Consider the following 72,089-nt stretch of genomic DNA (forward strand, 5'->3'; position numbering starts at 1 on the left):
GACATTCCAGATGTTGCTGACTAAAACCAGTGGGGACACACACCTGCTAAGGTTCTCTCAATGACAGAGGCTGCATTCACTGGCTCTGAACTTAACTTGGAGGAATACATTATTATGCTTGCGTCAGACTGTGTCACGGACATGGTAATCTGTGACAGGGCTGTGCAGTCTATTATTAACTATCTGCATCAGACGTTGGTCTCGTTTCGCTCAGGAAAGCATCACTGGAACAGAACCAAAAGATGGCACAAATGCTGGCCCAGCATCAGGCGCTGTTTTGGGCCAGGAGTTTAAAACTGTAAACCCGTTGTTTATCCATGGTTTTGATAGCATGCGTTCATATAGCGCCCATCTTTAGGCCTAGAATTATTGAATGCTTTAACCAGTGAAAAATAGCAGATCTACAAGCTCACAGCGCGGCACCGAGTGCCGCGCTGCGAGCTTGTAGATCTGCTATTTTTGAAAAAATGTGTGCAAATCTTTGAATATATGTATTTTCAAAGCGAACGTTTGTAACTAAATTTTTGCTTCTGGGTGGTCCCTGGAACTAGATATTTTGAGATGGGGGTCCGTGGCCAAATACATATCATTTTGGGGGTCCTTCACATGAAAACGATTGAGAACCACTGACATAGTAGTCTCTCAAGAACAGACTAACTGAGCTCCAGTTGAAAGTGAAAAGGACCTTTTCTTAACGGCTAGCCAGATTGCTGACATAGAAACACAGGTTTTTCAAAAAATCTTAGAAGGATTCAAAAGACACTTATAGAATCGGGTCAAAATTCTAATTTTCACGATTTTTCAAAAATAGCAGATCTACAAGCTCGCAGCGCGGCACTCGGTGCCACGCTGTGAGCTTGTATATCTGCTATTTTTCAATAGTTAAAGCATAAAATAATGATACACAATAATGTGTACCCGTTCTAAATGGGTTAAAAATTACGATATTTTCACCAACGCTCTGCCATGTACGATATCATCTTTAACCACAGTGGCGTTCCTGTTTTGGGCACATTTTCACAAATTTCAAACTACTGTATTTCCTTTTGTCAAACATCTCCAAGCGGCACAAGCGTATTTCCAACATGAGCTTGTAGATCAGCGATTATTTCCTGCTATTCATCATACAAGGAAATCTATAGGGCGTTAAGTGTTTAACTACATTGGTAGGGCTGTCACAATTATTACACAATCGTCTAATCGCAATTAGTTGACATAATCGCAATTATTTTGTGATAATCGTCATAATCGTTTACATGTTGAATTTTTGTATATAATGGTCAAACATTTAAAAAATAGTGGAAATAGCAGATCTACAAGCTCACAACGTGTCGCGATGCGATGCGTTGTGAGCTTGTAGATCGGCTATTTCCACTATCAATGTTCTTTTTTAAGTATAAAGTTGTCAAATATGTCAGTAATTTCTTTGTATATTTAAGTTATTATTGTTATATTTAAAGGAGCTATAGTCAACCTTTTCATTGTAGGGCCGACACTTTGTTTACATCCTAGTCTATAGACTAGAATGTAAACAAAGTGTCGGTCTGACAATGGCCAAAATGATTATTTTATCATTATTTTACGCTTTTTTGTGGTCATTTTTGAACAGAAACACATATATGAAGCTTATTTTTTTATACAATATTTTCGAAACATTATTTTTATTTAGCATCCGTTTTTCAAGAAAAAGTTGACTATAGCTCCTTTAAGGTATGTGTCATATCTGCCATGTGCAACTTCAAAGTCTACAAGCCAAACAGAAATGTAATTGTCAACGACCCAAACACAATTAAATCGCCAATCGCAATTATTTGAGCGACGATTAATCGTCATGAAAAATGTCACAATCGTGACAACCCTATACATTGGTTTCCTATTCAGCTGCAGCAACTCGAATACATTAGACAACTATGTTCCTTTTCAGATAAATAACGTCAAAACGAGGTCATTTTGTTTTTCATTACCGGGGCATTTTGCCGTTTTCCAAAGACATCCAGAAGTAGCCTCTACACTCACTGTGCTGGAGAGGAAATGGTTTTGCCAGAAGACCCTTCCTAGTGAGGTGCGGTGATGCGTTAACAACTCACAATGCCCAAATCCCACCCTAATTTGGCTGCCACCCTCCTTCCCAGGTAGCCCCAGCCTCTGTTGTACAATCAGATAAACACAGACAGACACCCCCCACCCCACCCCAACCCACCCTCAAACACCAAACACAGCTCCCACTGTGTACTTCATTAATCATTCATCTTTAATAGATTATGCAAATTCCGGGACCATAAAAATCAACAAGATCAATAACGGCATGAATTTTAATTGGGGAGCCGAAAACATTTAAAGAGCGGATATAATAATCTCGTAGCTCTATTCCAACGCGGAGGGCGTACGTCATTTGTCGGGAATTGGATCCCAGCCCTAAGTGAGGATGATAATTTAGACGTTTTTTTTTTTCCTTCACTTGGCATACACTCTATTTACAGGGTTTATCAGATGGCAATAAAGCATAATATTATTCAGTAACAACCTACATCCAATCAAAGTGCTTTTGCAAGTCTTTGCATATTAGTGGGGTTTGTTTGTGTGTGTGTGTGTGTGTCGGGGGGGGGGGGGGGGGGGGGGGGGGCACTAAAAGCTGAGTGTATAAATTCTAAAACCTTCTGAATTTAATTAGGCGGCAGCAATTCTACTGCAGTTGAATCTGCCAGAAAAACAAACAAACAAACAAACTAAAATAGTTGTTAAGATTCCTCTTTAAGAAAGTTTTCTTAATCCATTTAGGCCTAGAATTATTGAATGCTTTAACCATTGAAAAATAGCAGACATACCAGCTCACTCGGTGCCGCGCTGCGAGCTTGTAGGTCTGCTATTTTTGAAAAAGTCGTGAAAATGTGTGCAAGTCTTTGAATATATGTATTTTTTAACTCAAAGTTTGTAACTCAAAGTTTGCTTCTGGGTGGTCTCTGGAGCAAAATATTTGAGATGGGGGTCCGTGGGCCAAATACTACATCATTTTGGGGGTCCTTCACACGAAAAAGTTTGAGAACCACTGACATAGAAACATAGGTTTTTCAAAAACAACCATAGAAGGATTCAAAAGACACTTACAGAATCGGGTCAAAATCGGGTCGAAATTCAAACGTTCACGATTTTTTCAATAGTTAAAGCATTCAATAATGCGCACCCGTTCGAAATGCCTTAATTTTACTTCCTTATTATGCAATTTGTGACCCTGGCATGTATCCCTATAGGAGCCCCCCCCCTCTACCCCTGGGGGGGCCCCAGGTGGCTCGGAGGCCACCTGCTATGAGTGTGCTCCCCGGAGCGAGACCGAGCTTTCATAGGAGAGGGGGGCCCCACGCAGAAAGGACAAAAACACACCTTTCTTCTTCTCCTGGGGGCCCGCGACTTTTCTGGGCCACGTCTTTACCTCCCACATATCCAGGAGGGAGAGTGAAAAGAGAGGGGGTCTTTCTTTTCCCATAACACAGTCTCAGCTCCAGTGCAGGGCCGGGCGGGCCTCGGGGATCATTTGAGAAGGGCCACTGCAGTTTTCAATCATGTTGTCCTCCTCTTTTACTCCCAACAACGAGCACGCGCACCGGCGCACGCACACACACACAGGGACGTGCTGGCCATTGGGAAAAGCGGGACAACTCCCGAACGGGCCGGTTCATCCCCGGCCGGTCCAGGCCGGCCATTAGGAAAAAAATAAAAATAAAATGTCGGCCTTCGTTCCATTTTGGGGGCTGGGCGGCCACAAAGTAAATCGTCACTGTCTGGCAGAAACCTCGTTACTCCAAGTTTCAAATTTGTACATTTTTTCGCAAAGCAAAGCCCTGCTTCATTATACAAGGCAGTCGCACAGAAGCAGTGAAAACAGCAGATCTACAAGCACACAACGCCTCACGGTGCGAGGCGTTGTGTGGTTGTAGATCGGCTGTTTTCACTAGTTTAAATCATTTTTAAAATGATAAATACAAAACAAACGGTTTTGGACATACAAGGTTACGCAATGAGGGCCTCTCCAACTCTTTTCCCCGGGCTGAATCAGGGGCCCAGCATGTCCCTGCACACACGCACACACACACACACACACACACAGACACAAATACGCGCACACGCCACACACACTCACACAGTGGACTCATTGACTTTGATGGCCACTGCATAATTATGGGACTTTTTTATTAAAAGGCTGGCATATTAGTCTCCAGCCAACAACGTCCAGGCTATCAGTAAACCTAGCCCTCTCCTGGGAAAAGAAGCCGGGGCCGGCGTCCTGCACAATGAAACAATATTTCAATTAACCAGCCCTCTCCGAGCGTCAAACCTCTCTCCCGACAGCACAGCAAAAGAAGCCCCGTCCGATGCTGAACGCAACGGCGGGCCGGGCTCGCCCCGTCGGGTCATACGATACAGATAGTTAATACCGCGGGATATTCAATATCGCCAGCACCTGTCATTACCTTGCAGCTTTGCACAAAAACTCTCAATGGGGAGCCTCACCTTTGAAAAACGGCGACCGTTTCATACCGTGGAAAGAAGGAGGGAGGGGGGGAAAAAATCTAATTTCAAGAGTCGCTCTCACACCGTCTGTCTGTCCCTCTCTCTCTCTCTCTCTCCTTCTCTCTCTCTCTCTCTCTCCTTCTCTCTCTCTCTCTCTCTCTCTAGACACAGTCGGGCCGGGCAGCCCGCGCAGCCGCTGAACTATTCCAGCCGCTGTCAATCAACAGCCTATCATAGCCTTTGATGACAACATCGTGTCGCGGGCGAGAACAGCAGCTGTCTCTTACGAGAAGTGATTCCACTCAATCTGTTAGCGAGCCAATTCAGCCGCTAACGCAACCCGGCCAGTTAGGAGCGAGTGTGTGAAAAAGGCCCGCAGGATTTAATGGGCCCACATGATCCATCACCACCACCGCCACCACCCAGGGGTGTCGCACCAAATTCTGGGCCCTGGGTATACAAGGATTCACTCACATGTTGTGCTTTGACTATTGAAAAATAGCAGATCTACAAGCTCGCAGCGCGGCACCGAGTGCCGCGCTGCGGGCTTGTAGATCTGCTATTTTTGAAAAATCGTGAACATGTGTGCAAAAGTCTTTGAATATTTCAAATCCTTCTAAGGTTTAAAAAAAGAATGTTTCTATGTCAGTGGTGCTCAAACCTTTTCATGTGAAAGACACCCAAAATGATGTGTATTTGGCCACGGACCCCCATCTCAAATATTTAGTTCCAGGGACCCCCCCAGAAGCAAAATTTGAGTTACAAATGTTCGCTTCAAAAATACATACATTCAAAGATTTGCACACATTTTCACGACTTTCACAGCTATTTTTCAATAGCTAAAGTATAAAACAATGAAGGCCCCTCCACCTTGGGCCCTCGTAACTCAGTCCCACTCCCCCCCCCCCCCCCCCCCCCTTGTGACGCCCCCTGACCACCACCTCTCTCTCTCTCTCTCTCTCTCTCTCTCTCTCTCTCTCCTCTCTCAAATAAACACACTCACACCCAGAAGGCTTCGAAAAACCACCAGCGTTCATTCCCGGCGATAAGGGATTCCTGGCGTTTGATATCGCCGTAAAATATGCATGGCATATTATTCTGTAGAGCCCGTCAACACGTATCGTTGTTAGCGAGACGTGACGTTCTGTCAAAATCAGAGCGACGCCGTTTCCCACACGAAAAAGCTTCCAAAGTCAATGACTGTGTAACTCAATATCTTCCACTAAAGGTCAGCTGGTATATACAGTACCCTTAATCGACAAGACGAGCGTTTGCATCATTTAGGAAAAATGTGTATGTAGCGTGTACTCATATGGAGAAAGGCGTTTGAGTGAAGGCAGCCAAAACAGGGATTGTTGGGGGGTGTTTGTACGACAGCTGTGCACAAAATCCTCCGTTAGTAACCCCTAATATATACTTAATTGTATGAGTCATTGTGGGAAATAGCAGATCCATAAGCTCACAACACGTCGCTTTGAGATGCGTTGTGAGCTTTTAGATCGTCTATTTTCACTGTCTTGAAAACGTCTGAACAAATGTGATGGGGTTAAAGGAGTAGTTCACCCCCAAAATGACTTTTTTCCCTATTGATTTCTCACGCCATGGAGACATGAGTTCAATTTTTTTTTTTTAAATTGTTGCATTCCTATGACAATAATTTGATTACAATAAATTGACCCCCATTGATTTAGTTGTGTGAGTAATCAATAGAAAAAGAGTCATTTTGGGGGTGAACTACTCCTTTAAAGTGCTTGATATTGTTGGTCTGTAGCAGTGATTATAATAGAATCTATTATCATGTATTACAACTATATCCTGGTGGTCTAAATGAAAAGTCAGTGAGTGATCAGTCATTATGAAGTGTTTGGCCCTGTTTGGCCTAGCTCAGACCTACTCTGGAGTGGATACTTTTTAGTACCACTTTTAGTACCACTTTCACACCACTCTACCCAGGTCCTTGTAGTGGAAAACCTGGCCGGTGTGGAGCATAGACATATAAAGGTAGACGCCTCCTCCGGCTCTGGAGCGTTGGTAAAAGAGGACTGGGCAAGCTTCTGGAATTCTGAAGGACGCTTCCTTGTGTGTCACAGAATGGGATGCTTGGTAGACCAATCAGATGCCCTCTTTCCCACTGCAGGGGGCAGAGTGCCTTCCACAGTTCCACAGTTCCACACTTCCGCCAGTCCTGGTTTACCAGTCGCGCCAATGAACTGCAGCGGCGGATGAGGTATCTAGCTTTTTATATCTGTGGTGTGGAGTGGTGTGGTGTGGCCATGTCAGTGGAAAAGGGGCTTAAGCCCACTTGTGCCAGGTTTTCCACTACAAGGACCTGGGTAGAGTGGTGTGAAAGTGGTACTAAACGAGGTACTATAAGTGTCCAATATAGAGTAGGTCTGAGCTGGGCAAAACAGGGCCAAAAACGTCATAATGCCTGATCACTCACTGACTTTTCATTTAGACCACCAGGATATAGTTGTAATACATGATAATACATTCTATGGTGTTATAATCACTGTTATAATCTATTATAGTGTATTATAATTATCATAGTAATATATTAATACTTTATAGTGTATTATAATCACAGTTATAATCCAATTTGTTTCTTACCGATAAGGGTACTGGAAAATATAGATATTTTTATGTGGTACGGTGTGGTGCGGTGCGGAAGTGTCGTGTAGTGTGGCGCTAAAGCTGCAGTGGAAAGGGGGCTTTAGTAGATGGAGTTTGGTGGTGTGCTGTGCTGTGGTGTGCTGTGGGCTGCTGTGGGGTGGAGTGGGGTGGAGTGGGGTGGTGCGGTGTGGTGTGGGGTCGTACCTGTGACGACAGAGTAGCTCTGGGAGACGCTGGCCGCCAGGTCAGAGCTGGCGCTGGAGGACAGGCTGGGTTTGACCTCGTCCAGGCCCGGGTGCGGGAGCGAGTACTCGTTGGCCTGTCGGGACGCACGCACGCACGCCCACGCACACGCACACACACGCACACACACACACACCGCCGTTGAGTTTATACACCCAATGATCAACGGGACACCACAACCACCAACCAAACATGTATTTCCGCGTATTATTTCGTTGTTGTCGGGTGGAAACTAACCTGTATGTCCAAAACCGTCGGTTTGGATTTATCATTTTAAAAATGATTGAAAGTAGCAGAAAATTGCCGATCTACAAGGCGTTGTGTGCTTGTAGATCTGCTATTTTCACTAGTTTTGTGCGACAGTCTTGTATGATTGAAGGCAAATATGTTTATTTTGGGGGTCACGGCCTAAAAAGGTTTGAGAACCAATGCCTGTCTTGTGGTCACCCTCTCTTGTTTCTTTCTTTTTCTAGTTGTTTTTATGTCGCACTGACCTTTGGACACGCTGCACTATTAGGTCGTGTTAGTAGTTTTGAGTATCGTTTGCTTGTGTTTGACATGATGGTGAGTTACTTGTTGCACTAACTAGCATTGACTGTGATGGTCTCTTTGATTTGGGGGCACTGTACTATATTGATAGTTGTGCCTAAGGACACTTTGTATATATATATATATATATATATATATACTGTATATATATATATATATATATATATATATATATATATATTATTCGTTCCCTTTCTTGGCGTACTTGGCGCTCTTACTGTACTCTGTTCTTGTTTTTTTATTTTCTTTATCTTTTTTCTTACTTCTCTGTAACTTTGTAAATAACCTTATACTGCTGTGCTGCCTCTGGGCAACTGATTTTCCCCTTGGGATAATAAAGGTATCTATCTATCTATCTATCTATCTATCTATCTATCTATCTATCTATCTATCTATATATCTATCTATGTATCTATACTATCTATCTATCTATACTATCTATCTAAGTATCTACTGCCTTAGAAGATGTATTACTTAGTTGACCCGAGTCCCCCAGGTGTCTAAACGTGGTCCCCTGCTATTTTCCCTCCACGTTTGCACCTAAACGTCGTCACCCAAAAATAACCCAATCTGCAACCTTGTGCTTGTATCTGTGTTAGTCTTTTTTTTTTGCCAAATGTTTGCCTGTTGTTACACCTATTCTGGACATTCCCAGGATGGTGGGCGCTAGCGTAGGCTTGAAGTGGTTGGATAGATATAAGATATTTCTTTATGTTATACCGGTTCATGATACGGTTCAGAAGAGATGCGCATCAAAGCCACTCGCAATCTCCATGGGTTACAAGGACCAGACACAATGTCCTGACTCCTGAGGTCTACCTTTCTCTCTCTCTCTCTCTCTCTCTCTCTCTCTCTCTCTCTCTCTCTCTCTCTCAGGGGTGTCACAAGGGGAGAAAGTGGGACTGAGTTACTAGGGCCCAAGGTGGAGGGACCTTAAAAATGTTATACTATTGAAAAATAGTAGATATACAAGCTCACAGCGTGGCACCAAGTGCCGCGCTGAATACAAAAGTCCCTGGAACTAAATATTTTCAGATGGGGGGGTCCGTGGGCCAAATACGTATCATTTTGGAGGTCCTTGACATGAAAAGGTTTGAGCACCACTGACATAGAAACATCCAAAAACCAAAAAAACCTTAGAAAGATTTGAAACATTCAAAGATTTTCACATATTTTGCACAACTTTTCAAAAATAGCGGATCTACATTGTAGACTTGTAGATCTGCTATTTTTCAATAGCCAAAGCACAAAATGTGAGTGAATCCTTGTAGTACCCCGGGCCCAGAATTTGGTGCGACACCCCTGCTCTCTCTCTCTCTCTCTCTCTCTCTCTCTCTCTCTCTCTCTCTCTCTCTCTCTCTCTCTCTCTCTCCCCCCCCTTTTTTTTACAAGACAATGCGAGAAACGCGTCTCAAGGAAAACCCTCGCTGTGATCTCTCCACCGTGTTTCCCCCTGAATATTTCCTATGCATCCTGCGACCCCCTCCACCCTCTCCCTCTCTCTCTCTCTCTCTCTCTCCCTCCCTCCCTGTGCCTTACCGAGGCCCTGTGATGTATGCATGCATTAGGGCTTGTCACAGGGGCTGCAGGGAGGGGATGAGAGAGGGATTGGGGCTGAAGCAAGTGAAAGGACGGGGTGTCAGCTGCCTCTTTGTGCTCGGCTGCAGTCATCCCTGTGACCAGTCAAGGGAGGAAACATTCAGAGGGCTTTGTTACCGGTGCGGACATGTGGGCCACATTTTAAAGAGGAGTACAAACTAAAAAAAAAAAAGAAGAAGAAAGGAAAAAAATCAACCTTTGTGTTTTTAGCCCCCCACCACCCCCCACCCCCCGGCGCACGCTCGATCGGAACGAACGAATCAAACGCTAAAAATGGATTTTCGTCGTTTGTTTCTCCCCCTATTTCTTTTTTCGTTGATATCTTTATTATTACGACGATTTCTATTATTCTCTGGTTTTATCGCAACTCAAATGTGATTAAAAAAGAATAAAATTGTAAAAAAAAAAAACATGGTACCCGTGGTACATTTGTATCAGTGTGCAGCTAAATCAAAGCATTCCCGGGTGTCTTTAGAGGAATGCGTAGCGTCTGTGGTACGACAGTACGGCCGCTGAAGTTTACTTTGCGCCACACAAACCGACCCCGGTCCTTGTTTGTCTCTTAAATCCCTGGATAAGACGCTGTACAAACAGATGTGATGGATCCTGTTTGTTAATGAGATGAGACTTCCTGACCCTGCGCTCTGTTGGAGAGTGTGTCTGTGGGTGTGTGTGTGTATGAGAGTGTGTCGGCGGTGTCTGTTTTGTACCGGTGTGTCTGTCTGTGTGTGTGTATGTGTGTGTGTGTGTGTGTGCAGTGGCGTCAGTTCAGCAAAAGCTAGGGTATGGCAAAGATGGGAGTCCTCATGGAAAAGAGGCGTTACATTTTGTACGACACGGTTCTATTGTGAAAATAGCAGATCTACATGCTCACAACGCCTCGCTATTTTCACAATGTCTGAAAAAAAACGAGTTTTGACAGTTTTTTTACACAGGTTTCTACGGTTTCTTGGGCTGGATGTGGCAGCCTGGAACGGTTGTTCAAGTGCATCTAAACTTGGCATGTTAGTAAACGCGCCACAATTAACAATAATGCATTGCACCTGTGCAGCTGACCTGCGGAACCTGGGAATATACCGTTCTGTCAAGATGGGGAGAATACAAGCGTGGAGAATATAATTATAATACCTTGTTAAAGTGACCATTTTGTTAAAATTTGCACTTTATTTTACTGTAATTTAACAAAGAGACATTCATGGATTTATATTTAAAAGTAACTTTTATTTCCCCCCCTGGACCCAGGGTATGGCAGCTGCATACCCCTGCCATACCCAATTGACGCCCCTGTTCAATGAGGGAGTGTCGGGTCCCAGAGGGGCGAGAGAGCCGGTGACCCCGGTCTTGTCTGCCTCTATCCCAGATAAACTCTAATTGTCTGCTTACAACTGTTCACTGGCACTATAGGCTAGGATGTTCCTCTCTATTCCGCTGTGGCCTCCTCTCCGCGGCACAAGAGGCATTTTGTCATGCAGATGGGACGGATTGTGGGCAGGGCCCAGTGATGCCGGGCCGGGGCAGGTTTTTTTTGGGGTGGATGCGGAGGAGGCTGGGCCGGTGGCCCGGGGCCCAGGGGTGTCGCACCAAATCCTGGGCCCTGGGTACAAGGATTCACTGCGGGCCGGGCCCCCCATGAATGTTCTTCATAAGAGGAGGGGGTTTAACCCATTTAGACTGGGAAAACGCATCATTGCGCGTTATTTTGTGCTTTAACTACTGAAAAATAGGAGAGCTCACTGCGAGCTTGTAGATCCGCCATTTTTGAAAAATCGTCTTTGAAAATTTCAAATCATTTAAGGTGTTTTGAAAAACGTATGTTTCTATGTCAGTGGTGCTAAACTTTTTCATGTGAAGGACCTCCAAAATGACATGTATCTGGCCACGGACCCCCATCTCAAAATATTTAGTTCCAGGGACCCCCCCAGAAGAAAAATCTTCTGGGGCTTGTACTGTGAGCTTGTAGATCTGCTATTTGGCCACCGACCCCCATCTGTTCATCACCCCCATATGTTGCTCCAGGGACCCCCCCAAAAGCAAAATTAGAGTTACAAATGTTCGCTTAAAAAAATACATATATTCAAAGATTTGCACACATTTTCACAACTTCTCAATAGCTAAAGTATAAAACAATGAAGGCCCCCCCTCCACCTCGGGCCCTAGTAACTCAGTCCCACTTTTCCCCCCCGTGTGACGCCCCTGCCGGGGCCCGGCGCAGCACAGCAGGGCTCTGAATGACCCTGCCACATGGCAGCCAGAAGTGTGGGAGGGATGAGGCCTATTCAAGCTCTCTGGCCTCCGCCGAAAATGGCTTTTTAATGCCCTGACGCAGACAACCAGACAAGCCCCTTAATAGCCTAATAGTCCACCTTTTCACCATGTGTAAAGAAAAACAACACGGGGAGGAGGTGGGGTTGCAGGGAGGGGGGGGAGGTTGGAAACGGGGAGAAAAGGAGCTCCCCCTGAAAAGAGTGGAAAACACTCTGATTAATATTACGCCAAATTAAAACAGATTTTTCTCGACCGTTCCGACGTCGTTTTTCTACCCGCACCTCGTCCTCCCCCCCCCCCCCCCCCCCCCCCCCTCAGCCTTATACTCTGGCTTTTTTTTTTTTATCCCTTCTCCTCCACTCTTTGTGATTACAAGTCATTTCCAATTGGTTTTGGTATTGATCTCGACCGTAGAAATCAGTTTGGTAATTAGCTGCATTAGGGTCTGCATAACAGGCCGAGAGGGGGGCTGTCCCCCTGATTTATCGCCGCCGTAATTCGCCGCGATCGCGCCAGTAGATGAAAATGAACTCAATTAGGCCGCGCGGCGAAAGCTGCATGGGCACCCGCGCCGAGTTTCAAGGGAGGAATTAATAGTCTCTTGTTGTTTAACGCTCAAAGACCGGGAACGCGTTCGATTTTAACCACTTCAGCCATTATTTTAAGCTTTAACTATTGAAAAATAGCAGATATACAAGCTCAAAGCGCCGCTGCCAGCTTGTAGATCTGCTATTTTTGAAAAATCTTGGAAATGTGTGCAAATCATTGAATATCTTTGACCCGATCTTTGACCCGACTTCTAAATCCTTCCCCTAAATCAGTGGTTCTCAAACTTTTTCATTTGCCGCGGACCCCCATCTCAAAATATGTTGTTCCAGGGACCCACCATATAGGCAGATGATTTGAGTTACAAAAGTTTGCTTTGAAAAAAATATATTGAAAAATGTGCACACATTTTCAAGATTTTTCAAAAATAGCAGATCTACAAGCTCGCAGCGCGGCACTCGGTGCCGCGCTGTGAGCTTGTATATCTGCTATTTTTCAATAGTTAAAGCATTCAATAATTCTAAGCCTAAATGGGTTAACAGTCTAATGAATGTAAATAAAGGTTATCCGCTGTAATAGGCTCGCCTGCTTTGACTAAGAAGCTCTATACAGTGCCCTTTTTTTCTTTTTTTTTTTCCTTTTCTTTTTTTTTTGTCCTGTGCCAACCACTTCCCGGCAGAAATTGAAGAAATCAATCTGCGTTATTTCACTGTGGGCGTATGTGTATAACCCAAGGGCGGACTGAGGGAGAAGCGAACATAACGTAGAACATCAGAGGTGTGGAGATCCACATAACGTTGTTGTTGAGACAAGAGGCTGGATGATTATGTCAGTCTGGCCTATACTTTAGGCATGTCATTCTTTGGGAGAAAAAAAAAGTGTTCGATAGTTTTTTTTCAGATAGCAGATCTATAGCTTGTGAGCTTGTAGATCGGTTTTTTACATTCTACTTCCTCAAATAGAAATTTTAAAGGAGTAGTTCAACTCCAAAATGACTTTTTTCGTATTGATGCGAATGCCATGGAGACTTGAGTTCAATAATATTTCGTTGTATTTGTCACATTCCTAAGACAGTAATTTGATTACAATAAATTTACCCCCATTGATTCCGGATGGGGACCCAAATGCATTTGGGTCCCCATCCGGAATCAATGGAGGTAAATTTACTATAATAATTGTTTTGTCTTAGGAATGCTACAAATAATAAAAAAATATATTATTGAACTGAAGTCTTCATGGGGTGAGTAATCAATCAGGAAAAAAAAAAACATTTTGTGGTTGAACTACTCCTTGAAGCGAATCAAAGTTTTTCCAAATTGCTGACGAAATTTACAGTAATATCGGTCCAAATCGGTAATAGGTGGTTGATGACTCTCGAAAATCGGGATTGGCATCGGACTCCAAATGCTGGCATGGGTCAGGCTCTAGTTTAGAGTGCCCTTTTTGCCATAGGGCTGGGCAATATATCGATATTATATCCATATCGTCATATGAGACAAGATATCGTCTGGTATTTCGGATATTGTGACACTGTGATATGGCATAAGTGTTGTCCTTTCCTGGTATTAATGAATCACTTACCAAAATTGCCAAAGTGTTCAAAAATAGTCATCGTGAGCTTGTAGACATGTTTTTATCGTCACAATACGATATTATCGTCACAATGTCAATATCGAGGTATTCGGTCTAAAACGTTGCAGTATCTGCCTTTGTCCACATCGCCCAGCCATATCAAATGTAAGCTTGTAGATCTGCTATTTTTATAGCATTTGATATGGAAATGGAAAACGTGTGATATGGGACACTCTGCATGACAAGTGCATTTACCCATTTCTTTGTACTTTTACAAGTACATTTTGAATTCCAGACTTTTACTCTGTAACAGAGTATTTCTACATTGCAGTATTGATACTTTTATACTTTTTAAGCGAAAAGAAAATCGAGTACGTTGTCCACCACCGCTGCTGTGACTGACTGACTTTCTCTGGTTTTTATTTTATCATTTAACTATTGAAAAATAGCAGATATACAAGCTCACAGCGCGGCACCGAGTGCCACGCTGTGAGCTTGTAGATCTGCTATTTTAGAAAAATCATGAAACTTTGTGCAAATCTTTAAATTTGTAGGTTATTTTTCAGGCCTAAATGGCTTTTTAAGTTAAAAGCAATCGAGTACTTTGTCCACCTCTACTGCTGTGACTGACTGACCTTCTCGGGTTTTTATTTTATGCTTTAACCAGTGAAAAATAGCAGATATACAAGCTCACAGCGCGGCACCGAGTGCCGCGCTGTGAGCTTGTATACCTGCTATTTTTGAAAGATCGTGAACATTTGTGCAAATCTTTACATTTGTAGGTATTTTTCAGGCTTAAATGGCTTTTTTTAAGTTAAAAGCAATCGAGTATGTTGTCCACCACCACCACTGCTGTGACTGACTGACCTGCTCGGGTTTGATGTGCTCGGAGGTGGGGAAGACGTCGGGGTAGGAGGGCCTCTCGAACACGCGGTCCAGCGCCTCCAGCTGCTGCTGGGTGAAGGCGTCGGCCCGGAGGTGCTTCCTTAAGCTCTCCACGCTGCCCTGGGAGTCACTGCCGGGGCCTGAGCCGTCAGAGCCGTCTGGAGGAGGAGGAGGAGGAGGAGGAGGGAGATGTTGTGGTCAGTTGGGTGTCAGGGAGAGGGACATGATGGGCCCCTGAGTTAGTTGTAGAGGCCCTCATTGTGCGCTATAGAGAGAGATCTCTCTCCATAGCGCTGCTGCTATACTCAAAGATTTGCCATTTCAGATCATGACAAGTGACAAGCCAGTGGGCCAATTACATGAGTTATATTTCGTCGATGTCCAAAACCGTTTGTTTTTATTTATCATTTTAAAAATGATTTAAACGTTTTGTGCGAAAAATTTACAAATTTGAAACTTGGAGATGCGAGGTTTCTGCCCGACAGTGACGATTTACTTTGTTGGCCGCCCAGCCCCCCAAATGGAACGAAGGCCGACATTTTATTTTAATTTTTTTCCTGGACCGGCCGTTCGGGAGTTGTCACGCTTTTCTCAATGGCCAGCACGTCCCTGTCAGGGAGGGAGTGACATCGTGTCATTGCGTTTAAAGGTATATATAGAGTAAGTCAGTGTTTCTCAAACTTTTAAATTTCAAGGTCTCCCCTTAACTCTGACAGTGTACAAATGGAACCAAATGGGCCCGTTATGGTCCATTTGGTTCCATATGTACACTGTCAGAGTTACAGACTTGTATGGGTCCATTTAGACCCCCCCTAAAGGAACCGCGTGAATCAAAACACTGTTCCAGTTCCAGGGGCTGAGCGCTTCTTTTCGGTGGAGATGATGGAGGCGCGCCGTCTCAGGCGACCGTGAGCCGCGTGAGACACCGCCGAGTGAGCGGCAGCGAGCGAGCCGCCTTGTCAAGCGTTGCGATGGTCGCATGAGCTGACTCAGTGCCGTTACAGAGTTATGTGCCGTTATGGACAGAATAGTAAATCTTCGTCCCCCCGACTTTTGTCACCTCCACACGGTCCAGGTGAACACAGCGAATCACTCCCTACCTCCTTGCCCACCACTGGCCCCCACAGTTGTGCTTAGGTTCCTTGGGAAACACCAGGTCGCGTTTAAAGGTAGGGTAAGTCAGTGTTTCTCAAACTTTTCAATTTCAAGGTCTCCCCTTAACTCTGACAGTGTGCAAATGGAACCAAATGAACCCAATGGGTCCATTTGGTTCCATTTGTACACTGTCAGAGTTACAGACTTGTATGGGTCCATTTAGACCCTCCTAAAGGAACCCACAGAGTCCCTGGAATCCACTTTGAGAAACACTGGGTTATGTGATTTCACTTAAGTTTCATTTTCAGTTTTCATGTACCGGTAGGTGACAGGCGTGGAGGCCTTCCTCTAATCATGATCAAGTGGGGGCGGGCCTTGGTGCGCAGAAGGCCCGCCCCCACTCGACCATGATTGGAGGAAGGCCTCACTCTATCCTGATTGGATGAAAACTTGTCCATGCCTTACTTTTCTTTTGCCATTTTTTACTATTGTGAAAAAGACATTTTTAAATAGTTCAAATAGCTGATCTACAAGCTCACAACGTGTCGATGTATCTGCTTTTGGAGTATTTAAAAATGTTTTTCAACAGTAAAAGGCAAAGAAGTTTAGCGATAAGGGGTAAGGCATGGACCCTAAAGGGTGTCTAGCTTAGTTACTTAGTGTTCGTGAATCTACAACCTCATATTGTGATCTTGTAGATCTGCAAACACCCGGCGCGCTACCCTGTATACAAATCAGGCATAACCTGACTTCCAAATGACAAATCCCAACACCAACCCAATCCTTTTCAAATTGTAAGCCTTGTTTGTCTTTTTCACCTGCATAAAACATTCATATCGTCACTGTGGGGCAGAAACCTCGTATCTCCAAGTTTCGTATTTTTAATTTATTTCATAAAGTAAAGCCCTGCTTCATCATAGAAGACTGTCGCACAAAACTAGTGAAAACAGCCGATCTACAAGCACACAATGCCTTGCATCGTGTGCTTGTAGATCAGCTGTTTTCACTAGTTTCGATAATTTTTTAAATGATAAATACAAAACGAACGGTTTCGGACATACAAGGTTTTCACCCCGACAACAACGATATTTCTCTTGTGAGAACCGGGAAACATTCATTGTCCCTACAGTGTCTGCACAAATTCGACGATACTTGTATAGATTGTAGGGGACGTGTGTCGTGTGGCCCTCACAAGTATAGTAACACACACACACACACACACACACACACACACACACACACACACACACACACACACACACACACACACACACACACACACGCACACACACACACGTGGCGGTGACAGCTATCTCCGCCCCCCCCACCCCACCCCTCCTCCCTCCCACGTCGGCCCCTCATGGCCGCCATCAGCGCGGTCATCATGTGATAGGCCTGTATGGTAATTGATGGATTACCGTCAGGGCAAATATATAGTCTAATATACTGTAGATAGTGTGTTGCGGGAAGGGAGAGAGGAAGCAGGCTACGGCGATTACACACCAGAGCCCCTCGTTTCTGCCAGCGGGGAACCAAGGGCCATTATTTAAACCATACTATTTCCTCCTGAACATATTGACCCCCCTCTCCCCTTCCTCCTCTCTCTCTCTCTCTGTCTTTCTATGTCTCTCTCCCTCTCTCTCCCATCTCCCCCCACATATTGCCTGTCTCCTGGAAAGGCGGAATGGAGCGTTATGGGGGAGAAGGTATACCCGTCGTCGTACAGGGGCGTCGCACCAAATTCTGGGCCCTGGGTACAAGGATTCACCATGGGGGCCCCCGCCTGTGCTTTAACTATTGAGAAATAGAAGATATACAAGCTCATAGCGAGCTTGTAGATCTGCTGTTTTTTGGAAAATCTGGGAAAATCTTGGAATATTTCAAATCCTTCTACGTTTTTTTCTTTTTTCTTTTTTACCTTTCTATGTCAGTGGTGCTCAAAATATTTCATGTGAAGGACCCCCAAAATGATATGTATTTGGCCACGGACCCCCATCTCAAAATATTTAGTTCCAGGGACCCCTTTTCATGACTTTTCAAAAAATTGCAGATCTACAAGCTTGTATATTTGCTATTTTTCAATAGCTAAAGTGTAAAATAATTGAGGCCCCTCCCTCCACCTTGGGCCCTATAGTAAGTCAGTCCCACTTTCCCCCCCCCCACCTTGTGACGCCCCTGTCGTCGTATGAGGACGGGGCGCCGAGGGCAAGCGTATGCATTTCCTCCCTCGGTCACACTCTATATAAACAAATGAGCCTCCTGGCTTCTCTGCGCTCGCCTCCCCTGATCTCCTCCTGACCCTATCAACCTGCCTATTGGCCTCCTCGCCTCCCCTCCCTCCCGTCCGTCCTGCCTGGGTCCCCCGAAAAGAACGCCACCGCCATCAAACCCCCAAAACACTGCAAGGAATAATATATAACGAAATAGAAGACCGTTTTCCTGGGCGCTCCACTGTAGAGGGCGCTGCTGCTGTCATTGCCGCGGTGTAAACAGTATAGTGCAAAGTAACTAGTAGCCTACGTTTGCTTAAAGGGGTCCTGTCACCTAAAGGGGTACTGGGAATGCACAATTATAAGCCAATCAAATTAATTTGACTGTACTTAGACTACTTACTGTACTGGTCAGCTGTTGTTGGGGGGCGAGGGGCAGATTACACTGTGACATGAGTTTGATGAAGCAGGAAAAAATTTACAAATTTGAAACTTGGGAGATACAAGGTTTCTGCCCGACAGTGACGATATATTTTTTATTCTGCCGAGTAGCAACTTCCTCCACGACTACTATAGAGGGTATGCGCATGCATAAAGTGAGTGGCAAATCGAGTGGCAAAGTGAGTTTAACATTGTTTAACGTCGTTTAATGCAATCAGATAGGACTTTTCTGTTTGGATGTATGGGCCGTCAAGGCCCAGAAAGTAGTTTTTTTTGCCACTCAGTAAGCGTTCCTGCATATCTTCCGGGTATGATGATGATGTCACACGCATACCCTCTATAGGCTGACTGCCTTAAAAAAAAAAGAAAAGAAAAAAAACACACCCTCCCTTCCTGTCTCTCTCTTCCTCAGCCAGCGGGCGGGCGAGCGGGATGGGCGGGCGGGCTGGCGGGCTGGCGAGCCAGCCAGGAGGACGAGGGCTTTAGCTCCCGTGCAAATCTGTCATTCTAAATTTGCAGCAGATTATGTTCTCTCCGGGAGCGAGCCCGGGCCGGCGGTGATATATGATATGCAAGGCTGCTATTGATTGCCCTGATCCAGCCTGGGCAGGAGGGGGAGGGGGGGGAGGGAGGGAGGGAGAGGCGAAATGAACTTGGAATGAACATCGCGGGGCGCTCGACTCATTGCGCGTATAATACTCTACTTAATCCCACATTTTTCCTGGGCGGCTATGGAATTCAATTGATCAATCATGTTCCCACTGATGGTACCATTTCAGGGGCGTTATTGCCATTCTGCTCCAATGCTTGACCTTTTTTTTTTTTTTTTTTTTTCGGCAGCGGGCTGTGAGGCCAGAGGATGAACCCGTACTCGCGCACCGCGCGAAATAGATCTATTGGACGCGTAGCGGAATGGGGGGGAGGGGGGAGGGGACTAGAATAGGGTGTGAAGGGGGATGTGTGCAGTGAGTGTGTGCGCGCGTGTGTGTGTGTGTGTGTGTGTGTGTGTGTGTGCACGTGCGCGTGTGTGTGTGTGTGTGTGTTTCATCGCACGACTGTATTGACTTTAGCGGCGTGTGTGTAGCGTTAGTGCGTTTCTCCTTTCACGGAGCGCGTCTGTCTGCTGCTGCCCGCGCTTTTTTTTTTGTCCTACTATCAACCGAACCTGACTGCATATTTTAGTACAGGCATTTATTTTGGACAGCTCCCTCGGGGGGGAGGGGGGGGGGGGGGGTGTTGCTGCGTAGAAACTCAATTGTTTTGTCTTTGGTGCGGAGGAAAATTGAGTCATTAATTACCTTCTATCAGCTGGACGGAGAAAGAGAGGCACGTGGCGATCAATAGCGGGCGCTTGTCATTCACCAGACACACACACGCACACACACACACACGCACGCGCACACCCACAGAGCACCACTGACACAACTAGACCAACCTCCCCCCCTCACCCTTACGTAAAAAAGAATTAGCATCAAATGCCTCCTAAAAGAAACAATAATAAATCACAAGTGCTCATTTCACTGTTGTGTTTTTTAGGGGAGGGTGACGGTTTCGACACGTACCTAACGTGGATGACAGTAACTAAATACGCTAGGCAGACATGGGGAGAAAAGGGGGTCGTCGTTGTGTTTTCTCAACCCGGCGGGGGTCCCTACTCTCTCTGTAGTCGGCGGTTTTATCTGTGCCGTTATCAGAGGTGTCACAAGGGGGGGGGGGAGTGGGACTGAGTTACTAGGGCCCAAGGTGGAGGGGCCTTCATTATGTCATACTTTAGCTAGTTTAGTTTTGAAAAGTTGTGAAAATGTGAGCAAATCTTTGAATATATGTATTTTTTAAGCGAACATTTGTAACTCAGATTTTGCTTCTGGGGGGGGGGGGGGGGTCCCTGGAACTAAATATTTTGAGATGTGGGAGTCCTTCACATGAAAAAATGTGAGCACCACTGAAACATCTGAAACACACTAAAACACTTCAAAAAGCCTTAGAAGGATTTGAAATATTCAAAGACTTGCACACATTTTCACAATCTTTCAAAAATAGCAGATCTACAAGCTCGCAGCGCGGCACTCGGTGCCGCGCTGTGAGCTTGTATATCTGCTGTTTTTCAATAGTTAAAGCACAAAGTAATGCGTAATAATGCGTTCCCAGTCTAAATGGGTTAAACCCCCTCCCACTATGAAGAGCATTCATGGGGGGCCCGCAGTGAATCCTTGTACCCAGGCCCCAGAATTTGGTGTGACGCCCCTGGCGGTCTTATCTGTGGGTGACTGTGTTCCGCCGGGGTTCGCACTGATACGTTAAAAGCGACTGGAGCTCACAATCAGATCAGACTCCTAAAAACAACTAATTAAGCCTGTTCCCCACTCATCTTCACACCTCCCCGTCCTTTAGAGGAATGCACCCACGTTGTATAGCGGATAGATAAGCCTTTTGATCACCTCACTGCAGTGCTGGAAAAATTACTAGAGTTTTTTTGGCTTAAAAGTATCAGTACTTCAAGCAAAAAAGTGATTACAAGTCACTGGCACCAACAAGATCCTCCAACTAAAGAAGACTGGATATAAAGGAAATATACACTATGGAAATGCTAACTTTCATACTCAGACTACAAGAGGACAAATCAAACAAATATTGGGAAAAGTGGACTCTCTTTCACCAGCCCATGGACAGTGCTTAAAATAGAGACAAAGTACTGAAGACGTATCTTTAATTGTTGACTTAAGATAAGCAGCCCACTTTGTTGTATTGTATGATATGTTTTTTTGTTTTGTTCTTGTCCTGTTTGTATCGTTTGTCTTCGTTTCTTGTGTTCAATAAAAATAAAAGAAATATTCTGTTGCAAGTAAATGTCCGGAATTGTACATTAACTTGAGTAAAAGTACAAAGGTATTGGTATCAAAATAGTAGTAAATACTCATTATGCAGAATGTCCCATTTCACAAGTTTCCATTGTGCATTGTGAGCTTGTAGATCGGCTATTTTCAAATGGCCGAAATGTATAATAGGGCTGAAGTGGTTAATGTATGTTTTGTAATAATAATCCAAATCTACAAAGTTACTAGTAACTAAAGTTGTCATATAATTGTTGTGGTGTAGAAGTAAAAGTACTGAAAATACCTCAAAATTGTACGTGAGTACAGTACTTGAGTAAAAGTACTTGGTTACTTTACACCCACTGCCTCACCGTTGCATAATGACACTGACACTGTCTTACCTCTGGGACCAGTTTCTATAGAGCTTGCTACAAGGTATGCTAATGCCCTGTACAATCTTTCATGTTAATTTAACTCTGACATGTACAAATGTAACCAAATTACATGTGTACACTCTCCCAGAGTGAAAGCAAAGGAAAGCTGCTTCAACCTAAATCCCATAGTTCTGTTGTGAGAAGATCATTAACATAGTGTGGTGAAAGATACCCTATGGGCCCTATTTTCGCCAAGCTAAACCCTAAAACCCCTAAACTTCTTTGCCTTTTATTTCTATTTAGAAAAACATTTTACACAGTTAAAATAGCTGATCTACAAAAAACCTTGTATGTCCAAAACTGTTCGTTTTGTATTTATCATTTTAAAAATGATTTAAACTAGTGAAAATAGGCGATCTACAAGCACAACAAAGTGCTTGTAGATCTGCTATTTTCACTAGTCCTGTGCGAGAGTCTTGTGATGAAGCAGGGCTTTACGAAAAAACGTTCAAATTTGAAACTTGGAGATACAAGGTTTCTGCCCGACAGTGACGTTATGCTGATGTCAAACTCGTTGTTGCGTCTTTCGCCACACTATATCTTGGATCCGCCCACATCCGAAAATAGGATTTAGGTTGGAAATCTGCAGGGTTTTCCCTCAATTTAACTCTTGAGATTGTACAAATGTTACCAAATGGACACATAAGGGTCCTTTTGGCTACACACACTCTCAGAGTTACAATTGGACTGTCTGTGTGTTTGTGTGCTGTGCACACTGGGCATGCTGCACGCTAAGTGGATGGCAAACATGCTTGGGATCATCCCAGCAAACAGTGGTGAAACTGCTACCTGTGTTGTTATCGCTGAACACAATAGTGTAGCACCAGGGACGTGCAGAGAATGTTAGAGAGGCAGGGGCTGACATTTCTAAAAGGGCCTTTTGGTGGAAATATCGAAAATAGCAGACCTCCAAGCTCACAACGCGTCGCGCTGCGACGCGTTGTGAGCTTGGAGGTCGGCTATTTTCGGTGCGTGATACCAGACTGAACTAAGCATTATCAAGTCAATACTGGAGATAAGGCGTACGGAATGGGTTTCTACACAGAGAGGGCAATTCTTTCAACATAAGATGCTGCATTCAAGTTCAGGAGAGTTTGGACAAGGCAATTCTCTTGAATGCTGCCTTCAGGTATGGCATGGAAAGAGGGCATTTTCGTTTCTTTCACCATTGTAAAAACTGCATTCATGGTCTGGAGAGGGCACTTTTTACAGACAGGTAAAAGGGCAGGGGCTCAAGCCCCCTTTGATGCCTATGTGTGCACGTGCCTGTGTAGCACACACACACGCGCACGCACACACACACACCAACGCCCCCTGTGAGACAGAACGTAGACTCGACTATCAGTAGCAGCAGCAGCAGCGCTTCGATAGCTCGACATCATGTCGTCCTGCTTTTTTTTCTGTTTCTGTCACTAAGGGGAATTGTTGTGTGTCCTGCGTTGTTGGCACAGTGGTGGCTTTAATGTCCTCCTTTCATGTCCCCTGGTCCCCTGATAAGATCACTGAGACTCCACCGAGAGGGAGATGAGAGGAGGAGGAGGAGGAGGAGGAGGAGGGGGCCGCTTGTTTGAAAGGCAAATGAATTCCTCCACACTGACTCCTCTCTCTCTCCTTCGTAAATCACTGACACGGACGGGATTCCCCCAACCAGTTCCACAGCTCCTCCAGACGCCACCGATCAGTTGGCTGTTTGTAACTGGTAGATATGGCGCTGGTAGATAAGGAGAAACGATGCCGTCTACACGAAAACGCGGTGAATCGTTTGTTTATTGGGATGGGACGATATGAACATTTCATATCACGACTATTGTGACAAAAGAAATTACGATTTACGATATTATCACGATAATCCAAATCCATTATCCTGGGGCGGAACATTTTTTGCGACGCGTTGTGAGCTTGTAGATCAGCTATCTTTTGGCAGACATTTGATAGAGAGGGGGAAAAAAATCAAGTATGTCTATTACAAGTACCTTTTACTAATTATAGAGGGTTTAAATGGTACCAGATATGCAGCTCGGCAAATAAAAGGTGAATTGATCCCAGTGCATGACGGAGGACGGTATCACGATAAATTAAAATGTCCACGATGCGATTATCGCGAGTGTTTTTTGTTATCGTGATAAACGATAATATCGCTTATCGTCACATCCCTATTTGTTTATGCTTTTTTTTTTAAACTGCAGTTGAGTTGAGTACCCCCCTCCCAAAAAAATAAAAAATAAAAAATATAAATATATAAAAGAAAAAGAACCGAGAGAACACAAACAAACTGGTATACCCACCGGGGCGAGCTCTCTCTCTCCTTCCCTTTAAGCTAGCTATATTTATGAAACCTCTGAAGCGGAAAGGAGAAGGAGAGAGGTGGGCAGGGGTGGAGGGTGGGCTGGGGGTGGGGGTGGAGTGGGGGGGAAGGGGAGAGAGAGAGAGAGAGAGAGAGAGAGAGAGAGAGAGAGAGAGAGAGAGAGAGAGAGGCAGTAACGCCGACCACGGCTGTTAATATCCTGTTATGTTGTGGCGTGTTTAAGAGCTTTATTAATTGGATTTAGCAGCTAGCACTGAGTGTCAGCAGGCATAGTGATGGTTATTTGATCTCTGCTGTGCCCTCCCCTCCCTCCCCTCCCTCCCTCCCTCCCTCCCTCCCTCCCTCCCTGCTTCCCTGCCTGCAACGGGACTTTGTCATTTTATATCCTTGCTTTAACCTCGTAAACTTCCCGAGACCCCCAGCGCCATTGAAACAGTAGATAGAAGCGTATATACGGTAATACAGTATTAGTCCTCTCGCTCCGGCGCTTATTTGCATATCCGTCGGTGCATGACTGCACTGTAAAGAATCCGCGGCGGGCGTTCGTCTGACTCGGAAAAGAAGTGTCCCGTCCGTGTTTCACACACTGCGGGAGTTGGATTACACTATGGCTACGCCGCTGCTTATAATTAGGGGTGGGCGATATGGAGAAATACAATATCACGATATTTTCCCAAGCTGTATCACGACGATACACGATTTTATCACGATTCTTTTTCATGTTGGTTTTTATGGTTATTTTTCAAGTTACTTGACAAAAACTAGACTCTCTGGGTTCCTTTTGGGAGGTCTAAATTGAACTTTACAAGTATGTAACTCTGACAGTATACAAATGAAACCTCATTTGTATACTGTCAGAGTTAAGTGGAGACCTTGGCATTTTAAAGTTTGAGAACTACTGATTTAGACCAAAATGCAGGTTTAAATTGCATTCTGCAATGAATCTCTGTATTAACGATTCAACAGGATTTTTTACAAGGCTCCCTCAATTGTATCACGATATATACCATACCTCTGATAAGGCATATCATGGAGACATTGTATCGTCTCAACGATAATTATCACCATATCGCCCACCCCTACTTATAATACAGCCGTCTGCGAGCTGTTTGGGATCCGCTAAACCAGGGGTCTTCAACGTTTTTCAGACCAAGGACCCCTTAGTTGAGAGAGAGATGAAGCAGGGACCCCCACAACCTTAGATTCCATAATAGTTTCATTGTTTGACAGCACAATCATCAGTGTATTTTAGATTCATGTAAATTGGTGTTTTCAGATATTTAACCATACTTGTACCATCCATACTTAATTAACTTGACCTTTCACTCTGTACTTAGTCTGCTCTTTTCCCCTCTACACCAAACCTCTTTGCCAAAAAAAGCCGATCTACACAGCTTGTGAGACCAAATTTGAACTTGTGAGACCAAATTTGAGAGACCAAATTCTTGTAGTTATTCTTGTCTTACTCCTTATCCTTTAGTCCGAGGGTGTGCAAATGGAACCCGAATTATTCGGGTACCATTTTCGCACCCTCAGTGAACCCAGGGTTTTATGAGTGTCCTCTCCTGTCCCATCAGGCCCGGCGTGTCGTTTAGCACCGCCGCGCCCTGCGCGGCGCTCGCCGACGACTCTTTGTGGAAACGCAATTAACGTATCCCTCCTTTCTCTCTCTCTCTCTCTCCTCATCTCGCCCTCCTTCTCAAGCTGAGTAATGCGTCGCTCCATTAATTCTCGGCATTGGGAGGCCCATAATTGACTTTTCTTCCGTACATGATTCCTCTTCATGCCAGCGAATTCCCTCTCCTTGCGTTCTCAGACGTACACCGACGGATTCTCCCGGCGTACGTATGTGTTTACAAATGAGAATAGAACGCGACAGACAAACAAACAAAAAGAGGGGATCTGTGCAAAATCTAACCATCCCTGAGGGGATGGGAGATTGCTTTTATAGTTTCACCCAGCAGATGGCTATGGTGAGAGCACGTTTTCCTCAACTTGTTAAGACACATCTCCATTCAGAAACATTGCTATTCAGAAGATTGACTTCCATTATTCTAAATGGAGGTGTCACCTAAACCTAACCTTAACCCTAACCTCAGTAAAAACCAGTAAGACTCCCTAATCGGGAGATAAGCGACCGCCAGGTCGTATACACAAACTTTAGAAGGCGCTGGTGAATGCTAACCTGGTGAAATGCTAACCTGCCGACGCTGGTGAAATGTTAACCTGCCGACGCTGGTGAATGCTAAACTGGTGAATGCTAAACTGGTGAATGCTAAACTGGTGAATGCTCAATCCCTGTTTCTAAGTGGGGGTGTTTCTGAATGGAGGTCCGCCCCCACATCACACCGGGCGAACCAGGGGTCGAACCAGCTAGCTGATTTCCTCTACCCACTCAGCCCACAGTCGCCCAAAACGGAGGCAGAGAGATGGAGAGAGATTCAGAGAGAGAGAGAGAGAGAGAGAGAGAGAGAGAGAGAGAGAGAGAGAGAGAGAGAGAGAGAGAGAGAGAGGGGGGGAGAGAGTGTAGAACAGGGTTCTTCATCGTTCTCAGGCCAAGGACCCCTTTGTTGAGAGAGAGATGAAGCAGGGACCCCCACAACCTTTTCATAGATTCCATATAGTTTCATCGTTTGACAGCACAATCATCAGTGTATTTTGGATTAATGTCAATTTGTGTTTTCAGATATTTAACCACTTGAACCGTCATTACCTAATAAACTTGACCTTTTACTCTGTACTTAGTCCGCTCTTTTTCCCCTCTACACCAAACCTCTTTGCCGAAAATAGCCGATCTACAAGCTCACAACGCCTCGCAGTGAGCTTGTAGATCTGCTATTTTTGTCAACAGTTCTCAGAATATGGACACTAGGGTTCGAATTGTTAATATAAAAAGGATTGGAAGATTTGGAGGACCCCCCTGTAGTAACTCTGAGGACACCCTAGGGGTCCCGGACCCCCTGTTGAAGACCCCTGGTGTAGAAAAGAGGAGGAGAAGGAGGTACACAACGTGAATCCTCTATAGTGCTAGCGAGGCCCTATAACAGCACCTGGTCTCTATATGTTCCGCTCCGTGGTCCCTCTCAAAACCCGGGCTTTTCTCTCTCGCACAGAACCCCATCAGAGCCGCGCCGCGCCGCGTCGCGTCGCTCGTGATTCCATTTACTTCTCTGCCCGCTCTCATGGATGCATTTATTTTCTAAAAAGTGATCTCCTATTGACTCATTGTCGCCGCCGACTAGCTTGGCTGGTCAACCGGCGTATAGGCACAGGTTAAAATCCTTTGCGCTGTAGCCTGATTTAAAGTCCCCCTCAATGGGGACATGCGTACCGTACCACCAGACGACCTCAGAAAAAAAAGGAGCCAAATATCAAAATGTGGAACAAATCACACAACGGCTAACGGCGCTCATTTCTGTCTCGAACTGTTGAACAAGGATTGAGAGACGACTGCAGCAGTGCTGGTTTTATTCAAACCTTTTCAATTTCAAGGACACCCCACTTTGATATGCATTAGTGACACGGAACCCCGTTTGATACCATTTCCATCTATGGAACCCCCAGCCGACGCTGTAAACTCCTCAGTGTTCAATGTAACTCTAAGAGCGTACAAATGGAACCACATTTGGTTCCATTTTGTACACTCTCAGGGTTACATACCTGTTAGGGTCTTTTTGGCAATTTGATTTTTTTCACTCTTTTGGGGGTCCTCAAGGACCCCTGGCGGTCCTCAGACCCCACGTTGAGAACCCAGAGGTAATGCAACACACCGGTTCTTTACACGACCTGTTAAAGGAGTAGTTCACCCCCAAAATGACTTTTTTTCTATTGATTAGTCACACCATGGAGACTTGAGTTGAATAATATTTTTTTGTATTTGTCGCATTCCTAAGACAAAATAATTATTAAAGTGAATGTACCCCCATTGATTCTGGATGGGGACCCAAATACAAGGCCCTGGATGGGGACGCAAATGCATTTGGATGAAAATCAATGGGTGTAAATTTATGGTCAAGGGTCAAGTAAATTTACCCCCATTGATTCTCACACAAATGCATTTGGGTCCCCATCCAGAATCTATGGTGGTAAATTTACTATAATAATAATATTTCAATTAAATATAATATTCTTTTTTTGTCTTAGGAATGCGACGAATACAAAAAAATATAATTGAACTCAAGTCTCCACGGTGTGACTAATCAATAGAAAAAAAGTCATGAACTACTCCTTTAAGGACATATTGTTTTTTTCTCCCACAAGCTCACGTGGGTCATCAAGTCCCTCCCTCCCTCTCCCATCCACCCCACCCATCACCCACCCACGCTACCTTCATAACTTGTGACCTTTTTGCTTTCTGCGTGTAATTAATCAGCGTATATAGCTCTCTCTCTCTCTCTCTCTCTCTCTCTCTCTCTCTCTCTCTCTCTCTCTCTCTCGGCCTGTCCTCCCCAGAGCCGGGCTGCATGGGTTCCGTTGAGGACGCGGTAACAAAGGTTACATCAACCTAACTGCTCTTTAACAACAAGGTCAGCTCAGACGCCCTGCCGCGCTGAAGCACCGACAGGGGCGTCGCAACAAATCCTGGGCCCTGGGTATACAAGGATTCACTCACAGTTTGTGCTTTAACTATTGAAAAATAGCAGATATACAAGCTCACAGCGCGGCACCGAGTGCCGCGCCGCGAGCTTGTATATCTGCTATTTTTGAAAAATTGTGACATTTTGTGCAAGTCTTTGAATGTTTCAAATCCTTCCAATGTTTTTTGAAAAACCTATATTTCTATGTCATTGGAGCTCAAACCTTTTCATGTGAAGGACGCCCAAAATTATATGTATTTGGCCACGGACCCCCATCTCAAAATATTTAGTTCCAGGGACCCCCCAGAAGCACAATTTGAGTTACAAATGTTCGCTTAAAGAATACATGATTTCAAAGATTTGCACACATTTTCATGACTTTTCAAAAATAGCAGATCTACAAGCTCGCAGCGCGGCACTCGGTGCCGTGCTGTGAGCTTGTATATCTGCTATCTTTCAATAGCTAAAGCATAAAATAATTAAGGCCCCTCCACCTTGGGCCCTGGTAACTCAGTCCCACTTTCCCCCCCCTTGTGACGCCCCTGCACACCGACCGACCAACCACAAGGTGTGCCTGGGAAACTGAACTCACATGAACCGCGCTGTGCACTTTCAACAAACACACGCTATCGTCGTTGTCGCGTGGAAACCTTGTATATGTCGAAAACCGTTGGTTTTTATCATTTAAAAAAATTAACTAAGCTAGTGAAAACAGCCGATCTACAAGCACACAACGCCTCTCACCGCGAGGCGTTGTGTGCTTGTAGATCTGCTGTTTTCACAACTTTCGTGCGACGGCCTTGTCTGACGAAGCAGGGCTTTACTTCGCGAAAAAACGTACACATTTGAAACTTGGAGATACGAGGTTTCTGCCTGACAGTGTTGTTTAAAGGAGGTGGTGGGGGGGGGGGGGGGGGGGGGGGATACTAAAGAAACACCCGTTATTAAAGCTGTTGCGTTTCACACGTCTTTCTCTCTCTGTGTTATAATTAGTTGAAAGGGCCATTAGGCAAATTCTTAATAGGATTTTCTGACTTGAACGAACAAACTTTTTTATTTATGCTTTAATAAGGGTTATGTGTGTGTGTGTGTGTGCAGGGACGTGCAGAGAATGTTAGAGAGGCAGGGGCTGAAATTTCGAAAAAGGGGCCTTTTGGTGAAAATATCGAAAATAGCAGACAAGCTCGCCACGCGTTGTGAGCTTGGAGGTCGGCTATTTTCGGTGCTTGATACCACACTGAACTAAGCATAATCAATTTCCTTCGATAGTAAAAACTGCATTCGTGGTCCGGAGAGGGCACTTTTTACAGACGGATAAACGGGCAGGGTGCTCAAGCCCCCTTTGATGTCAAAGTGTGCACTTGCCTGTGTGTGTGTGTGTGTGTGTGTGTGTGTGTGTGTGTGTGTGTGTGTGTGTGTGTGTGTGTGTGTGTGTGTGTGTGTGTGTGTGTGTGTGTGTGCACATGCCTGTGTATGTGTGCGTGCGTGCGTGTGTGCACGCGCGTGCACCGGTAACCGCTTAACCGCTTGTATATCGCCCACACAACCGAAGACTGCATTACACATGGCTAGCACAATCAAGAAGGAGCTGTCACCCAATCCACGCCACACGTTTTTTTCTTTTTTGTTTGTTGTTGGCTTCGTCTTCCACTATAGGTATGAATGACTGTGTGTGGTGGGGTGAGCGAGGGAACGACGCGTGCTGCTGCCACCCAACAGGTATGAATGACTAGGGGGGGGGGGAGCGGAGCAACCAACGCGTGCCTGCCACACCAACCAACAGGGCTAATTTCCCCACTTTACTATTAATGCATTTGGCACGGACAACATTCCATTTCCTGTAATGAGATACACAAATAAATCTGGCTATGGATGGATTCAGGGTGTGTGTGCATGCGTGTTGTGTGCCCCTGTGTGTGTGTGTGTGTGTGTGTGTGTGTGTGTGCGTGTGTGTGTGTGTGTGTGTGCGCGTGTGTGTGTGTGTGTGTGTGTGTGTGTGTGTGTGTGTGTGTGTGTGGGAGGGAGGGAGGGAGGGAGGGATGGGGCACGTTCTCCCAGCGCTGGCATAATTGGTATCGCTGCTTGCAGACATGCAAACCAATCTCTCCACAGATAGAAGGGCTGAAGCTCTCTCTCTCTCTCTCTCTCTCTCTCTCTCTCTCTCTCTCTCTCTCTCTCTCTCTCTCTTTCTTTCCACGGCTCCCTTAAGGCTATTTCTTTTGTCTTTTCGATAGCTTGCACATCCCAGATAGAGAGAGAGAGAGAGAGAGGGGAGAGGTGTTAATTTGTGAATTAATAGCTTTTCTCTGCAGAATTGCAAATTCTTTTAAATGTCACCGTATTCGCCGTGCATGCAAGGTGCATTCCGGAAAGTCGCAGAGTCACAAACACAAGCGCACTCTCACGCGCGCACGTGTACTGTACTGTACACATGCACACGCTCACACACACATATCGTCGTTGTCGGGCGGAAACCTCGTATCTCCAAGTTTCAAATGTGTACGTTCTTTCGCGAAGCAAAGCCCTGCTTCATCGTACAAGGCCGTCGCACAAAAGTAGTGAAAACAGCAGATCTGCAAGGCGTTGTGTGCTTGTAGATCGGCTGTTTTCACTAGTTTAAATCATTTTTAAAATGATAAATGCGAAACGAACGGTTTTAGACATACGAGGTTTCCACCCGACAACGACGACATGCACTGTGTGTATGTGCACGCACGCACACATTTGCATCCATAAACGTGCGCAAACTCGTACACGAGTCCTACACCTCGCCCTTGCTCGACAACTGAATCTGCCATGACCTCCTTTGCCACCTCATCATGCACAACACACACACACACACACACACACACACACACACACACACGTGCGCGAGCGCGCGCACATGCACCATCCCATCCTGCACGTGCAAGCCGTCCAGTGTAACATGCTACTTTTAATTTGCAATAACACATGACAAGGGCAGATTAATGGCTCTTATGGCACCTGTGTCCCTGAAGCTCGTCTTACGGGGACCCGGTGTACATAACGCGTGTCACACTACATTATCTCCACAGCCCTCCGGTAATGGGGACCTTTTTTCTCTTCCTCAAAGGGCAACGTCAGTCTGCCTTGAGCCGCCACGGCGGGCAGAAATGCACGACGCAGCTCCTCAGCCGACAAACGGGGGAAACACACAGCAGCACACGTTCCGATGTCGGGCGTCGTACTTTTCACGCCCGATTTATATACTTTGTCGTGTCGTGCGCCGATAACAGCAGATCTACAAGCTCACGGTGCGTCGCGTCGTGAGGACGCCATTTCCGCAAGTGACAATAGGGTGTCACAGTGCATGCACAATCAGAAAATGCAAGTACACAGGGATGTGCAGAGAATGTTAGAGAGGTAGGTGCTGAAATTTATAAAAGGGCCTTTTGGTGGAAATATCGAAAATAGCAGACCTCCAAGCTCACAGCGCGTCGCGCTGCGACGCGTTGTGACCTTGGAGGTCGGCTATATTTTCGGTCCGTAGACCACACTGAACTAAGCATAATAGATGTGTGTCATGTACAGCATGGATTTCTACACAGAGAGGGCAATTCTTTGAACATAAGACGCTGCATTCATGTTCAGGAGAGTTTGGACAAGGCAGCATTCTCTTGAATGCTGCCTTCAGGTATATGGCATGGAAAGAGGGGGCATTTGCATTTCTTTCACCACAGTAAAAACTGCATTCATGGTCTGGAGAGGGCTAAAATGACAGGGGCTCAAGCCCCCTTTTATGTCTATGTGTGCACGTGCCTGATGATGGCAGCAACAAAACGGCCAGTGAATAGTTTTCCCTGCATTTCTCACGACAACACTTCCCCCCCACTCTGTCTTCCTGGGCCTGACAGAGGAGCATGTTAACAGATTAGCAGCTAAACCGCTGCACTGTTGTGGGCTTAAGCCAGCTCAGGTAGCCCTCGGCATTTTGTACCGTTACAAGGCTTGTCTGCAACTGAAAACCACGCTATACCTCCTCCTCCTGAATGACTTTGTGTAAAATATACAAGACAACCCTATTACAGCCTTTTAGACACTGCAGGCACTATATACCCTGAAAGAGCCTCGAGAGAGATTGTGGAGCGGCTGGGGGTTCACTGACATCACAATGTGGGAAATGGAAAAGACAAGGAAGAGATCATAATTCACATTAACTGGTTGGATTAACCCATTCAGAACGGATACACATTATAGTGTATCATTATTTTATGCTTTAACTATTGAAAAATAGCAGATATACAAGCTCACAGCGCGGCACCGAGTGCCGCGCTGCGAGCTTGTAGATCTGCTATTTTGGAAAAAGTCGTGAAAATGTGTGCAAATCTTTGAATATATGTATTTTTAAAGCGAACGTTTGTAACTCAGATTTTGCTTCTGGGTGGTCCCTGGAACGAAATATTTTGAGATGGGGTCCGTGGCCAAATACATATCATTTTGGGGTTCCTTCCCACGAAAAGGATTGAGAACCCATGACATAGAAGTGTCTCAAGAACAGACTAACTGAGCTCCAGTTAAGTGAAAAGGACCTTTTCTTTGACGATGGCTGGCCAGATTGCTGACATAGAAACATAGGTTTTTCAAAAAAAACCTTAGAAGGATTCAAAAGACACTTATAGAATCAGGTCAAAATTCAAATTTTCATGATTTTTTCGAAAATAGCAGATCTACAAGCTCGCAGCGCGGCACTCGTGCCGCGCTGTGAGCTTGTATATCTGCTATTTTTCAATAGTTAAAGCACAAAATAATAATACACAATACTGTGTACCCGTTCTGAATGGATTAATGAGAAGCTACTAACGGGGTGTAGGGGTGACATAAACAGCCACGCTGCATCTTATCTGCGCAGAGCTATCTCCAGCCTTATTACATTATACTGAATCACACCATGAATTGCCATTATATTGAACTGCATGCTATTACATAGGAAATATAATTTTCTTCGGGTGCAATTTATTGTGTATGTTATGTCTCCGGCATAGAACTGTAGGGACATCTCTCTCTCATAAAGCTCGTGAGACTGGAATAATTAAAACAGCAATTCAGAAGAATCAAAAAAAGCAAATAATGAAAGGAAGATCTTGATTGACCAATTAAAAGCAAAAAGAGAAGGGTTTCTATAACTTTCAACTTACAATGTCCTATTTTCCTCCCATCATGGTGGTTGCCACTCCAGAGAACTAAAGAGACAGGAAACATAAAAGAAAGCAACAAACGCCTTGTTTTGATGAATGCTCTTTGAGATCACACTGTATATGTCGTAGTTGTCGGGTGGAAACCTTGTACGTCCAAGACCTTTCGTTTTGTATTTATCGTTTTAAAAATGAACTAAACTAGTGAAAATAGCAGATCTACAAGCACACAACGCCTCGCACCGCGAGGCGTTGTGTGCTTGTAGATCGGCTGTTTTCACTACTTTTGCGCGACAGTCTTGTACGATGAAGCAGGGCTTTACAAACTTGAAACTTGGAGATACGAGGTTTCTGCCAGACAGTGACGATGTACTGTATATTTGACCATATCAACCCCAACAGCCACCCCCAATATCAGTGCACGTACATGCACAGGACAAGCAACAGACACACAAGCATGAACACGTGCACACGCACACACACACACACACACACACACACACACACACACACACACACACACACACACGCACGCCACACAAGCGTACATCGCACACATAATGTGCCCTGGGGCGTCACAAGTGGGGGGAAAGTGGGACTGAGTCACTAGGGCCCAAGGTGGAGGGGGGGGGGGGCCTTCGTTGTTTTATATTTTAGCTATTGAAAAATGGCAGATCTACAAGCTCGCGGCGTAGATCTGCTGTTTTTGTAAAGTTGTGAAAATGTGTGCAAATCTTTGAATATGTCTGTATTTTTTAAGCGAACATTTGTAACTCAAATTTTGATTCTTTTACTAAAATATTTTGAGATGGGGGTCCGTGGCCAAATACCTATCATTTTGGGGGCCCTTCACATGAAAACGTTTGAGCACCACTGACACAGAAACATAGGATTTTCAAAAATCCCTCAACGACTTTTTCCCGATTTTTCAAAAATAGCAGATCTACAAGCTCGCAGCGCGGCACTCGGTGCCGCGCTGTGAGCTTGTATACCTGCTATTTTTCAAAAGTTAACGCACAAAATAACGCAGTGGATACTTGTACCCAGGGCCCGGAATTTGGAGCGACACCCCTGAATGTGCCTTGTGCACATTGCACACATACATGCACATACGCGTGCGCGCACCTCAACCCCCCTCCCTCCTCCCCGCATCCGGCGGTCTGTTGCTACACCTGTTCAGCCCCTCCATCGGGGGACATGTTAATTCATAGGCATTAAAAAGCCAATTGTTTGCACAACCGATAATCTATTAGCCCTCGGGCGGTGTTGTGTCCACTCACACTGCCTTGCCTAGGAATGAGGAATTCTGGATTGGACCGGCTATAGGCTTCCACTTAATCTTGGCACGTATCTGGGGTCTATTTACTTGCTGCAGTCCCGTGGCGGAGCATGTATATAGTGTTACTCGCATTACTTTAATATTGAATGCCTTGAAATAGTTCAACACCGCTCAGAATTCGGTGTGATGAAATGTAACACCGTCTGTACCCGGGTGTTGTGTTTGTTGTTGTTTGTTTTTATTTACTAGAGATGATAAAATGGCTGGTGATGATAGGGCCCACGTTGAATCGATGTCGCGATGTGAGACTCGATACTGTATCGGTATGGGATTTTAAGATATCGATCCTGTCTTTTGCTGCTTTTAATAACTTATAATTAGTTTTACGCTTTCGAAAATCGTCAGAGTGTTCAAGAATAGCCGATCCACAAGCTTACAATGCATGCGGCATGTTATGAACTGAATGAATTTCTGCCTTTTTTGAGAAGTTCTGAAAAATCTAACTGGATACTGACATTATCGCCACAATGCAATTATGTATTATCGTATTGTGTATCCCACTGAGCTTGTAGATTTGCTATCTTGCAAAAAAAAAAAAAAAAATGATAAATGCAAACTGATATCATCACAATACGATATTATCGTCACAATATATCGATATCCAGGTATTTGGTCAAAGATATGTCGTGATATTTGATTTTGTCCATATCCTAGTATAGTAGTGGTAATTAACTGATAGCATCAACGGGGAGAATCAAAGTCGTTTTTTCCTCTGTTTCGGGCGTTAGTTAGTGAGTGACATCATGAGACACGGGTGCCTTGCCAGGAGAGATTACAGTTTTATGACAGCTATACGTGTGTGTGTGTGTGTTACATTTAGCACTGCACAACCTGGCCCCCCCTTACCTCACCGACCTCCTCCAGCCATATGTCCCCACCCGGTCGCTCAGGTCCAGAGAGGCTGGCCTCCTCGAGGTCCCAAAGACCAAACGCCGAACCTGGGGGGACAGGGCGTTCTCAGTGGCCGCCCCGACCCTCTGGAACGAACTCCCTAAATGCGTCAGAGACGCCCCCTCCCTGCCCTCCTTCAAAACCGCTCTGAAAACTCATCTATTCATAACTGCCTTCCCCAGCTGATCTCGGACCATACCTTGGTTTTTATTGTTCTCTACTGTATTTTATCCTAGTTTTTTTCCTAATAAAGTTGTTGTTTTTACCTGCCGTACACACACGCACACACAAACAATTAGCATTGTAAAGCGACTTTGAGTACTAAGAAAAGCGCTATATAAATCACAGCTATTATTATTATTTAGAGTGAGTTTGAGCACGGTATAAGAATTGAGACGCGTCTCCATAGGCGTACGGGAGGACGTCAAAAAAATAAAATACGTTGACGCTGAGCGTCTAAAAAAGCGGATTGAATCAACACTCTCTCAACACTCCCATGGTCTGATATACAACATAACAAGTCACTGGAGACAACACAACACACACAACACACACAAACACAACCGGGATCCGGCGCTGTCATAAATGTCATGTTCTACTCACACACGCGCACACACACACACTCACACACACACACACACACACACACACACACACACACACACACACACACACACACACACACACGCACACACACACACGTGCACACACATAGGAAAAAGTACAGCGGACGAGTGACGGGGTGAATTAAAAGGATGGAAACAGAGCGATCTCTCGCTCTAATAGGGCTGTCACAATTATTACATAATCGTCTAATCGCAATTATTTGAGGTAATCGCAATGATTTTGCATAATCGTCATAGTCGTTTCCATCTTGAGAAATGTTAATAGAGACACTTTCAAAAAGTAGTGGAAATAGCAGATCTACAAGCTCACAACGCGTCGCATCGCGACGCGTTGTGAGCTTGTAGATCGGCTATTTTCACTATCAATGTTCTTTTTTAAGTATAAAGTTGTCAAATATGTCAGTAAATTCTTTGCATATTTAAGTTATGTGTCATGATTTCCATGTGCAACTTCAAAAGCCTAAGAGCCAAACAGAAATGTAATTGTCGACGACAAAAACACAATTAAATCGTTGATCGCAATTATTTGTGAGTGACAATTAATCGTCACGTAAAATGTCATAATCGTGACAGCCCTACTCTCGGCGCCTCCCGTCTCTCTCTTCTTACCTTCGTCTCGTTTCCGCTTCTCGCCGTTGGAGCGGGGGATGCCCAGGATGCCGTTGATGGAGTAGGACCCCACGGGGTCGTTGGAGGCGCTGGTCACTGGGGGGGAGGCCGTGCTGGGCACTGAGGGAGAAACGCACAGTTTAGCCCCTTTTCCACTGGCCCAACACCAGTGTTGATTTTGTCGACTAAAACTATGACGAAAAATGTTTGTCGACTACGTTTTTTTTCACTGACGAAAACGAAATAAAAACTAAACTATGATGACTAAAACTAAGACTAAATATGTTGACAATTTCGTCAACAAAATAAAAACTAGACTAAAACGTTAGGGAGGGACTAGTGGAGAAGAGAGTCATTTTATGTTTGGTTGCTCTCAGGTGTTGCGTGCTGAAAATAGCAGATCTACAAGCTCACAATGCGTCGCAAGTTCGCAACGCGGCGCGTTGTTAGCTTGTACAAACGTAGATCGGCTATTTTCAGCACGCAACCCAGTGTAAAATCAGGCATTGCTATTCCATCAAGGCCTGCCAAAATACATTTTAGTTGACTAAATCAACTTTAGATTTAGTCGCCTAAAATCTTATGATATTTAGTTGACTAAAATTTGACTAAAACTAAAACTTTTCAGGTGACTAAATTATGACTAAAACGAAATGGAATTTTATTCAAAAGACTATGACTAAAACTAAATCAAAATTTGCTGTCAAAAACAACACTGCCCAACACCACACCACTCTACACCACACCGCCCACTTGTGCCAGGTTTTCCACGACAAGGACCTGGGTAGGGTGGTGTGAAAGTGGTACTAAACGTGGTACTAAAAGGTATCCAATCTAGAGTGGATCTGAGCTAGGATATTTTTATGTGGTGTGGTGTAGTGCTGTGTAGTGTGGTGCTAAAGCTGCAGTTGAAAAGGGGTGTGTGTATTTCTGTGTGTGTGAGTGTGTATAGGTTGTGTTTATGGCAGGGGTTCTCAAACCTTTTTAGACTGTGACCCCCAAAATAAACATATTTGAACTGGGGACCCCCACCGTGACAAGCACTTGGAATTGTAGGTATTGCATTTAATGTGACTCGGTTTCACAGATTAATATTGTGAAAATAGCAGATCTACATGCTCACTACGCCTCACAACGCGAGGCGTTGTGAGCATGTAGATCTGCTATTTTCACAATGTTCGCCTCTTGCTTACTTAATATCTGACAGTTTGGTATTAAACAAAGTCTTGAAAGTCCTTAAATAGACCGTTTGTCAGCCTTCTGATTGGTCCCTGAGACTCCCTGACTGGCCAACCAGAAAAAAACATTCACTTTTTGCTATCGGGGGTGGAGTTTGTGCAGTGGAGAATGTTGCTTCAGGCTTTCAAAAACTGTCCGCAGTGCACGACACGGAGATCGGCCGGTACGGTGATAGCGACGGCAAGCGTCAAGCGATCTCGCTCATCATAACGAATAAGCTTCAACAAACTAGTTCACATGTACCTTATCAATGGTCTAAGAGTCACGATTGGGTACATATAATTTAAATGGGCAGAATTACGAAAAGCCAGCCTATTATGTGAGGAGAAACATTCTCTCTGTCCTCTTCCTAGTACCCAAGATGCAATGCGCTTCTCTTTCTATCTCTGATCCAGAGGATTAAACTAATTAAAACATTTATTTTTCGGGGGAAAACTACTGTTTTGCTATGTAATTACTGTACCTTTTTCTTCCCTTTTTATTAATATCACGTAGATGTGTTTTTTGTGGTACTTTATATAGCTGTAATGAGGCTATGAAGGGAAAAAAAATCCCATCCACTTCCACTATAAAAGAATCTGCAAAGAGGATTCTGTCCCACTGGGATTAAACACATTAAAACATATATTTTCGGGTAAACCCCCTGTTTTGCAATGTAACTACTGTACCTTTGTCTTCCCTTTTTATTAATATCACCTAGGTGTTTTTCCTTTGGTACTTTATATAGCTGTAATGAGGCTATGAAGGGAAAAAAAATCCCATCCACTTCCACTATAAAAACAATCTGCCCAGGGTTAATGTCCCATCATAGTAACAGGGCAGAATGGGGCGGGATTTACAAAAGGGTTTATTGTCACTTTAGAAACGTGCAGATACCCTCTATACACTTATACTGTGTGTTGGTTTGTTTACCATTGAGTGAGGAAAAGAAATTACATTAAGCTAATCATCTGGAGACCCCACAAAATAATTTGGGGACCCCACTTGGGGTCCTGACCCCAAGTTTGAGAACCCCTGATTCATGCATGGTACTGTATGTGTGGTGTGTGTATGTGTGTGTGTCCTTGTTCTTTTTTCTGTGTGTACATGATTGTGTTCACATGAAAATGTGCGTCTATTTTTGCAGCAGTTAGGTATAGTTCACGTAAACACAGAGCATTCTTGCCCCTCGCGTGCCTTTTATGATGATCTTATCTAAATGTGGTGTAATCTGGTGTGATGCAGATTTGCCTGATTTACACATAGTTACGCGCAACACATCGAAAACAGCCCATCTGCAAGCTCGCGACTTGCGGCAGGGTGACACATTTTGAGCTTGTACAGATCGGCTGTTTTCGGTTGCGTGTCACCGGCGTACAACACCGTTTATAAATCAGCCTTAAGTTGTGTGGAGCGTGGCTCTCCGCTCACCTATGGTGTGGCCGGGCGGGGAGAGCGGCGTGACGGATCCATCAGGCGACGGGTGGAATGGCTGCTGGACTTTGGTGCGAATAATCCTGGGCAAAGTGAACGACAGACACGGATCAATCAATAGCGCCTCCGGAGCATGGAGATTTCACGTCGGGGCCCAGTGGCCCCTGCGACGCTTTTTAAACATGGCACATCACGTCCACTTATGCCCCGTGCATGTGTACAAGTCCTCTGTCGTTTTGGGACACCCCCACCACCTGTACCCCATCCCCCCCACCCCCCCACCCCCGCCCGCCACCTCCTCCCCACATTCGGGCTCCCTGTCACAAATAACCAATCTCGGGGCATTAGGGGCAATCTCTCGGCTCCTGTGAGAGTCTGAATGGGGGGCTGCCCCCTGAGAGAGTGGATTCAATCTTGGTGGATTGTGGAGGTTAGAAATATGATAAAGTCCCCATGTGCCGTTAAGATGTGATACGGGGGGAAAGTCTTCATTGCACTTTGGACTGAATGATCTTGCAAACAAAGCATGAAATCACATCAATTCACCTCAATGATGGGCTTCGCTGCCTCTACCTGGCCGAGTCTAATAATCTCCCTCTCTCTCCTCGCTCCCTTCTCTCACTTTTCTTGTCTCTCTCTAGCTCTCTCTCTCTCTCTCTCTCTCTCTCTCTCTCTCTCTCTCTCTCTCTCTCTCTTTTCACCATCCCATGTCTCTCTTCTCATTCAATCCCCTCTCCTGCCCAATATTTCGCTATGTCTCCCCATATCTTCACTGTCGGGCAGAAACGTTGTATCTCCAAGTTTCAAATGTGTACGTTTTTTCGCGAAGTAAAGCCCTGCTTCATCATACAAGGCCATCGCACAAAAGTAGTGAAAACAGCTGATCTACAAGCACACGACGCCTCGCGGTGCGAGGCGTCGTGTGCTTGTAGATCGGCTGTTTTCACTCGTTTAAATCATTTTAAAAATGATAAATACAAAACAAACGGTTTTGGACTTACAAGGTTTCCACCCGACAACGACGATATGTTATCTATCTATCTCTCAGATCTCTAGTTCTCTGTCTCTGGTTTCTCTATCTTTATATCTCTCTGTTTCTGTAACTCCTCTCACCACAGCAGTCACAGTTTTTTGGACTCATCCTCTTTCTGCCCATATCACTCAGTTTAGCGTACACACACACACACACGCACACACACACACACACACACACACACACACACACACACACACACACACACACACACACACACACACACACACACACACACACACACACACTCTTGGTTTACATAGGTTGTGGGGTCATTACATAGACTTCCATTCATTTCCTGTGGCCTTACCCTAACCTCTATCCCTAAACCTAACCCTAACCCTAACCCTAACCCTAACCCTAACCAAAACCGTTGTGGGGACCTACTATTTGGTCCCCACAATGTCTATTTCTCCAATTTTTTGGTCCCCACAAAGTACACCCAAAAAACTGATTCAACCCCCCTATAAATGTGACACATATAAATTATGTTTGCTTTATTTAATTACTTCACTTCAAGGCATAAGCATATACATTTAATTGATATAACTCAAATATTATTAATAGTGCCAGATGTGATACATTTACATTATGTTGGCTTTATTTAAATGTATTTAATTATAATATATGCAAATGTATTGAATTGATGTAACTGAACAAATATTAATCGTGCTTACCTTAAATATATACATTTACAATATATGCATTTTTATTAAATTGTTCCAACTCAAATGTAATTAATAGTGCTTATACAAAATCTATTCATTTAACATTATGCATTTATATTACATTCATGTAACTCAAATCTTAGTAATGGAATTTAAAAACACATTGAAAATGAGTTCCAATGAAAACTCCCAGAGTCCCATAAACCACGCCTCTCACCAATTTTATTGAGTAGTTTTTAAGGCTGAAATCATTCTGAGAATATTGTTTGAATCCAACTCAATTTTATTAAGTACATTTTACAGATCTGAGAAGTGACTCCAGCCCTTTCCCTTGATTGGTCAAATAAGTTGGTCACATGTTATGCAAAGCATGCTGGGAACAGCATTTTTCTAGGTTTTCAGGGAAATGTTTAAGCTTTCGGGAGCTAAAAATGCTAATTGTATCATATCAATGTGTCTGCCTTGGCAAGATGACTGTCATATGTCAGAATTTGATTTGTCAGTATTTGAGCCTAAACCCTAACCCTAACTGCTAGGCTGCTAGTTTAAGCTTGAGCTCCCTCCCCATGCTAGGCTAAAAGAGAAGAACTCATGGTAACTTTGAGGTTATTGCGTTGGTTTTCTCTTAAATGTTCTGATTATTCAATAATCACTGCTATTGCATATATCCATTATGCATCTGTATCAGTGTATGTTGATATTGTAAAACTTGAAACAAATCATCCAGAAGAAAACCTGAAACCGAACTCTTCTTATGTAAATGTAAAAGTATTTTATTTATCTTAGCTTAATTCCATAAAAATGAGTTGAACCAACACATTTACGTTAACATTTGTTTGAGTTGGACAAACGTAAATTAATTAAGTTCATATAATTAACTTGGCTTAAGTTAATGAAAATGAGTTGGACTAATTGAACAACATGCATTGCATTGAATGTAGATTTGACTTGGGACTACATATATCCCATATATAAATTTACTCATATAAAATGGGTGGAAAAGTTTCACACATTTAAAATGTGTTCAACTGAGAGATTATTTTTTTGGGTGTAATAAAAACCTGTCCACAGTCACACACACACACACACACACACACACACGCGCGCGCGCGCGCACACACACGCTGGCTATCAGGGTTCATCGATTTGGACTTGGGAGAAAAGTTGACGACGAACGGCACCAGAGAACAACAAATGCAAATGGTGGGCTATAAATTACACGAGACGGGAAAGCAATAATATCCCCATAGCCTCAGCCCCCAGACCAGACCACATACCACATCTGATGTCTTTTATTCTGTGGTGAAAGGAAGAAATCATACATGCGTGTGAGTGTGTGAATGTTTTCTTTGCTTGCTATTTATTACGTCCATGAATTAAATACAGAGGGCTTCCAACGTAAAAAAAAAGGCCGTCAAAGGTCTTCTTTGGGATGTTCCTTTTAGGCAGGGTGTTTAACTGTACTTGTACTGTACTACATTTCAATTGTATAATACTTGTACTGTTCTCCATTTTTGTCTAATAAAATAATCAATCAATCAATCAATCAATCAATTTGTGTGTGTGTGTGTGTGTGTGTGTGTGTGTGTGTGTGTGTGTGTGTGTGTGTGTGTGTGTGTGTGTGTGTGTGTGTGTGTGTGCGTGCGTGCGTGCGTGCGTGCGTGCGTGCGTGCGTGCGTGCGTGCGTGCGTGTACATTTTAAAGCCTGCAAAAGATACAGTATTACTGTATGTGTGTAGCTGTAGCCTACTCCAAAGTTCATAACAAGGTTTTCATTTCAATAGAGGGATACGGGTAGGAGACGACGCTGTGAGGTGTGTGGAAATGCTCTCATTCACAAATGATTTGGCCAGGAGGAAAAAAGAACCAAACATTCCTGTGTCACCACCAGGGACGTGCAGAGAATATTAGAGAGGCAGGGGCTGACATCTCGAAAAGGGCCTTTTGGTGAAAATATCGAAAATAGCAGACCTCCAAGCTCTTGGAGGTCGGCTATTTTCACTACTTAAATTTATAGTCTGGAGAGGGCACTTTTTTACAGACAATAAAATGGCAGGGGCTCAAGCCCCCTTTGATATCTATGTGTGCGCGTGCCTGGTCACCACCACCACCACCACCTGCATTTACCTGACCTCAACCTGTGTGCTTTTCTCCCAAACCCTCCCTCCCTCCCTCCCTCCCAAAAAAACAGACCCTAAATGAACCTGAATGGAAGGAGATTTGGTGACAATAACATGACCTCGGTATGAAGACTTCTCAGCCTCGCTTTCAAACATTGTGACATTCCCATCGAGGAGATTACTTTGAAGTAATGCCATATAAATGTACCTTAGTGTTTCAAACTGACGGCCCTAAGTCTTTGAACCTTTTTGACAGTTTTAGTTATGTTTTGGAGATTAGTGCAAGTCTTACAGTTAGTACAATTCTTCTCTCAGAAAGGCAATGCCACTATGGGACTTAGCAAGTTCGGCTTATGCACTTACTGTACGTGACACGATCGCATCATATGATAGTACTATGACTGTGATTAGCTTTTCATTGATAGAGAGACGGGGCAATGCTGAGTGCACTAGTACTGTCTGTCATTTAACTTAACTCGACTGTTTGCTGTTCTACTTTACGCCTGTACCAACATAGTTATTATATAGGCATGATGACTGATGACTTCTGTGTAAATATTTTGTGAAAGCACCATACTGTAATAGCTGTCCCAAATATATAGTCAACATTCGATATATTGATATATTTGGTCAAAGAATATCATGTTTTGTGCACGTGGCCGTGCACCAAAAATAGCAGATCTACATGCTCGTAACATATCACGCAACGGAGCGTCGCGAGCTTGTAGATCAGCCGCAACCGAGTGTAAATCCAAACGCAGAGCAGATGAGCCAACTGCTGCCTTGCGCTCTTCAGTTCAAACGTGTCTGCGTGGAGTATAGATCCTCTCTGCCAGGGTGGAAACCTCGTATGTCCAAAAACAGCAAAAGTATAGCAGATCTACAAGCTCAAAGCAACGAGTTGCTCTCGAGCTTGTGGATCTGCTGCTGTTGTTACTTTTGTATTTGTCATTTTAAAAATGATTTTAAATGAAAATAGCCGATCCACAAGCACACAACACCTCGCGCCGCGAGGCGTTGTGTGCTTGTAGATCTGCTGTTTTCGCTAGTCTTGCGCGACAGCCTTGAGTGATGAAGCAGGGCTTTAGTTTACGAAGAAAGACAAAAAAACGTACAAACGTGAAACCTGGAGATACGAGGTTTCTGCCCGACAGCGACTATATGGACATAACAGTTTTCTGCCTCCGACAAGCGGCGGTCTATCCACGCCGTGGAGGCTATCAACTGGGAATCGGGCGGACGGGCATGGGTTAACGTCCTCAGGGGAGGTTAAAATGTACATCGCGCGCTTTTCATTCCCCTCACTACTTGTCTGGCGTGTCCTCTATACCGCCGTACGGATCCTCCAGGCGGGGCGCGACAAAGACCCCCCCTCCTCCTCCCTCCTCCTCGAAAAAACACACATCAATATTTTATTTGAATTTCTAACATCGCACCACAACAGTTATCTGACCTCATGACTAGAGGCAGCCTCATAAATTCAAGGACTTTTTGTTTCTGTGTGGCTATGTCCATGTTGTTGTGTTATTGAATAAGCAATCTGGGGGGTGGGTGGCGGGCGGTGTGAATTAACGACTTTGGTTTTTGGCTCCGTCGGGGGAAGAAGAAAAGAAGGGGGGGAGGGGGGAGAGAAATCCCCCAAAGAAATATTAAGATGTGGATCGATATGATCGAAAGCTGTTTTAAGATCTAGTGGGTTTGCGTGGTGGTTGGTGGTGGTGCGTCCGCGGGGCATGATGCAACGCGTGGAAACTCCTTGCTGTGTGCGGCTGCACAACAGAGTGTAACCCAGCCTCTGTGTAATCTTTAATAATTCATGCAGGAAAAATGTGTTTAAGGCCAGGACATCCTCTTTAGTCAACAGAGCAGAGGTCAACGGCTTCACCACAGAGTGAGAGGGAGAGAGAGAGAGAGAGAGAGAGAGAGAGAGAGAGAGAGAGAGAGAGAGAGAGAGAGAGAGAGAGAGAGAGAGAGAGAGACCACCAGACCTGTTCTGTTCTCTCTGTCTGACTGAGTCTCTCTCTCTCTCTCTCTCTCTCTCTCTCTCTCTCTCTCTCTCTCTCTCTCTCTCTCTCTCTCTCTCTCTCTCTGTGTCTGTCTGTCTCTCTCCCTGTGTGGGTGTACACTATAAAATTCTGAGTGTTCATTTCACTCGGAGAGAATACAAATGGACCCGTAATTTGAGTTAATTAACACTTGTGTGTGTGTGGAAACACACACACGCACACGCACACATGCACGAACGCAGCACACACACACACATGCACGCAGCACACACGTGCACGCACGCACGCACGCACGCACGCACGCACGCACGTCAATTCTCACACTTTAAGAGTTACTTTTGCTCTGCTCCTTTGCTTATATCAAAACACAAACAGAACTTATTTAAAGGACTATAAATTGAGAACATTTTGAGTGATTTTGTTCACATGATATACAGTAAATATTTTGTAAATATTTTTTAAGTTGCTATCTCAATATATTTTGAAATGCCCTAATATGCACTCAAATGACCCTTGAAAATATTGACTAGGAGCAGAAAAAAAAAGAGAATAGAAAATATGCTCTGGCACAAGGCTGAAGTTAACAATTAACATAACAATAATTACTAAGCCAACTTTTTTATTTAAAGGACACCATTTCTCCACGCACAAACGTTTTCATAACCTACAGTGCTGTCTTAACTTATACAAGCTCTATCAAGTAACCCACAATTGAATTAATTAAATACAATAGCATACAATTAACATTGTGGCAAGTAAAAAGTCAAAATAACACTTGGGTTAAAGTGCTCCATAGAGAGTTTGCCATAAGGCATATATATATATATATATATATATATATATATATATATATATATATATATATATATATATATATATATATATATATATAGTTTCTCATTGATTTCACTTTTTTGTTCTTTTTTAATTAAATTAAATAGTGAACATTTTGTACAGGCCTGAAAACATCATCATATAACTCCATCATGAGAATATTGTCTTTGTTTTTGAATAATATAACGTAACGGTGAACCTGAAAAAACGGACGTTCTTATAGTTCTATAGTAACGGCGAAGAATGCTTTTTGTATTGGCTGTTATGATGATGATAATGATAAGTTGTGATCTCTCCTCAGCTCATTAAAATGTAATGCTGATGACCAGCTGTATGGAACACTGCCTCCTAACCAAAGTCCATCACTGGCACCGTGCACTCGCAGGTAGAAAAAAAAGGGCCTATGGGCCTTTCTCTCACCCCCCCCGCCTTCTTTCACCTTTTAACGCGCATTCCCGTCCGCTGGGGTTTGTCTTGTCCCGTTTTATGTGAAAGGCATGCAGGCTGAAAGGTGTGTGTAGAGCTCGTAGTTAGGATGGCTGACTGCTTTATACTCTCTATTAGTAGGCTAGTAGCTATACGCGATGCGTTGTTAGCTTGTAGATCAGCTCTTTTTGGGGGAGCAAGCGATGGGAAGCGAGAGCCTCGCGCGGTAAATCAATGAAAGAATTAATCTTTAGTTTAAGCAATTAAGCAATATAATTAATTTGTTTGAAAATGTTCTGGGGGAAAAAAATATAACCAGTCCAGAATATAGAATATAATTACGGAAATTATTATATCTATTATAGCCTACTATAGGAGGATATTTGACATGTGTGATTAAAAATTAAATAGTAATAATTGGTTGGCTACTTTTGGCAAATCAGGTCTGTCGACTCAATCCAGTGTCCAATAAAAAAAACAAGGTAAAAAAGGCCTTCGTTGAGTGTTCTACACTCTACAGACAGAGGCTCACGTGCACGCACGTCAGCTCCGTGTTTGTTTACCAACGCTCTCTCTCTCTCTGTTTGAAAACAAGAGAGCGATCGGCAATAAACGCAGGTGCCACGGCGCCTCTTGTCGCAGGGTGGTCCCCGCGTATTGAACGCTTTTGGTCGGGGGGTATTTCCCTCAATGCCGCTTGCTGCTGGATCTGGTTACTGCTGCTATTGATCGCTTTTTTATCGAGACAGATGTGATTTTCGTGGCCTCACCCCCCCCCCCCTCCTCCCCCCTCCCTTATATAGCTCCCGGGTCTGACCGCGGAAGGCTGTGGGGGGATTGGATTGCACTCCTCAGCCCAGAGTATAAGAGCAGTATATAGACCACCCCGACTCCACTGAAAATTGTCCGTTTAGCCTCCCGTGTGTGTGTGTGTGTGTGTGTGTGTGTGGGTGCGTGTGTGTGCGCGCGCGCGCGCGCCCGCGTGTGCAGGTTAAATATAAAAGCATGTGATTGTGCGTCTATTTCTAGCTGTTTCTCCATCATCGAACGCGTCGCCTTTCAGTTCTTGTGCCATTTAGTCCTTATATAATGACGTTGAAGACGTTTCCCCCCCCAAATTATTTAGCATACAATGCCCCCTTTTTTTCTTTTACTTTCTTTTTTTTTTCTTTTTTTTTTTTTTTTTTTTTTGGTTCTTGTAACTTTTGAGCTCAAGACCCAAAAGAGAAATTAAACGTTCGCCCGAGACCCAAACAAGCGAAAATACAAGCTCACAACGCAATATATTTTCGCTACTTCTTAAACATTTGTTTTCTAATTTATGGAATTTTCTAGGCTTTTCTTTGATTTCTTCATCTATTACCATGGGGGAAAAATATTTTTTTTTTTTTTTAATTCATGAAAAGGTTTGCTTTTTTGGGGTAAAGTTATATGAAACTGTTTTTAAATAATAATAATTCAAAACAAAATAGGAAGGGAAAAAAAAAGAAAGAAAATGGACCCATATAGAAATGTGTCCACCAGTCCACGACCCACAAATGCGTCCCGACCCAGTGCTTGGGAACCAGTGTCATATAGAGGCATGCGATCATGTCACACTAAAAAGCAAATCGTCTGGGCAGAAACCTCGTATCTCCAAGTTTGTACGTTTTTTTCGTAAAGTAAACTGCTTCATCAATCATACAAGACTGTCGCACACACAACAAGCACACACGCAGATCTACAAGCACACGACGCCTCGCAGTGAGGCATTTTGTGCTTGTAGATCTGCTATTTCCACTATAGTTTAAACCGTTTTTAAATACAAAACGAACGGTTTTGGACAAGCTTTCCAAATTCCACCCGACATTGATTGATTGATTGATTGATTGATTGATTGATTGATTGATTAAAGAAGTTTGCATATAGGAAAATGTACAGTTTCAACTTTCATGACAGTACAGTTCACTGCAGGCCTACAAGGTCAACTTGTATACGTTAAGCACATGTTTTATTTACATTGAGATCCATTTTTTGAACCATAAACAACAGCGAAACGTGGAGTTACCTGTTGATGGAAGACACGCTGGGGACCGTGTCGTTATCACAGACGGCCTCGGCCAGGAGCCGGTCGCGGATCTCCCACGCGAACATGGTCGGGTTCTGGCGTTTATAATCTGCAATTTTATCCACGACTTTGGGAGTCGCGACCTTTGGTTTGGAGCCACCAATGACCCCAGGTTTAATACTGCCGGTTTCATAGTACCTGTGTGGTTGGGGGACAGAGTGACATGGCTTTTAACGGTCACGTTTTTAAAAAACAGTCATACACTAATAGCTAATAGGCTACAGCAAGTTGTCTCGGCCAATTAGGAATTAACACAAATCGTGACAACTACAATTTAGCCGACGGGGGAAACTAAAAATAATTCTTGGCGACATTTGAGCTTATATGTTAGGTCTCTATCTTGATTAAAAACTCCGTGCACAAACAAGTAATTTCCTAATAATATATAGCCTAATAATACGACTGTATTTTTAGTTGTATATGTTCGTGGGTATATAATTATTAAGCGTCAAATCGGGGTGAAAACAGAACATTTTCCCAAAAACAGTGTATTTAAAATGACATGGCTGTTCCAGTGAGGACAAAAATAAAATAAAATAAATTAAAAAAACACATGTTTAATTGTCAGCATAAAGTCTGACCTTATTTATGTATTCTCCATTCCTCATGTATATTTATTAGCATGCATGGCATGCCACCACGGCCTAATGGGTGTAAATGTTTATATGTCAAAACATTCAATGTGTACTATGAAACAATTTACCTCTGAAATCCCTTTTGATAGCTGAAAAATATTTTCGACACATTATCTCCCGTGATATTTGTGCTTCTTGAATAATAAAATAAAACCAGACATTTATAGGCGAAATGCAATGCTATAATAATTGCACATTTCTTGTCGTTGTTTTTTTAAGGCAATCTTCTATAAATAGGGGGCAGCTGTGAGAATGAGGGTGATTGATCGATATACTGTATATTTTTTTTTAAAAGGGAAAGAAAATCTTGGGACACAGAATTCCCGTATTCAAGCAAAAAAAATCAAAATGACCGGCTTCATCATATAACCGATGACTGGGGCTAAAATAGAGCTGGGAGGTGCGCATATGCCATATAGATTTATGTACGGCGTTGACACATGGGACTCTCTCTGCGGCCAGTCAGTCCAGAGGCGTCAAATTGGGTATGGCAAGGTATAGGGGATGGCAGCTGCCATACCTTTGGCTACAGGGGGGGTACTTTTCATCGTGCCTGTTGCTATAAGGTATGGCAACATGACTGGTGTCTTGCACGCGCACCGTTGGGGGAAGAAGAAAAGAAGGGGGAGAGGGGAGGGGGGGGGGGGGGAGAGAGAAATCCCCCAAAGAAATATTAAGATGTGGATCGATATGATCGAAAGCTGTTTTAAGATCAATAAAATGTACTTTTCATCTTGCCTGTTGATAAGGGCACGGCGGGGTGAACGTGAACCAGCTCGGCGGGGTGTTCGTCAACGGCCGGCCGCTGCCCGACGTGGTGCAACATGACTGGTGTGACACCAGTCATGTTGCCATACCTTAGCTTTTTTTTTCCATTACGATGGAGATGGACGGTCCTCTCTCTAACTTACCTGCCCAGGATCTTGCTGACGCAGCCGTGGCTGACCCGCAGCTGCCTGGAGATGTCGCAGGGCCGGACCCCCTGGTGCGCCAGCTCCACGATGCGCTGCCGCACCACGTCGGGCAGCGGCCGCCCGTTGACGAACACCCCGCCGAGCTGGTTCACCCCGCCGTGCCCTACGTGGGACACAACAGCCACGCAACACCCAGAACATAACATTACATACATACAGAAGGAAACAAACACGCTTACCGTACGTGGGAACAACAGACAACAGAGCAACATGGCGAAAGGAAAGGAGACACGCCACGGCGACGGCGGGTAGGCAGGCGAGCCCTTGTAGAGTTGCATGGGACATTGAAACACACACACGCACGTGTGTGCGCGCGCGCGCGCCACACACACACACACACACACACACACACACACACACACACACACACACACACACACACACACACACACACACACACACACACACACACTAAACTTGCACACACACACGCGCGCGAGGCGTTTGTGTGTGCCACACATGTATGCCCAATTGTATTTAATGCTCGCTTAAATAAATATAAGCTATAAGCTATATTTAAAATAATCTATGTTATTATTATATATTATTATAATTATTATTGATATTTTAATATTTTAATGTTGTATTACTTGCATTAATCATTATATTTATATGTATTATTTATATTATGTTTCTTATATAATATATTTATTATAATGTATTGTATTTAGGCTAGGTGGCCTACTTCATCATTATGCATTATTGCCACACGTTATTAAAATGAGACCAAAAGCTTAAACCCAAGAGATCAATTCACTTAAAGATATGGGATGGTTGTTTTATAGCAACTAAATAATAGCAATGAGAAACATTAGGCTGCCCAAACCAAACAACGCATTGTCTCCAGTAGTTAGGCAATATATTTTCCAAGAGCACCGTCCTAGCTTCCATTGCAGCCTAACACATGTCGCACATATTACGTTTCACCCTGTTTAATTTTCCTTGCACGATTATTGTAAATAATTTAAAAAGAGCTTTGATAACTCATATTACACAAACGCGGATAGTGCGAATGAACAGGAATAAATAATTTACGGGCAGCCCGGGTACACTTCGCCCATATCGTATACACTTTAAAAAATACACGAACAATTGGGCAATAGGGATTTGTTAAAGCTATAGTTATTTTCCAACGCTTTATTCTGTCAACACATGGTATTAACCTGGCTACGTTTACCACTAAGAAAATACACCGCGCATTTTACACAATGACATCCATTTACACAGCCATTAACAGCGGCTTCTACATGTGCTCTCCACACAGTAACTGTTTGATTTCAAAGGTAATAAAAGCTTTGTATTCAAATAAGAAGCTGTATTCAAATGGAACCATAAACCTAACACCAACTGTAAAGGCCAATACAATAGTTCTAATAAGCTTTGAGTCAATAAACATACAGCTCCAGTAATTTGTTGTGTGAGGGGAGAGAAAAACAAAAACAAATCAGTGATGTTTGAAAATGGTTCTTGGGAAGCAAAATACCACAATCATGGTAGTAATGAGTAAATGATAGGGCTGCTTTTAGCATTTGAACCAATATTTGTCAATACATAATTCATGTAGAAAATACCCTGTCAATATTATTTTATGAAACCTACAATTATTATATTATTATCTATCCTGTCCCCTTTGCAGCTCCCGCCCCCATGGAGCGTGCATTTTTAAATGGTCTCAACTTCCAAAACTTATTGAATAGTAAGTTTACGCTTTTCTCTCTATCTTTAAAACCAAAATAAAAACATGGACACATAGGCTACAGTACTATATAGCCTAGCAGCCTGCGCGGTTTATTGTTCCACTAATCCCTGTGTATCCTCGATAAAGTAGCAGCAAAGCTGACAGACAGTGGCCGACAGTGAGCTGTAATAACATGTAGCACATAGGCTATTGTCGTAGGCATTAGAAAGATTTTTTCCCCCCATAAATCTGCAATTTTTTTTTGCAGGGAAATTAGAGCACATTCAGAGGCGTAATTTCAGAAATAAATAAGTCACCATAGCCCCATTTCTAAAATAGCGAAACTATAGTGGATCTACAAGCAACGCGTTGAGAGCTTGTAGATCAACTATTTTCACTATTTGTTTGGGGGGCGAAAAGAGAATGTTTGAAAATTGTTCGCCTAAAATGACATTCCCAAAATAGGGATGTTACTAAATGTATGGTTGCAAACACTATATCTAAATCATAACACTGTTTAGATGGACGGGCATCGATTGCTATATGAAATCAGATGAATCTGCAAAAACAGTTAACTGTTTGGGACAAAATATGCACAAATTAACCTAATTTAAGGTTAAAATGTGAAAACTAAGAGGGTGGCAATTGCCATCCCCCTGATGATGCCCCAATAATGACTTCACATCGCAAGCCCTCTCCGACCTCATTCATTCGTGCGGGAATTTATAAAGTCGCAAATCCCGGGCGGGTGAGATCATTGCGTTCACGATGATGGAAACTAATAACTCTACTCACGGTGCATCGCCGAGAAGGGGTCCGCTTTGCAGTGAATATCCATGGGATAGCAAAGGAAGGAAAGGTAATCGACTGAGGTCGCCGTTTCGCCTTGGTGATGCAGCTTCAAACTGCGTAAAAAAAGAAACACTGATAATAGAACCGGTGGTCAGGGCCAGGGGGAATATATAAACACAGTCCGGTGCGTTCACACAGTGTCCGCGGCGGGGCTGCGAGGAAGGAGAACAACTTCTTGGGGGAAAAAAGGGCGAAGTTTTCCCCTCTCCCCGTTGCTTCAACTCTGTCTGGTTCAGTGAAAGTCTCTCTCTCTCTGGATGGAAGCAGGAACGGACTGTCAGGTGCAGAGCATGACCCCCGTTTGTACCGAGGAGGAGCGCGCCGGTCGCTGCAACATTCGGCTCGAACGAACCGCGAGGGTCACTTCTTCTGTATTTTGTCTTTAAACGACATCATTGACGGAGGAAGGAAGGGGGGCAGAAGAAAGCATTAAGGTGCTGCTGTTGTTGCCTGGGTCTCTCTCACTCCCACGGTCCACTAGTATAGTAGCGAAACTGCGGCAGAGAAGAAGAAAAAAAATCCCCCCTCTCTCTCTCTCTGACTCTCTCTCTCTTTCCTTGGAGGTTGCTGTAAGAACCGGCGGGTCTCGAGTTTAATCAGATAGGGGCGGAGATGACAGGGGCAAACATGGACACGCCGAAAGTGTCTCTCTCCCTCTCTCTCTCTCTCTCTCTCTGTGTGTGTCAGTCAGTCAGTCAGTCAGTCCCCCTGCTCCTCGTCGGGAATGGGCTGTGCCTAAACGAAGCTTTGGGCTGAGAATGAAACCCCTCTCTCGTTGTGTGTCTGTTTCTAAAAGCTGCAGTCCCACTACAGATCACCCCCCTCCCCTCCTCTCCTCTCCCCCTCCTCCCCTCCTCCCCTCTCCCTCCATCCCACAGATCCCACAGCATAGAGATGGATGACTTGTCAGACAAAGGCGATAGATTCCAACACTAGTGTGATTCGCCAACGTACAGAAAAAAAACGAACGCCAAACGCGGAGCTCTCAAATGAGGAGGTCCTCCCCGCATCCGACAGTTTCGGAAAGGGAGGGAGACGGAATGGGAAATGATGAGACTTTTTTTGGGGGGTGGAGGGGTGAGAGGAGGAATCAAGGAAATTAAAAGGAAGCTTTGCAAGAAGAACGGAGGTAAAAAAAAAAAAAAGGCGGTCGGTGTCAAAAGCTCTTTGCCTCGATCTCTCCCTCAGACCGCACTGTTGTTTAAAGTTGAGATGATCCACCTTTTCTGCCTCTCCTCTCTCTCTCTCTGTCTGTGTGTCTCTCTGTCTCCCCGGCTGGGTTGTTGCTCGGGGAGACGCTTGGATCTTTTGGGGGGGAAATTGGGGAAAGATTGGGGTTGATATTATAGGCCTATGGATATTGCAATGTACAGTTTACAATTCAAGCAACTCATCTAGAAACTTTGTGTGTGTGTGTGTGTGTGTGTGTGTGTGTGTGTGCCTGCGTGTGAGTGCGTGCGTGCGTGTGTGCGCGCGTGCGCGCGTGTCAATCAAGACAGACAGATTTGATTTGATTTGATTACAATTGTATAGTGAAGATGTCTTAGACAAAAGTGGTTTAGTGTGACAGTATTGCTGCACTTTTGTTTTATAGTAGCCTTTATTCAAGTCTTAGTTTCTTTTAGCCATGTTTGACTAAGGTGATATTATTTTGTTCTGTTCAGAATCAGGCCTATAATGTTTCTGAGTCAGGCCAAGAAGGCCACAGTGGACTATCCAGAAAAACGTGGCAGTAGGCTATTTTATGTCCTCATAAAGATATAGGTATTTTAATCATCAGCAAAAAGCTCTGCTTTGAGAGGTGATCTTCTGCATGGCCAGGAAGGCTAAAAGGCCCCCGCGGTGGCGCTTGCCGACAAAAGAACCGATCTAAACAAGCGCGCAGGTCTCCCTCCCTACTGGACGATCAGTCCTTTTTGTCGGCAAGCGCCACCGTGTTGGGAAGGAGGAGCAGGCAGCATGCCATGATAATAATAAAGTGAGTTGAGGTGTGCAGTGCTCCGGTGCTCGCTCTGTCTGTAGATGGCGCTCACAGGTTACCCAGGCCGGTTGGTTCATTCATGCAATGAGAGGCGCTGTGCAGGGGTGTCGCACCAAATTCTGGGCCCTGGGTACAAGGATTCACTTCAGTTATCTTGTGCTTTATAACTATTGAAAAATAGCGGACATACAAGCCACGCTGCGAGCTTGTAGATCTGCTATTTTTGAAAAATCGTGAACATTTGTGCAAGTCTTTGAATATTTCAAATCCTTCTAAGGTCTTTTTGAAAAACCTGTGTTTCTATGTCAGTGGTGCTCGAATCTTTTCATTTCATGTGAAGGACCCCCAAAATTATATGTATTTGGCCACGGACCCCCATCTCAAAATATTTCATGGGGTCCCACCAGAAGCAACATTTTATGTACAAATGTTTGCTTAAAAAAATATTTTCAAAGATTTGCATACATTTTCATGACTTTTCAAAACCGCGCTGCGAGCTTGTATATCTGCTATTTTTCAATAGTTAAAGCACAAAATAATTGAAGGCCCCCTCCACCTTGGGCCCTAGTAACTCAGTCCCACTTTCCCCCCCCATGTGACGCCCCTGCATGGGTGCTGTGGATGTGGAGCGGGCTGCTCTGGGGGTCAAAGGTTGAGCTGCAACTTACTGTAGTTCAATAACAGCACTGTAGATCCATTAATAATAGAATACAATCCAAAACGGAGTGCATTAAAGTAATGACATTCCACAATAGAAATCCTTAGAAATCCTTAATTGGCTCTGGCGTGGGGAATTGATGGCAGACAAGTGCATGCATGGGCTTTTGTGTGGAAGATGTGATCTGCACTCAACAATTATTAATGCTACACATGACTTCAGAGTTAAAATGATCCAGACTTTGAAATGGCTCAAATTTAGCCCCGGGGTTAATTTTACCCAAATAACGATTATTATTTAAATCTCAGTGATTTTTCAGTTTATGTTTCACACAACAAACAAACATAACGGTGGCATATGCGTCATGCATGAGGTGCAGTCAGTGCTATAAATATAAGTTTTGGAATGAGCTTAGTTGCAGTGTTTACAATAAAATGACAAGAATGAATTGAATAATTACAAATGTATCATGTGATTCTATGGACTGTTTTTTCATTTAATTAAGTATATTATTATTATTATGAATATTAATATTATTATTATTGAGCTATTACTATTATTGTTTGTTTTGCAGCATTTGTCATGCACAGCAGGGCTCTTATTCAGACAGTAATAGGCTAAAAGCTTAATTTGTCCATGACGGTGTCAGTTGCCGACAATATAACTGACATTACGGTATTATAGCCTTTACAGGCTATAGCTTGTAGATCAGCTTGTCGGCAAAGCGGTGCGTGTGAGTGTGTGAAGTCTGGAGGCGCGTGCGTGCGTGCGTGTATGTGTGTGCGCGCGCGTGCGGGCGTGTGTGGATGAGAGGTGAGTTTACAGTGAGTGCAATAGAAGGCCGCGTACGTTGCTGCCCTCTGGACAAGTTTGAGGACGATTCCTCTTCTGTTTTTTTTCCCCCCAGTTTTTTTCTTTTTTTCCTTTTTGTTTTTTCCTTTTTCTTTTTCTTTTTTTTCCCCTGTTTTTTTTTTTTTTTTTTTTGGAGGGAGCTTCTGGTACAATATGTAGCACCATGGGCTGTAATTTCACACGTCAGTGCACTTTTGCCCTAAAGCTGCTGCTATTCCCCCCCACAACACCCCGATTTGCCCCCGTAGCCTTTGCACTGCCATGACGACGTTTTCCCTTGTCAAAGAGTCCTATAGCACAACAAATGGCACGATAATTAAGAAACTGTTAGTCTCCACTTCACCCTCCTTTCACGAGCCGAGCCTCCACGGGCCTAATATGATTCTTGTTCTCCATTAGATGTTTGCGTTTACACTGCGTGGAACACACACACACCGACACATGCACACACACTCTCTCATAGTCGTCTCGACGTATAGGGCGTCCATGGCATATTCAAGCCATTTAAAGTGACAAAAATAAAATAAAAAAATATTGACATTATATATACACGTGTGTGTGTGTGTGTGTGTGTGTGTGTGTGTGTGTGTGTGTGTGTGTATATATAGGCCTATATATATATATATATATATATATATATATATATATATATATATATATACCCCCCCCCCCCCCCACACACACACACACACACACACACACACACACACACACACACACACACACACACACACACACACACACACACTGTAAAGAGAGAGAGAGAGAGAGAGAGAGAGAGAGAGAGAGAGAGAGAGAGAGAGAGAGCCTCTATAAAGAGTCAGTGTGATGGCAGCAGGAACCTGTTTGTTCCATGTATGACACAGTGTCCTGACTGCACCTGACGTCATCAATCGATATCGCATGCGTTCTTCGTCGGCGCTGCATATTTATTATAGCAACTGGAATGATAATGAACGGGTTGTTGTCTTACCGTACAGTACAGTCATAAAGAATGTGAGTTTTCTATATAAGCACACATCACAGCATAACATCCTCACAGTGTGTTAATTAATTTCTTACGCAATAATTACCAATTAGCACGCCAATTTTTACAGTCTCAAATAGAGTATAAAGTGAGGAGTTCTGCCTGCTATAGCCTATAGACTATTATCAGGTTATTGTCCAGGAGAACATTAAAAACATATTGATTTACCTTGACAGCGAGCTGCAGTAGACTAGGCATACTGAAAGGAAGCTATAGGCCTACTGTACAGTTTTGTCTGCAGGAAAATAATTGACCAACCAATGTGTCCCAACGAATTTGATTTATTTAGAATAGCCATTAATCACTCAAAATAATAAAATAATAATTTGAATGGTCAAACAGCCATGCTAATTGACCAAACAATGGTCAAAATTGACGTGGCGGGGGCAAACGTCTAATTATTACTTTTCGAGTCAATACTAACAAGATTATTAATTAGGCTATACTTATCTTGTACGTTGGGCCACACGTTTCTGCATAACGTCGTTGTCGGGTGGAAACCTTGTATGTCCAAAACCGTTCGTTTTGCATTATATCATTTTAGAAACTAGTGAAAACAGCAGATCTACAAGCACACAACGCCGTTGTGTGCTTGTTGATCGGCTGTTTTCACTACTTTTGTGAGAAGGCCTTGTATGATGAAGCAGGGCTTTGCTTTGCGAAAAAAATGTACAAAATGTGAAACTTGGAGATACGAGGTTTCTGCCCGACAGTGACGATAACATCCCAAAATGGCATCGCTTCTAAAGTTGTCATCATGTTTGGTTAAACGTGGTTAAAAACGTTCCCCCGGACATAATTCTGTTCCATTAGTCAAGAGCATTAGAATTATTTCGGGGAGTCACTTGCAATATCGTCCCGTGCAGCTCATGACGCGCTGTGTGTGCTATGCTGACATGCTCCAGCCATATGGTTAGGCTGTGGCAAACTGCACATCTCAGCTGCGTCCTCAGATTGCTTATTCATGTGCTGCTATAAGGGAGAGCAGATGGGTATCAATTTGACTCCGTCCAGGACACGCGGCTCACAGATTGATTTTCGCACTTGCTTTTAATTCCGCCATAATTAATTAGATCATTACAACTGTTCGCCATTGATCTTCCTGCGTATAGGCCTATATACAGCCCCCCACCCCAAAATAATCGAGATGTGAATTAGAATGGGACCTATGTTTTAGATTAAAGCCCTTATGTACAATGATTGGCTGTTTAAGATATGATAAATAATAATAATTATTATAATTAGTGTAATAATTATAATATTACATTACTATTAATACTAGGCTAATTAGTGTTATGGTTATTTTTATTATCTAAGAATTTGTAATTTCGTTTATTTGCATTACAATAACAGAAAGTTGATCAGTGAATATACAGTGTGTGTGTGTGTGTGTGTGTGTGTGTGTGTGTGTGTGTGTGTGTGTGTGTGTGTGTGTATATATATATATATATATATATATATATATATATATATATATATATATATATATATATATATATATATATATATATCAATGGGTGTAGCATTCACATAACAGCACCTCAAAACTCACCATATTTGAAAAGTAAATAGAAGAATCTTGTAAGACGAACAGAACATAATAATAGTTCAAGCCCACATCACTGTACCAACTACCAACACAAACAAACAGACAAACAAACAAACAGACAAACAAACAGAATGTGGTGTTGAGGCGTCGGGTTGGCGCATCAGACAGAGGAGGGTTCACCGTTCAGCAGTCTCTCCTCATAGGAGATCCTTACCTGATCGACCAGCGGGGCTGCGAGGCATGGCGCTCCCCTGTCTAATGGTCCGTCTCCTCGGATGCAGCCCACTAGCTCTGTCCGGCCTCCTGCGCTCCCTCCCCGGCTGCATGGGCCGTCCCGCGTTCTCCTCTCCCCGCTCGCTAGCTTGTCAGGAATCTTTGAGCGATCATCCACAACTAAACGGTTTAAGGACGACAACAAAAAAGAGGAGCGAGCTCCCAAGTGCTCCAATGAGCTCTATAGGAATTGATAAAGGTGGGAATTCAAGAGGGGGGAAAAAATAGAAATCAAAGAACATCAGGAGCGGTGCATGGGTGTTGTATAAAAGGAAGAATATAAAATCGGATGTTTTAACAAAAGAGGACATTTAGTATGGATGTTATGTATAAGAGCTTCGCAGGTTTGGACTCCAAGCAACTTCTGTGAGCAATGATGGATATTTTACATTTTAAACAGCTCACATCAGACACGACAGCGTTGCATAACTAGATCGGTATGTATTTTTATTTATTTATTTACTTGTTAATTTATTTATTTTTTCATTTTTTTCTAGTATTTTGCTAATTTTCTCCACGACTTAAAGTCAACTAAGTTGACAGAAAAGTTGAGGGGTTGTTGTGTGTGGCTATACTAGGTGACAGTAGAGACGGAGGCTGCTGTTGATTGGCTGAAGCCCTCAGCCTGCAGATCATATAATGTAAACAGCAGACATAGCCTACAGTCTGACACTTTGTACACAGACCCACATTTCGTCACTGTCGGGCAGAAACCTCGTATTTCCAAGTTTCAAATGTGTACGTTTTTTTTCGCGAAGTAAAGCCCTGCTTCATCAGACAAAGGCCATCGCACAAAAGTAGTGAAAACAGCAGATCTACAAGCACACAACGCCTGGCGTGCAAGGCGTTGTGTGCTTGTAGATCGGCTGTTTTCACTAGTTTGTAATGGCAAAAACGAACGGTTTATGACATACAAGGTTTCCACCCGACTTTTTGATACACAGACTATTTTTGTTATCTCTGCTATATCCGATCTACACTAAAAGTCCTAACTCCGAGAGTGCACAAAATGTAACCAAATGGACCCAATGGGAGTATATCCTAAACTAAAGCCTACAACTCTTCTTCTTCTCAAGGACCCCGGGGGGGGGGGGGGGGGGGGGGGGCCACGTTGAGAACCAGTGTGATGCTAGATAAACATACAGTTAACAGTCATTTATTTCAGACGTGCCGACTGGCAGCTGACACGTGGTGAGCTTTTTAAGAACCTGAAATGGTTTGCATAAATAAACATCGCGACGTGGTGACGAGAACATCACAGAATATAGGCTAATAACGACTCGTGAGTGATGTTTAATTTAGTTCCGTTTATTGAGGCAGCAAATAATATGACGATACAAATAATGATGTGCGTATAGGCCTAGTCAAGTGCACGCTTCTGATTTGTTTAAAAGTTTTATTTCTCGAAAGAAGCGCACGCACGCACGCACGCACGCACGCACGCACACACACACACACACACACACACACACACACACACACACACACACACACACACAGGCACGCGCTTTGTCGATAAACGAGGATACACGCAATTGTGCTTTAATATGTGCAGGCCTACGCCTATATATCAATATTGTATTTATGTTTTAGCCATAGCCTTTAGGTTATATTAAACGTTCGTTTCCGAGGAACACGATATCCATTTTATACTTAAAGTGTAAAGTAATACAATAAGCCAAAACGGGTGGAAAATACCCCTCATTCTAGTAGTCTATTATAAATAAATATATATAAACGTTGTGACCAATGGCTCTCTTTAGTCTTTCTCTCCGACGTCAATATCAGGGGAAAGTTTCTATGTGTGTTTAACAGCGCGAGGGAACACAGCAAAAGTAAAGACTGGAGGATAAAACTTAGCAAGTGGAACATTAACAGATGAGTAACCGGTAAAAATGCAATATTACAATATTCACAAGGACGACAGAGCGTGGTAAAGCTATAAAACCCAAACATTAAAAGATTATAGCTTCTCTATCGGCTATTTAACAAACATTTTGTATTATAACACCCTAGTCTTTACAGTGCTTGAGGACCATAGTGGCCATAAAGAGTTCCACTGGACCAAGAACAGGTATAATGGATATTATGGAACACTTTTTATCTAACATATATTTAGATGGGAGGAGGGTTTTAAAAAAATGAAAAAGAAACCTTACTTCAAATGTCTCCTAGTTACAGTATACTTTCCAACACTGTTAAAATCTGGTCTTTATTTAAACCTCTCTGTACAGATGGACAGTCTGTTAAATTAACACTCAGGATTTTACTGTGAAGTCTCTGTGAGGGTGGTAAAGAGCTTCATGACATGTGCAGGGGCGTCACAAGTGGGGGGGAAAGTGGGACTGAGTTACTAGGGCCCAAGGTGGAGGGGCCCTATTAACTTTAGCTATTGAAAAATAGCAGATCTACAAGCTCAAAGCGCGGCACCGAGTACCGCGCTGCGAGCTTGTAGATCTGCTATTTTTGAAAAGTCGTGAAAATGTGTGCAAATCTTTGAAAATATGTATTTTTAAAGCGAACATTTGTAACTCAAATTTTGCTTCGGGGGGGTCCCTCGGGTCCCTGGAACTAAATATTTTGAGATGGGGGTCCGTGGCCAAATACATATAATCTTCGGGGTCCTTCACATGAAAGGGTTTGAGCACCACTGACATGGAAACATAAGTTTCTTGCACACATTTTCACGATTTGTCAAAAATAGCAGATCTACAAGCGAGCTTGTATATCTGCTATTTTTCAATAGTTAACATTCATGGGGGACCCGTAGTGAATCCTTGTACCCAGGGCCCAGAATTTGGTGTGATGCCCCTGGACATGTGGACATTATAGGCTAAAAGCATTTTCACTTATACAGACGCACACACACACACACACACACAGACACACACACACACACACACACACACACACACACACACACACACACACACACACACACACACACACACACACACACACACACACACACACACACACACACACACATATGAGGAATGCAATTGGCAATGCATTATCAAAATCCTATGATGAAAGAACCTATATAGTGCAGGCCTGCAAATCAGCCACAAAGCGTCATTCATTCATTATCCTTACATTATGCAAAAAGAAATGCTTCAAAATGTATATCTTCTTTTCTGAATGAGAACTAATTTGGTTCGAGACCCCCAGGGGGTCCCCAAATTATTTTGAAGGGTCCCCAGATGATTAACTTAATGTGCAACATTGTTTTCTCACTCAACAGTAAACAACCCAACACAAAGTTTAAGTGTGGGTATCTGCACATTTCTAAAGTGACAATTTAAGGACTTTTTAATACCTAAAATGACAAATTAAACATTGGTCAAATTGTCAAATATTATATTAGAGGCAGAAATTGTGAAAATAGCCGATCTATATGTGAGCATGTAGATCTGCTATTTCCACAATAGAACCATGTTATACATAATGTAATGCCTCAAGTCTTAGTGCTCGTCAGGGTTAAACTATGTTTATTTTGGGGGTCCCCTGTTAAAATATGATTATTTTGGGGGTCACAGCCTGAAAAGGTTGAGAACCACTGGTATAGTGAGCCCCACACTCTCAGCTCTAAAGGTGCGTCTCCTTTTGATTGATTGATTGATTGATTGATTGATTGATTGAAGACTATATTAGAAGTTTGCATAGGAAAAGGTACAGTTTCATGATGACAGTAAAGTTCACTGGTACAAGTTCAACTAAAATGATTAACACCTCAAAAAAGCTTTTGGGCTTGTTTCAATTGGGGTCCTTTTCTCATTTAACATTGAATGACTACTTGTACTATGCAGAACAAATAAGAAAAACAGTTGTAAAAACACAATGCAAAATAAATGGTATACAATAGAAAGGTCAGGGGGAGGGAAGGATATTGGCTTTGTTTTCATTTTACCAGTTTTGAGTGTAGCAGCCGCCTCTAAAGTGGCTTTTCAGAGCGGTTTTGAAGGAAGGGAGGGATTTACACTCCTTTAAGGCCTTTGGTAGGGCTTCTACAACTACATGTGCTCAGAGTGACACACATATACTGGAGGCATGGTGGCACAGTGGCCGACCACCTGGGAGTGGGAGGGACCACCCCTCCAAAACGGGGAGGTTTTAACCAGTAGTGGAAAAAGTACTCACATTCTCTTATTACTTGAGTTAAAGTACCAATAATGCAATGCACAAGTTCTCTGTTAGTACAAGTCCGGGATTCCTCAAATCCTCAATTTACTTGCGTAAAGAGAGGTCACATGTGTGGGAGGGCTGCTATATGAATGTGTGCTGATATACCACTTTAATTATATACTTTTTGAACAGTGCCGAAAACACTGACAATCATCTATTTTGATCAATTATGAATATGAACTATTATTATTACTATTATTACCTATTTTCTTTTTGCAAACTGAGCGAGAGGTATATAAGGGCTCGATGTAAGTACTATGCTTCTCCCTTCCCCTTTTCCAGTATCTTGGACACTTTGATATGTCAAAATGGACATGACAACTTGTGACTTGGATTTTCCTTGCTGCACTAATGCACACTGTATATAGTTTGTTGTCCAAAGAGCTTTGTTGTCCAAACGGAACTGATCTGAAGTACAATAGCTAAAGGTGTACTGTCACCTACAGTAAAGGGGTACTGTCACTTTAAAAAGTCATCTTAAAATATGAGTTAATATTTTTATGATGTCATTGTGGGAATGCGCAATTATAAGCCAATCGAATTAATTGACTGTACTTAGACTACTTACTGTACTGGTCAGCTGTTGTTGGGGGGCGAGGGGCAGATTACACTGTGACATGATTTTCAGACTATTTCAGACCGTTTTCAGAGAGACCACGTGACCTACTGTATCGTACTATTATAATTTCAGGGCGTGTCAGCAGGCCTTTAAGTAAATGTACTGTCATGCACGTGCACACATAGACATCAAAGGGGGCTTGAGCCCCTGCCCTTTTACCTGTCTGTAAAAAGTGCCCTCTCCAGACCATGAATGCAGTTTTTACTTTGGTGAAAGAGATGCAAATGCCCTCTTTCCATGCCATACCTGAAGGCAGCATTCAAGAGAATTGCCTTGTGCAAACTCTCCTGAACTTGAATGCAGCATCTTATGTTGAAAGAATTCCCCTCTCTCCAGTATTGACTTGATTATGCTTAGTTTAGTGTGGTATCAAGCACTGAAAATAGCCGACCTCCAAGCTCACAGCGCATGGCAGCGTGACGCGGTGTGAGCTTGGATGTCTGCTATTTTTAACATTTTCACCAAAAGGCGCTTTTAGAAATTTCAGCCCCTGCCTCTCCAACATTCTCTGCACGTCCCTGACTGACTGTTACTTTACACCAGTGGATGGTGGCACAGTGGCTGACCACCCCTCCAAACAGGGGGGGGGGGGGGGGGGGGTTAAGGGTGTATACAGTAATGGAAGCTGAGCTCCCCTCAGAGCAGCGCGCCGCCGCACTTACAGGTTATGACCCGAGTCGGAACCGCGGGAGGACCGGAGGCAGATTGAACACTAAAAAAAGGGGAGAAGAGAGAGGAGTGTGATAATACTACTGGAGGGAAACGTGCTTTGGGGAGAGGTGAGGGGGCGTATAAGTCCATTTAGCCACTTTCACCCCCCCCCCACACACACACACACTACCTGGCGTTCCTGTTCTAAGACATGTTATTATACCGGCGAGAGTCTTGGAGAGTTTTAACATTTTTTCGAATAGGGCTCAAGTGGTTTGAATGTTCTAGTCCAGGGTTGTCAAACTCATTTCGGAGTGCATTGGACGAAAGGTGACTTGGTGAGGCCAATTGCGGACGCGCATGCGTGTTTGTTTACTTACAGAGCTGTACCTGGCGTTGTCTCAGTCACTGCTATAGTATAACTATGACTACTATGGTTACACCCCGCCACTCCGACATGTCTCCTTTCCGACACTAACCCTATCGCTAACCCTTACCCTAAACTTAACCCCTATGGAAGTGTCGCCGCTCCGACAATAAGAAGTCAATTTCGGAGTGGCGACATGTCGGAATGGAGAGCGACACCCGAACTATATGACTTTAGTTTGTTGTTTATTATTAAGAAGAATAAGTACTTTAATTATTGACTTTAATTATTGGAAGTACAGTTATAGGCTACAATACATTTGGTATGAGTGGTGAAAAAATATGCTATTTTTTGTTCAAGAAGCCCCAGTAAAGAGATTAGAATCTAGTGTCTCTCTCTCTCTCTCCCTCACCAAGATCGCCATGGGGCTGGCACAAGCAGTGTGTGTATGTGTGAGTGAGGGGGGTGGTTTGGGGCATGGGACGTAGAGGGTGGGCGGGGTCAGGAGGGGAGGAGGGGAGGGGATTGGGTGGGGGGTGAGGATTAATGAGTGTAGTAGTGGCTTCCTACCTCCGCCTCCTTGGGTGTAGAAGTTCTGTCCTCCTCACTCCCACCTCTCATGCAGTGGCGTCAGTTCAGCAAAAGCTAAGGTATGGCAAGGCGCGCGCGTGCAAGACACCAGTCATGTTGCCATACCTTATAACAACCGGCATGATGAATTTATTTTAAAGGAGTCGTTCAGACCAAAACACATATAGGGTTAAATCTGCCTTTTATCATACCCCTTCATACCTGCTTTAGTCGATTTTGCCCCTGTTGCTAGATTTCGGATGCCCCTGTTGCTAGATTTCGCGGGCCCTCTCATAACTAACGGAGTAGATAGTCCTTAGGCTAGTGCGGTTATTTCTTTAGCTTCAAAGTTAGTATTGTTTTATTGGAATGTGTTTACACAACGTCCTGAGACCAACCAAACTGCTGTTTTGACCTCACAGGCACCCTAACTTGTCAAACCCCTCCCTTTCTAGGTTCTCCTCTCGCTGCTCTGGTGCAGAGCAGAAGCCGTTTGATAAGTAAGGGTGCCTGTGAGGTCAAAACAGCGGTTCTAGCAACAAGTATCTAGCAACAGGGGCAGCTATGAAAAAAAAACTACTAAAGCTGATATGAAGGGGTATGATAAAGGGCAGATTTAACCCTATATATGTGTTTTGGTCTGAAAGACTCCTTTAAGAAGTACTTTTTATTTTTTCCAAGGTGTGGCAGCTGCCATACTTTGCCGTCCCCTCTGCACGCCTCTGCACTCATGCCCCCTCGACGCTGCCATGACCCCGCCACCTCCACCCCCCCCACCCTGCCAACTCCACCTATCCCTTTCTGAAAACTGCATCCCACATGCTCCATATGCCCTGAGCATTAAATAAGCCCTCCCTGTGCCCCCCTTCCCCATCGTGCCCCCCACCACCACCTCTGCCTGGCACCATCTCCCCCTTCACACAGAGGCCACTGTAGCTACCACACACACAGACGCATGCACGCACGCTCACACACACACGCACACACACACACACACACACACACACACACACACACACACACACACACACACACACACACACACACACACACACACGCACGCACCGTTTATCACGCAGTGTGACAGCGAGGGTGTCAGGATAATTGCGACTGAAGGTCGCAGTTTACCATGAGAAAATTCACAGCTTGTCCGCGTGTAGACGTGTAGTACAGGGGTTCCCAAACATTTTGGCTCAGGGCACCCCATGAATATCTTTTTAATCCGAGGCACCTCTACATTATAATTTTCACTCCCAGCACCTTATATCTACAAGCACAGTGCTTGTAGGTCGGCTGTTTTCACTAGTTTTGTGCGACAGTCTTGTATGATGAAGCAGGGCTTTGCTTTACCAAAAGACGTACACATTTGAAACTTGGAGATACGAGGTTTCTGCCCGACAGTGACAATATTTTAGTGATTATGTTGCGAGGGAAACATTGAGATAATAGCCATTTTGGTTAGAACTGACTGAAAATAACTTTGTACTTACAAGTAAAATGTTTTTTCAAGTGTCCAAATAAATTACAAATATTATCAAATGATCTCGCGGCACTCCTGGACTACCGTCACCCACTTTGAAAACCCCTGCATGGTGTAGTAGACTTGTACACGCATAGACCGTAAAAATGTGTCATCATGATGTCATCATGCTCTGAAGTCACTGTGATGTCAGGGGAACCACTCTACCAGAATGGGTTTGCCGCTCTGACATCACGCTCTGGCTTCACTGTGATGTCACACTAACCGAATCCCTTTTATGCCCATATATGGAGTTCCCTGATGTCATCAATATTAATGATGCCCTGTTAGAGAGATCCAGAGGCGTCAGAGCCTCTTAGACAGTGGGGGGGTTGACGTCTCGCGCGCACACAGCGCGTGCGCGAAAAATGGCAGTTTTTCGCGGATTTGATCGAGTTTTATTCGGGTTTCCGCGGTTTATTTCTTTGCAAGCTGTATACCATTTTAAAGCTAAGATTCTTGTGATTCCAAATCCGCAAACCATTTGATTATAGCACCGAAACTCACGCCGCAAACAACGCAGAAGTCCGACATAAACAATAAAGGTTTCCGCGGTTTCTTTTTTTGCTAAACAATCGGGAACGGCACACTACACTTTCCCTTTGCCTCTCTCCACAAGCACCAGCCAGCAAGATAGTCTATATAGTTATAGTAGATGGACTTCTTGGTACCAACACTCCAACAGACAGACAACACCAGTATCATATAATCATTCAGTTCCAAAAGCTTTTCAGTTAATCTACATAATTTTACACCACTGTCTACTACTACAGCAACTTGCACGCATCGATCCAGACCCCAGTGTTAGGAAACAGTGGTTCTGGTTCACGTAGCCACTAGCCCACAACACTGCAACAGTGTACATTAGCCAGCAGGCAGCATAGCATTAGCATCCATTCCATCATCATTACTCTAACTCTAATATATAGCCACGAGTCACGACTCACCAAGTCTTGAGTTAGGATGAGAGGAGCAGAGGACGATGTTTAATGCCTTTATAGCCTACATGGTCTTGTCTTGATGTTATTCCTTTATGCCTGTAGTGTGTTGTTCATTTCACCATGAGTCCATAATACGCACGGAAGACAGAGAGGTAAAGGGACTTCCTATGAAAGCCATTTCCTCTCTGCACAGAAGCGTATTTCAAAACAAGAGTCTTTATTTTATTTTTTTCATATACAATCGATCATTCAACATGTTTATTTTGAAATTGTCCTGGAAATATAAGTAGCCATAGCCCCTATTACGCGTTTGCAGCGCAGGGGAGGGAAAAAATAAAAAAAAGCACCCCGGGCGGCCAAAAAGGTGGGGGGGATGAGATCACGGTTTTATGAAAGTGGGGGTGTCCCGTCGTACTCACAATGAATGGGCGTGACGCGCCTGGAGAGATCCCTGCATGTGATGCCAGGGGGAACAAATCCCTTTTATGCCCATATATGGAGATATGAAGATCCCTGTGATGTCAGGGGAACAAGTCCCTTTTATGCCCAAATATAGAGATCCCTGATGTCCACATCCCTGTGGCGCGACCTCGCCCTAAGTCGCCTTGAGGCGTTTTACTAGTGTTTAATCTGGTTCAGGTGTTTTTTTCTGTTCACATACACTGCATGGAACTGTACGCATTATAGGGAACGGGGCAAAATTGTGATCCGCAGCGGACCATCTTTCCGCTGGGGAGAGGGGGGGGGGGGGTTAAGGCTGGCTAAACTAAGACGAAACAATGGAACAATATGTTTCCCGCCGGATGTCTGGACGGGTTTTGTTGGAAATCTGGGGCTTGAGAGAGAGAGACACAGCCAGGATCATCATCATCAACTCTTGCCAGCTTTTCATATTTAAAGCCAGCGAGGGTTTAATTACCAAATGATGACAGTGTCATATGGTGCCATGATGGCACAGAATGGGCGTACTATGGTGTGTGTGCGTGTGTGTGTGTGTGTGTGTGTGTGTGTGTGTGTGTGTGTGTGTGTGTGTGTGTGTGTGCGTGTGTGTGTGTGCGTGTGTGCGCGTGTGTGTGTGCGTCCTCGTGTGCACGGGCGTGTACATGCAATCGTGCATGTGCGTGTTTTCGTGTGCGTGTGTGTGCTGCTCACACGTGTGCATACACATACAGTGGGTCTGTCTGTCTCTGTTGTTTCATCTGTAGCTGAGTGAACTGTAGGAGTGTGCACATCATGTGTGCGTTTGTATGTTCCTAGTGTTTTGAGCCATTGAGTGACAATGGGGAGCTGGGGGGGGGGGCATCCTGGGAGGAGGGGCGGGCGTTGTGTGTGTGTGTGTGTGTGTGTGTGTGTGTGTGGGGGGGGGGGGGTGTAAAAGGAACGGTAAAACATCTGTAATTTGTATATTCACTGGTGTTCAATGGCTGCTCATGGATTAAAGATTAAAATCTATTGTCTTGACAGATGGGGGAGAGAGAGGGAGAGAGACAGTGAGGGAGAGGGAGAGGGAGAGAGAGAGAGGGGAGAGGGAGTGATACTCATGCACATCCCATTTCCATTTGTATGTCGTCAGGCAGAAACCTCGTATCTCCGAGTTTGAAATATGTATGTTTTTTTTTCTCAAAATTAAAGCCATACTTCATCATACAAGAATGTTGCAAGGGGCGCCCGCTGGCCTACTGGTCCAGGCGTATACCACTTAGGCATTGCCACATAGGCATGGATGCCTGGCGGCGTCGCCAGTTCGATTCCCGATCTGGACAGCCTTTTCCGCGGGTCACTCCCCATCTCTGCCCCCCATTTCCTGTCAGTCTGCTGTCCTATCAATAAAGGCATAAAAGCCCAAATAATGTTGCAAAAAGTAGTGAAAATAGCCGATCTACAAGCACACAAGGCCTCGCATCATAGTTTTTTGTAAATAATCATAAAAAAGTTTTTGGACATACAAGGTTTCCGCTCGACGACGACAGTATAAGTAGCAGCAGCCACAGTGCGGCTAATCACGGTGGAGAAATATGCTGTGTGTTTTGTGTCACTCTGGGCAACGCTGCCACCAGCCCTCCATTCCAGCTGTGGCATCATTCCCTGCTTGGACGTCTCACTGTTCTACCTCTGCTGGCTGCGGAGCGGCTGGTTGCCTATAAAATGCGGTTACGGTGGAATTATAATGTGAGTGAAGACGGTTGAATTCTCACCGACCGAAACGTTTGCCACAGCGGCTGCCAAACGTTGTGCAGAGAGAGAGAGAGAGAGTTCTATTTGTGCCTATATACAAATATACAAAAAGGTTGTACATTATCTTACAATACATGCGAGAAATCTCTGTGAGTGTGTGTATGTATATGTATGGTATGTATGTAATCCACGTATCTTGAGAACCGTTCGTCCCACCGGCTTCAGATTCGGCACGCTCGTTCCGGACGTTCTGACACCCACCGCCCCCCCGTGCTAGAAAGAGATGAGAAGGAAAAGACGCCAGCGGAGTGTAGTGCCCGGCCTCAACCCCACCCGATACATGGTTTTCCAGAACCGGCGCGAAAGGTTTGGAATCTCCATTTGCGGAGCTGATGTCTGACATCAGGCTGTTCCGGAAACCGGCACAAGCGCTGACTCATTGTGACATCACTTCTGCTGACTCATTCTGACATCACTCCTGTACAAATAGTATGCTGATGTCTGACATCAGGGTTTTCCGGAACCGGCATGAAAGGCTCTGACATCACATACGCCACATGAGCCCGGTATGCAAATGTAGGGCGTATCACCTTTACACTTCTGGTGAAAAGGTGATTGGTTGTAGGTCTAACCAATAGAGTTTGAATCTTCTTGTAACCGCCAATTGGAAAAAGAAATAAGACTAAGAAGAACCAGACTAATATCCACATAGTGATATTGTCTGGCTCTATGCGAGGCTACAGTATGAAAGGTGTCCAGAGGCACACATGCCTACCTGCTCCTGTAGACTAATTGTAATGGATGGCTGTTTTAGCAGCCGTGCTGTGAGGCTAATGAGCTGCTACCGCTGGACGCTGCCGCGGCCGTGCCCAGCGGTGGGACGGCTAGCCTGCTTTTCTAGAGGAAGGAAGACCCTCCAAATCTCCAGGCGGCGCCTTTGTCCCCTCCAAGCAAAGAGCTGTGGCAAATGTTATCCTTAGTTAAAGATGACTGCTCGTTCATTCAATCCCACTCGAGGAGGTATACCGGAACTCTAATCTAAATTCATTCCTCTCGAGGTATAGTGAAACTCTTAATCCGAGGTGACCATCGGAAAGGAGAGTTATAGGAGGTACGAAGCGTCTTTGTTTGTCGCATCCTTAAGCGTTTTTTTTCATAAATCGTCGTTGTCGGGTGAAAACCTTGTATGTCCAAAACCGTTCATTTTGCAGTTATCATTTAAAAAATGATTTAAACTAGTGAAAACAGCCGATCTACAGGCACACAACGCCTCACACCGCGAGGCGTTGTGTGCTTGTAGAACCGCTGTTTTCACTACTTGTGTTTGCGACGGCCTCGTGTGACGAAGCAGGGCTTTACTTTGCGAAAGAACGTACACATTCGAAACTCGGACGGAGACACGAGGTTTCCGCCCGACGACGACGAAATGTTTAAACGTTTTGTTACGAACGCACGCGGGGAAGGAC

At 44.1% G+C, this 72,089-nt stretch overlaps 1 protein-coding gene across 1 annotated transcript; it reads right to left on the reverse strand.

The window, feature by feature from the left end:
• Positions 1–7,219: 7,219 nt before the first annotated feature.
• On the reverse strand, positions 7,220–53,242 carry pax2a (paired box 2a; the record flags this gene model as incomplete). The annotated part of the gene is made up of 9 exons (XM_080740817.1): positions 7,220–7,438; positions 14,761–14,936; positions 33,810–33,854; positions 37,272–37,391; positions 39,921–40,006; positions 49,058–49,255; positions 49,821–49,841; positions 50,664–50,829; positions 53,200–53,242. The coding sequence occupies 9 exons, from the start codon at positions 53,240–53,242 to the stop codon at positions 7,220–7,222; spliced, it is 1,074 nt and encodes a 357-aa protein (XP_080596943.1).
• Positions 53,243–72,089: the final 18,847 nt, after the last annotated feature.

This window comes from Nannobrachium achirus (genome assembly GCF_963921795.1).
Source record: "Nannobrachium achirus genome assembly, chromosome: 13".
Lineage (NCBI taxonomy): Eukaryota > Metazoa > Chordata > Actinopteri > Myctophiformes > Myctophidae > Nannobrachium > Nannobrachium achirus.